Raw genomic sequence first — 66,233 nt, 5'->3', positions numbered from 1 at the left:
TTCTTTCTTTCTTTCTTTCTTTCTTTCTTTCTTTCTTTCTTTCTTCCCCTTTGTCCTTATACCAGCTCTGCTAGAGCTCCATGTAACTATGCCATTTACTGAAACCATTCTGCATATCCCCCAAATCCTTGGCTGCTTTGGCCTTTTGTCACCCACTACACACATTTCTCTGTAGATCTGAGGTAAAGAGAGCACCCACTGACACCTGCTATGGAGACACTAGCCTCTTTGACACATGCTTTGCAGATCTCCAGCTCCAAGGAGTGCTGTGCAAGCTGAAGTTTCTCCTCCTGCTTCAGAAGACCGATATCTACTTGTGCAAGAGTTTTCACACCTCCCAGCTGCCATAGTTAGGGCTGTGGTGAAGTTGTGATAGCCCTTTTTCAAACACACCCAGCAGAGCTCTACCCCAAGCACCTGGAAGAACAATCTGTTTATGAGGATTTGCTAACCAGAGGCATGGGTAGGAGCTGGAGATGTATATCCACAAGCCTTGCTATCAGGTGTTGGGGAAAGATGCTTCCAAACCTACCTTGATTATTGGCAACTGGTCACCAAAAGGGAGAACATGACACAGTAAATGCACAAGGCTGGAGGTATCTGTGGCTATATTTATTATATTATATTAACACAGTTGAAATGAAAGAGGTTGTGTCTACTTTGGGCACTAAACACACACACAGAAAGCTGAAGTCTAACTCAGGCATGACAGTTAAGCTTGTATTAAGCTTGTATTATCAGCCTGAAAATAGCCTTTATTAAATCTCAGAGGATCCATCTGAACGTTCAATACCCAAGCAACTGATTTAGGGAGGCAGTGCTCTCAAAAGTGCGAAGTTACAGCAACTCAATATTATTCATTTGGATTATTTTGTTTAAAGGGTCGTTTTTCACAGAGGAAAATTCCCATTTACAGGAATGGAGGGATGGTAACAATGCTATTATTGCAGAATTAGAGAAAAGAAAGGGCAGTAAGAGGCCATCCAGTCCTCCCCTTGCCCAAAGGCATGATCAGCTGGATCTAAACTACTCCCAAATGATGTTTATCTAACCTCTTTTCAGAAACATCCATAGCTCCTGACAACCTAGCTCAGCGCTCATTCTCCACCACTTTCTCCAGAGCTTATTTCTACTTTGCCCATGAGCTGAAGTCCTCCTTCACAGAATCACAGAATCACAGAATTTCTAGGTTGGAAGAGACCTCAAGATCATCGAGTCCAATCTCTAACCTAACACTAACAGTCCCCACTAAACCATATCCCTAAGCTCTACATCTAAACATCTTTTGAAGACTTCCAGGGATGGTGACTCCACCACCTCCCTGGGCAGCCTGTTCCAATGCCTCACAACCCTTTCAGTAAAGAAGCTCTTCCTAACATCTAACCTAAAACTCCCCTGGCGCAACTTTAGCCCATTCCCCCTCGTCCTGTCACCAGGCACGTGGGAGAACAGGCCAACCCCCACCTCGCTACAGCCTCCTTTAAGGTATCTGTAGAGAGCGATAAGGTCGCCCCTGAGCCTCCTCTTCTCCAGGCTGAATAAGCCCAGCTCCCTCAGCCGCTCCTCGTAGGACTTGTTCTCCAGGCCCCTCACCAGCTTCGTCGCCCTTCTTTGGACCCTCTCAAGCACCTCGATGTCCTTCTTGTCCTTGAGGAAGCTGAAGTGGGTGACTTGTTCTCTTGACAGCACGCACAAAGGATGGGCAATTCCCTATGTCCTAGCAGCTGCCTCTCGCCTGCAAGTTGCATCATGCTTCCCACTTCTCCCTCACAACTGAATAAGCTCTACTCTTTCTGCTTTTCTCCATCCACACCTCTCATGGTTTCTATCGCTCAGCTCTAAACTAATGGCTTGTACCTCTTAAGCACATTGTCCAAAAACTGAACACAAAAACTACATCCTTGGGGCTTGTTAAGACTTCTGGTGAAGGATTTGCTACAAGCATTTTTCAGATATTTCTCTTTTTTTTTCAGTTCCTTCATGATGTTGCCCTTTTCCACAGCAGATCCCAGCCCAGCCCTGCCTTCTCCCAACCCACCCTCCTCTTCAAGGTAGTGAAAGACTCAATGAAATCCCAGTTTGTCCTCCTTTTCCCAGGCTGATGAAACACAGTTCTCTACGCCTTTCCTCTTATAGTACATGTTCCAGGTCTGACACCACATCTGTGTTTTTTTCTGGCCTTTCTGTCTACTCTTGTGCTGGTGGGATCCCATGCAGTACACTGTGTTGCGAATGTGGTCCCACTGGAGACAAATGAAGGGTAATAGTCATTTCTCCCAACCTACTTTCGATGCTCTCGAGCTGAGGAGTTCAGAAGTGCATGCCACCACCGCGGGCTCCAGCTTCAGCTTCCACCCTGGGGAGAAACCTGCTGCTCAGGTCCCAGCCCGGGGCTTGCCCTGATCCTAATCTGCAGCCAGCAGCTCCCTCTCACCCCAAGGGGGCTGCAGGGCCGTGGAGCCTTGCTTGCTGCAGGTGGGAGTGCAGAGGGCCTCATTGCCCCCACAGCCCCAAGGCTTGTGACTGCACTGCCACTGCCTCCTTCAACCCTGTCATTACTCTGTTTTATCCTTGTTACCCTAATTCCAGCCCCTTTTGTTTACCCCCCTCCACCTTCCCCAGTTCTCCTTCCCATCCCAGCCCTCTAGGCAAACAACTCGATCCTGCTGCACCAAGTACCTCCAGACTTGCATTAAGGCAACCTGTTTTTAGCAGGGGAGACAATGATCATCCCCCACTGCCCCGCAGTGAGGAGGTGATTACCCCGAGGGAGGTGGAGAAGACAGGGAGGAGATCCTGTGTGGGCAGGCAACATTGTCCCTTGCTCCCAACGAAGTCTCGCCATGAACCTGTGCCTGGCTGGTTGGGTTACTGTTGTACTTTCCAGAAAGTATTTCCACCTGGGTGCTTTCTACAACTTGTTCTCTCAGAGGAAGTATCTGGTAGATATTCACAAGCTCATGCCATTCCTCTCCTTCAAGCATCACTTTAAAACTGACTTTGCCGCGAGGCTCACAAGACACATACCAATATATGCACTGTGGGTGTGTAGAGATGGTTAGGAATCACGTTTTTCTTTGTCCTTCCCTGTCTATACATCTGTTATGTCTGTTTTTGAGGTAAGGTTGCAAGCTTTTCAGGGCCAAGACTATCTCATCTCACTGTTTTAGTGTGACAATAACATAAATGGTAAGAGTAAATACCATATTTCAGTGTTCTTGGAATTCAAATTTGAAGGGTCCAGCTGAAGAAAATGCAGCTTGCCAGAGTCCCAGTTCATCAACCTCTCACTCAAACCTCTCTTTCAGCTCCCAGTTTTTCCAAAATCAGCACAAACCTGCAGTTCAGGTCTTCAGCATTGGGTCAAGCCCTAACCTGGGGCCTGAGCAAGCCCCCAGGGCATCCCTGGCCTGAACTACCCAAAGAGCCTGGCTGCCTGCAGGGCACTGCCCCAACATGGGCCTCTCCCCATGGCAGGAATGTGGCAAGCAATGGAGAAAAGGTAAAGCTGAACTCCAAAACCCTTCCATCTCCCTGTATCACAGATGAGTTATCACCTTGATAGAAAGGTGTTTCCTTGATGGAAAGGTATTTCCAAACAGAAACATCTCCTATAATAGAGGAAGCAAGGAAAACAAAAAAGAAAGGAGCTCAACTGTTGTTTCCCTGAAAAGTGAGCAGAGACCCCAGAAGATCCATAAAAGCTTTCAGTATCGTTACTAATTTATATGGAAAGCAGTCAGACTGCAACCCACACGGATACTAACTTCAACAGGAACTAGAAGTCAGACACCAAATTACCTTTGAGGACACGGGCTTTAATTATGGCTGTTACGGAAAGCAATGTAAAACCTTCTGACGAACAGCTAATGGCTGGTAGGGGTTTTGCAGACACTCAGCAGCGACCGCCTCTGCTTTGAGGAATGCACGACATCAGACTGGAGAACAACACAAGCAAGTAGAAGCTGAACAGTATCAGTCTGCACGGCTGAGTGAGAACAAACGTGCTAAATGGAAACATGTTGAAATAGTCATTCAAATCCCAGACCCACATCAGCTAGCTAGCGATATCCACAAATCCCTGGCATATAGGATCACATGCTTTGGGATCAAGCTTGACATCCAGCTCAGGTCACAGGAGTTTACGTTTACCAGTTTCTCCACCATGTCCTTTTGCTTACTGTGAAACTGTGGCAGAGGGCTAAGATCAATGACACATTACCAGGGATAAGTTAATGTGGAGTTTGCATTGTGTCCTAGAAACAACTGAGTGCTGTTTTGATAATTTAATTTCAGTAAAAACACAGACTGGCAGGAAAAAAAAAGCACACACGCACACACAAATCTGGTAATATTTCATGGTGGCTCGTTTACTGTTAGTACTTTACAAGGATGCACACCTTATGGGAGCCTAAGAAATTCAGAATGGAGGCAAAGAATAATTTCAAGTTGAAAAAACCTGCCGTGCTGCACGTAGTTTGCTATTAGTTTCCTGAAGCAGAAAAGAGCAAAATAAGAGTAGTGAGGTTAGCCTAAAAATGGAATTTGATTATACCACTGTAACCTTATAAAAAAAAAAAAAAAAAAAAAAAAAAAAAAACACTAGCTGCCAGCAAATTTTAGAAAACTCCGAGAAAAATTATAGATAGTAGGTATAATAGATACGTGGCAGAAAATATGATGCCACCATGTCTTTGCATTACCCTCACAGTCCTGCCAAAGCCTAGAGCCTCTTCTTGCTGGTTGTTTAAAACTTCTTTGTAGCTAAGCATTAAAACCCTGGAACTGCCACGTTGGAGCGTCGGGACTGCTTTCATGCTATCAACATGCCCCAGACCAGCTTCTCAAGGGAGAAAGCCCCAAACAGCTAGCAGGTCATCTGCTTGCAGGGGAAATTCTCTCCCTGACTCCTAACCAGTGAAGGTCCCCAAAACATGAGAGTTTCCATCCAATTTACAATTGTTTTTAATGAATCCTTGCTATTATAGCTCTGAACACTCTGATTAGCTCCATGTACGCGATCAGTTTTCAATCCTACTGCTCTGGTCAATCAGACAATCTGCATTTGTTATTTTATTCCAGTATACGTGCCTCCCCAGTCTCAAAGCTGTGTCTTACCTAACAAAACCAAAATCCGTGTTCTATATAATTCAGTAGAAAAAAAAAAACACTCAGGTTTTGTCATGTGAAGCTTACACATTTCAGTATTATGACTGCAGCCTGTAAATCCAAATTGTGCACTGTAAGCAATCTGAAAAATGCCCAAGCTGTGTTTTCAGCAGCAGCTGTTGAAAAGAGGGAAACAGAACAATTGCTTTAAAGAGGCGTTGCTTCCTTTAATAATTTGTGCCACATAAAGAATACTTTTCACACCAGGTCATTCAAGAGAGATTTTGGTGGAATGTGATCATTCAGTTTATGCAGCAAAACCAAGCTACCACGATTTAATTCTGCTGCGTGCTCAATTTTTATATTGTATCCCCATTCGTTGTTAAAGCACAGCTCCTGCTAAGCCGAAAGCATGAAAGGGTCTCGGATTGCTTCTGAAAAGCTTGAAAATGTTTTATTCATGTATTTATAGCACATACATTGGAGGGAGTATTGCTGGATTCAAAAGAGCTTTGAATGGCCCTTCCTAGACAAGATTTTGTTAGATCAGGGTTGTTGTTGGGCTGGATTAAATTAACTATGTTTTTCTTCAGCTCCAGGTCATTCATTACAGACATTTTGATGAAGACTAAACCGGAGCAATTATGCATTCATGAGCAGGAAGCTAAGGGCTTCACTTGGAAAACCGAAGGCTGATAACCAACGCAAGGATCAAGTATCTTTCCCAAGGCTACCGCATAATGGTGGAAACAGCACGTCTTAGAGCACATCTCGCAGACAGCCTTGTGCTCTTAGGGTTGCTGCAGATAACACGATGGGTTTAAAGTACCCAGCCTCTCCATCCATCGGGGCACGATAGACCTAGACCCGTACGGCGCGCAGAATGCAGCGCGTGCTATATAATGAAGGGCTTTGTGCTGCTGCGAGGCAGAGCCCACAGATCCCATTTCAAAGTTATCTGTAATGCAAAAACAAGAAATGTTTCCAATTGTATCTGGTACAATACGGTCGCTGAATGACAATGCCTGCCACCTAAGTCATTTTAGGCATGTAGGGCAAATCACATCCCTGTGGAGCCTGAATGCACACCAAATGCAAATCGCTCTGCAATACCTCTGATACATGGGTGTTTGGATACGTCCTCGCCTGCAGATAGGAGGTGTCACTGAGAGCCTGATGTAACCTGAGTGCAGGGAAACGCTGACTTGTGCAGATGCATGACAAGGGCCAGGCCCTGCAAGTGTTGGCTCCCAGGAGCCCTCCCACAGCCGAAGAGGCTGCCTCAGAGCTGCTCTCCAGAGAAACCACTCCATGCTAATGAAATTACAGCGTGCTCCTACCTCGAGCTGGCTTGAGAGCATTTGCATCGCATGAGCAAATCCTAAGCATCCGAGGGCTTGGGCTAAAAGCTGGGGATAGCTTGGCAAAATAGCACTGCGCTCATTCAAAAAGTCTTTTACTGAGACATTAATAACATCGTGTCTCCACACGGACAGAGGGGGGCTATCCTTAGCACACCACCACAGCCCCAGGCACCCTCCCTTTGCACACGTGGAGAAAGGCTCAGGCCACACCATTTCACCTTGCTGAAAACGAGGAGGCCACTAGTAGAAGCTTACGGGTTGAACAGTGCTTGGGATGGTTCACCACCTGGAGATTTTCACTGCATGAAAGACGCTCAAAGCCCCTGCGTTTTTTCTGAAACAGATGAAAACTGATTTGGAAGAAAAAAAAATAAGGAATATGATTTTTTGGAGGAAGGAACAGTAGGCTGCAGACAAATTTTAAGTGCTCTTTGTGGGTTATTTCGTTCAAACAATAATGCCATACTTTATTCAGGACATATGTGGCTAGCACATGTACAACGAAAGCAGTGCCATACATCAAACAGAGGAATTGTTTCGGTCATTGCGATATACATCACCCAGACACGTTCCAGCTGGGCAGATTTGTGAAAGTCAGAGGCATAGGTAAGAGCTGGTTCCACTTATTAGAGGTGTCATTTTAAAAAAATGGGATAGTCATGAAGTAGGGAGGCTATATTCTCCTCCCTTGCCTCCCGCCTTCCCCTTCCGTTAAACAAATCCATCAAGTTCTCTTTCTCCATGTGGATTTCTTCATCAGTGAGCCCATTGTTCTGCGATGGAACAGAACAAAGGTAACCCAATCATTTTCCTAAATCAGTCATCTGGTCTGGTGAAAACTCAAGAGAGTTTAGTTTTTAATAGCATTTAGGCATATTTAATCTGTCCCTATTTCTTCTTTTTTTTTTTTAAAAAAAAAAAAAGCCACCAATTAAACCAAGTTCATTTAAATATTTAGCAAACGCTGAACTCCAGGCATATTCCTCTGTTTCATTAATTTTACTGATACTTCATAGAACGAGGGCCTATCACTGCAGCCTTTGTTCTCAGTCTTTGAATATTTGTGTTTTCAAATTTGTTTTACCAAAAAGATACAGAGCCAGGTAGCAGTTCATATAACATTTTAATCTTCACGCTTCCTCCTAGAAGCATTGAGAGGGAAGCTAAATAAGGGAACAATGCACTCCGATAGTCCCCACAGATTCCAAGATATGCTCAAACGGCGAGCTTTGATAAACCCCTTCTGCTTCTTGGGTTTGTTCAGCCTACTGGAAAAGTAAAGGAACACAATCAAAGGGCTGCCGCTCTGCCTCCCCTCCTGAGCCTCGGGAGGCCTCTCTGGGGGCCTCTCTCCCACTGAAAAAATGCAGATTGCCGTGCAGCTTGCCTAAGTAGCTAGGCATTTTTAAGTGCATTGCTCCATATCTAGGGAGTAAAGATGATCATGCAGAACAGAGGGTTATTAGAAAGGAGCATAACTGAAAAAGAAAAAAAAAAAAGCAACTCTGGAACATCATGAACCGTAAATACCTGTTTTTTGAGTTCTGATCCGGTTTATTTTTCACTCTTCAGTGAAATATTGCACATATTACTGCTTCTTCTAGCCTCTGTCCTCCATCAAGCATGGTGAAACTTGTATTATTAGAATATTCCTATTATATTAATGTAGCATGTGGGAGTCAGAAACCTCGAGCAGTTAATTCACAGGCTCGATAACCACAAGCTGAAAAACAGCTTTAGCTGTTACAAGGGAAGTAACTCACTGCCACAAGAAACAAAGGAAAACTGTTTAAGCACTGTTTGCCTAAAATGAAAGCACGCTACTTTGAAAGGGAAGAGGCTGTAATAAATACAGAAAAGCTACTCGTTATTAGAAATATTAACAAAACCTCACTCACTGATTTCAGAGTAGAATCCAGGCTTATAATACCACTAAACCTTAGGGAGAGAAATAAAACTAATACACAATGTTTCTAGACCTTGAGGTTTTTAATCACATACACTGTCTTGCTTAACAGCTCATTCACTTAACGCAGGCAAGTTACAAGTTCTTGTAGGAGTGTCTGGAAGTCCACCTAGAATGCATTGCCTGTCCACTGTTTTATTTACAGGTTTTTTTCCCCCCCAATGAAAATCAGTAGCTAATAAATCAAAGCATAATTACACAAACACAAAAATACAATCATTAACATTTTACTCAATACAAATGATAAGCATAAGGAAATGCCATGTATACTCACTGACAGGAATTTGTGTTAGTTTGCTATTAATATCTGATAACCTGGACTGGTGGTAACGTAACTGGAAGATGTGGATTTAAAAAAAACTGGGAGCCACTTTTGTTTGACATGATCTTATACTGAGATATATATCTATATACAGAGTGATATGATCATATATGCTCCTGTTATATCAGCTTTTTTCCTTATCAGGTGTTATTAAGGTAGTTGAACTTCCTTAACAGAGCTTGTTTTGATCAACTACCAGATGCTATTATCTAGAGGGTTGAATGATACAGAAACAATCTGTGCAAGTATAGCAATTTTGATTCAGAAAGTTTTAAAAAAGTATTTACAAAGGTCATTTTCAAATTGATTAAATTAAGACTCCAGTCTTCAGATTCCAAATACCTAATCATTTAATGTCTTGCTTTTTGGCGTTTTTCTCTCCTCTCCCTGTTCCTTCTCCCCACCACAAATATTAGCCCATGTTTAAAGTCAACCATCACAATGAAAACTCTTCAAAACAAACAGTAAGTTATTTACTTTGTGCCAAAAAAAAAAAAAAAGCAGCACTAAAACATTACTCAAGAGGTTCTATAAATCCTTCATAATTAAGGAAAGTTCCAGGAGCAAAAAGGACTTGTACAACTTGTAGAACTGGGAGGAGAAATAGGGGAAAGAGGAGATTGTTATCCCTTGACTTTTTTTTTTTGTCTGAACTTCATTTACAAAAAAACTCCTGGTACTTTTCCCAACGTTTCCACACCTCATTACTCTGGCACATAGGGTTTAATATACGAACAATTTAAATAAAATGTCAAAACCCAATCCCCATGGTAAATAATTCAACTCTTAGGAAAACTGTTGATTTTCAACATTTCAAAAACTAGTCCTGCCTGACTAGCTGTTTGGTTAGAACTCAGAAATTAAATAAAAACAAGAATTCTTACAAAATTTGATGTTCTATTTTAGCCTCATAGCAATTTCATACAAATTAAATCTAGAGGAAACCCTTCTCACTGTTACTTTGTGTCTTTTGCATACATTCCTACTACCCATTGATTTTAACCATAGAGGCTGTGAAAGGAACAGAACCATTTGAGCTTTTCTGTGTTTTCTAGCATTTCTATGAGCTACTGACTTTAATGAACTTAAAAGGAAGATAAAATCTCTTCAAGTTGTCATTCTAAGTGGTAGATAAAGTCTCTAGCCTTCTGCCTTGGTGAAGTGTTATCATCCAACACTATTACAAGGACACTGCATTTCTTCTCAGCTTTAAATTGGGAGTTGTCAATACTGTCTTTTTGCTTCCATCTTGTACTTCAAATTCAGACTCATCTGGTGAGAGAGCTCGTTTTACCTCCGTGCTGAAGCTGGTCACATCCTTTTCATATTGGGTCAGCTCTGGAAAGTGAGAACAGCGGGTGATTCTCTAGGTCAGACTGGTACTAATTACAGTATGGAGTGGAACCAAGCCGGTTTGATGCAGAGCTTGGACTGATTCATTTTCATGCTGGGTCGAAGATCTAGCCATCTCAGATGGTTCAGGAAACTGGGTGGGGAGTGGTAGCCATTTCCCTGCCAGAGTCTCTTAACAGCAAAAATACAGAAGAGAAACTGAGAGGATGAAAAGAAGACTTGTGGCAGAGTGAAGGCAATTTCCATGTCCGTGAGGGGTGGTACTGTTCAGTGAATTTACGACAGCTGACAAAGTGGAAGCTGCTGAAGAATTGTTTGAAGGTGTTGGACTTGTTCCATTGGGATTGCAGTAGATCTAGAATGTGGGTAGAAAAAGTTAAATAGAAGTGTTTTGTTTTTTTAAAAATCAGAAGACAAATTAGTGGTAATTCACAACACAACACCAGTCACAGTACTCATAATACACACAGTTGCTCATGCCTCCTACTGTACAGAGAAGGATAAAGTTGTATAATAAGTCCTGTTTCTGGAATAGGAAAGAAATCTAACATTTTTCTAAATGTTTTCTGTTTATTGAAGCTAGTTTTACCAAAACCCTGCAACAAAACAGAACAGAAGAGTAGGTTTCTAAAAACCTCACCTCCCAAAATAAAAAAAAGAAGTGTACAGCAATTCTTTTGATAAAAAAGACTTCCAGATAACTGCATGAATCCATTGTCTTAGCAGATTGAGCCACAAACAGAAATATGAGCAAACAGTGTAGGATCTATTGATTTGAGATCTGTAACTGCTTTGGGTATGCCTTTCAAGCAACAGTGGGGCTTGTGTAAATGGACTTCTCTTTCCAGCCTCACATCTCTTATCTTGCTATGGTAGCACTGAACTGCAGAACTGAGAACAATGGAATTATACTGATTAAGTCACAACCTATTGGCATGCTAGAGCAGACATAAGAAATGCAGCGGAAAGCCCATATAACACTAATAAATGAAGATTCTGACAGAAAGCAAAGTAGAGAAGTCTCCTTCCGCTCCCCTTCCTCTCCCCCAAATTATAGGCATAGAACAAAAATTTTGCACTTTTTTAACTTCAGCATCAAGCTATGTCCTACCCAGGAAACTTTTCCAGGCTAAATTAATGTGTTCTTCTAGTGAAGAATGTGTGATACACAAAGATGAAAAGCAATGGCAAGAATAATGTATCTGCTCCTAAAAAAAGAATAGTTCGGCAAACTTGGCTTCAGCTCTGTGGCAGGAAACTTGCATTATACCAGAGCTTTCTGGTACACAATGGTACAGTTAGGTAAAGTAAAAACACTTTCTTTAAAAAAAAGAGCAACTACTTTAATAAATACTCTCCATAGAGGGTCTTTATTGTTGTATTTCCAGTGCTACTGAAAAGGTTAGCTACCCTTAACAGAAATATACATATATAATAACTCGGCACTGAAGCCATTAGATCAATGCTAAATTTATTTGAAAATTGTATGGCCATATCCTTTGAGCATTTTCTACTGAACAAAAGAACATCACAGAAAAATATCATGACGGTATACAGCTTCTGGTAGTTAGGATTTTGGGCAACCAGGAACATGCTGGAAGCAATTCAGGACTGTAGGATTTAAAAATAAATAAAAAAGAAAAATCATTGTGTGGAAGTTTCTGTTGAAAGCAAAGTGATAAATACTGAATTGCAGAGAAACCTCCTGATCAGTTTGCAGGATATAAGCCCCAACCTACTCTGTTTTTTGTTTTTTTTTTCCAGTCTTCACACAACATCCAGCACACTTGAGTTACAGTATTTTTAAGTTATCTTTGTTTTGAAGACAAAGCCTAGATTCGCGGTGGGCGCATGCATGCCTACAAAGGAGAGGGCTTAGAGACGAGTTCCACAATATTGTGATATAAGGGACCTCCGACAAACGCCCTCACAGTGCCCATTACAGATATCAGCACCCATATGGTACGATCCCGCTCTACAGAGGACAATGGAAAAGGGAAGTTCCTCCTTACAAAGAAAGGTGTTAAAAATATTTAAAACCGCCTCCAGAAAGCTCTTTGTTGCTGGTTTTCCTAACGCCGCCTTACCGACCCTTCCCCAAAGGAGGTCTATGGAGCTCACCGCTTCAGCGTCTGGGAGCAGCTTGGCTGAATGCTCGCAGCCAGGCACAACAACGCTGCGTTATCTGTGCACCGAGGCACAGACCTGGCCAGCGGGGCAGCCGCAGCAGGAGGCTGATGCCTCGCCCCTTCAGCAAGCCCCCACTCCTGCCATGCCCTGAGCACCAGGACCTCACCCAAACCCCAGATGTGACTCGGAGCAGGGTCTCGCTGCCCCCCAGCTCATTCCTTCTCGAAATTACCTCAGACTTGGAGGCACCTCACGGCCCCACCGCCGCCCCCCGAGCTCTCTCTCCCACCCAGGACAGCGAGATGGCGGCGGCCGCTCCCTGAGGAGCCCCCCGACCCTGAGTGGACACAGCGGCTGCAGGGCACCGGGGGGGCTAAGAAGGGCTCGGGAGGGCTGAGGAGGGCTCGCTCGCCCCCGTCCCACCGCCGGGGCTCACCTGCGTGGGAAGGAGGAGCGCCAGGAGCAGGAGCCCCAAGCCGAGCCGCGCCGCCAGCGCCGTCCCCATGCCCGTCACTGCTGTCCCGCTGCTGCCGCCCCAACACCGCTTCTCCCGCCGCTGTGGCTGCGAGCGACACGGCTGCGCCGCTCAGCCGCGCCCGGCCTTTTTATGGCCGCCGTGACGCCCCGCCACCGCCTTCCCCCTCCTCCACACACCTCTGCCCCCGCCCTCAGCGCCTCCCGGCCCGGCGTGGCTCGGCTCGGCCCGGCTCGGCACGGCCTGCCCGCGCCCCCCGCCGACCGCCGCTGCCTCCCCCCGGGCTCCTGAGGGCCCCGCCGGGGGGCCCCCGGCCGGGGGGGGGGGGGGGGGGGGGTGAGGCACGGCGTGGCAGTGCGAATACTCCGAGATCAATTCTTAGGTTTGTGAAAACATCAAGCTTTTTATTAAAAGAATCATTAAATGATGGGAGAGGAAAGGACAGGTAACGAAAGCTGTGCTGCCAGATGGTTGAGGAGGCACCGTCCTGCCTTTCGTCTGCGTCTTGCTCAGAGCGCCTTACCGCAGGCACGGTGCTTCGGCTTCAGACCACAGGTTGCAATTTCAGGCGCTCTCTGGATCTAAATATTTTATTGTTACCATTATTTCTTAAAGAGCAGAAAACCCGTGTAACAAGTGGAACAGAAGGTTCTCCAGTTGTAGCCAGTGCGACAGGTTGGAGCTTCTGGCACAGTCGGTGTCGTGGCTGTGTTGGTTGTATATCCTCCCTCAGCTCATCAAAGACTGCTTCAACAAATAATTAGTCAGGTGTCTTGGTGTACAGGCAAATCAGCAAAATGGTCTGTGTCCACTTTATAAGCTACAAAAGGGACGCTGGCATGACGGTTTCATTGTGGAAGTGGTTACTTCCATTTAAAAGAAGATGCCCAGTTGTCTTTAGTTCAAACTAATCAATAGGTTTTAAAATGTGTTCTTGTTTATCCCAGAACTGTGAAGAGATACTTATGTTAAGCAAAGTTGCACAAAAGTTGCACAAAGCCCGAAGTACCCCTAAAGTAATGTTTCCATGGTTCCGGTGCTTGTTTGTGTTTTAAATACCTGAACACAAAGTCAAGTTCCTAACTGTTAGAGGCATAGTCTATACGTAGGGTAACTCCGAGGAGAGGCATCAAACTGAGGATTTTCTGTTTCTGAATATTTGCTGGTTGTCTGCTTCAAGCTGGTTATCGGGGAAGTTGGGTTTTCGTGACTGTAGAGAGATAATAGAAGAAAAAAGGGAACTGCGATCAACTTAAAATAAAGGAGGGATGACAGGGCTAAGAACATTCTTGTTACCACTTTTCCTTGCAAACAGTTTGCTTTAGTTGTCACAGTTAAAATGAAACCACAAACGGGAGAGAAGGTCACCTATTTACCCTGCGGACATGGATACCACCACAAAAGGTGAAATTCCCTGTGGGAGAAGTCCCGTGAATCACAGCAGTAAGTGAGGGCTCAGACTATTCTATCACCAGATCCCTGTTCTGCCACTGCAGGAGCTGCCAGAGGAATGCACCCCTGCCAGGGCTCTCCGATATTTTTCTCCACAATTAAGAATATTCTTGTGTAAAGTGGACAGAGCCAGTTTCCATTATAACCTCTCCCACCTTGTATGGGATGAAAGGCAGTGTTGCATGATCCCTTTGGGACCATAGCTGGCTGTTCAGGTTACAGCAGCAGCTGAGACACTAAAATCAAAGCTGGGACGCATGGGAATGATGGAATAATGCCCAGACAGCCTTTCCCATTCTCTCTCCCCGGTGCACCTTACCTGAGGTCTGGAACTATGTCTGTAAAATGTGAGGCTGGTGCAAGGTTCTTGTAAGGTAACTGCTAATTATTATTATATAGTATATCACACTTCTGCCATTTTAACAAATTACGCTAAAAATGGGGGTATCTTCTTGCTAAAAATATTATAAAGTCTGTTCCTTTAAGAGTCTTCTAAATAAAGAAAAATGCAGATGCTTTAAAATATGTAGAAGAAGTGACAAGTTACTAAAATAATGTAAATATGTAAAGGTTATGTTCTGAGGCCAAAACCCACACCTTTCTGAATTATTCCCGAAATACTAATGCAAATAAGGAAATACATTAGCAGCAAGGAAGAAGCACTAAAATACTTAAGTGCAAGATTTTCATTTAAACTTTTGTCATTGGGAATACATTACATTATATCTCTACAACCAACTCCCCCCATTCAGTAAAGCTACAATATCCATGATTTCTCCTGAACGCATAAATCCTAAAATGATCTAGGATTCACCTAATCGTCACACCTACTTCCAAAATATTTTTTTTTTTTTTTTTTTTTTTTATCTGAAGTCTCTAATGTGTTAGAGATATCTGTTAGAGATATAGCTGAGCAAGACACTAGGACCCAACATATAAATATTTCTACAGAGGTAAGAAATACTGTAATTGAGTTTAGAACTGCAAAAAGTGAAGCACTGCTATCTGGTGGCCAATAGGCACTTCTGATTTTTATTTTTCCCCACAGGAAAGAAAATATACTGTCTCAGAACAATCACACGCCCTTTGATAGCTGTGTGTTTTCATTATGCTGGCATATGTTGTTAAATACCATTGTTAAATCTCTCTTTGTTCTGCTTCCTTTGTTTTTCTAGGTTGGAACAACACTCAGCATCTCTACCAGTTAAACACATAATATATGATGAGAAAGCTTAACAAAGAGAAGGGCTAAAGCTACTTCAATCTTTCGGGTTAAATGTAAGTTAATTTGTATATTCTGATGGAGAGTTTTAAGTAGACTTTGCAAAAGACATCACAATCTAGTGAACAGAATCAAAACTTGTGCTGCTTTGTATAATACATTAGCAAACCGGATTGGCTGAAGTGACTGGCAGAAAACAATAGTCATCAATAAAAGGAAGCACAGAAGTAGTCTCTGAGGCTAGTCATGTAAAAGTACTAAAAAAGCAATGTAAAAGTGCTGGAAAGCAAAGTAGTTAAATTTGGACAAGCTTTAGTTAAATAGGTGTAGTGAGAGCACTGAGTGGAGTTCATGAGAACTAATTTTGACTTAACCGTTAATTTACTCTTGCCTTTATCTGCCAGTTTCAATTCATTTAAGCTTACATATTTTAGGAGCATCAATTGCCAATGAGAATCACTGGATCTTGTGCTCCCAACCAGCTCTTCACTTTCCTTGGCTGTGTATAGACTGAAACTTTCTACGTGCTGTGGCACATCCCAGGGTCTTCAACCATTTTAAGCTCATTCCAGAGTTAATCCCCAACTGTGAGCATGTTATGCATTTATGTGTTAGGTTCTGATCTTTTTACAAAGGAGATCTTTGAAGAGGGAAATTCAGCTTTCCAGTGCGCACTGTCTAGCCTACATATGCTGATCTATGCTGACATCCTCTGGCGATAAGTTTCTTTGATGTCCGTTTTTGCCATAAGGATTTTGCTTTGAGAACCTCACAGGTCCATATCTATAGGAACACTGTCTTTTCATAAGCTAGGCTGGTTCTTCTTTTGCTACTTGACAGTGGGAAGAACTCACCTTGAGGGGGCATCAAGGCTCCAGACACATAATTAAAACTTCCCAGCTTTTTTGAAGCATCCTTCATTACAGTTGCACCTTTCTTACAATTGTACCTTCACTGGCATTGCAGAACAAGACTGAAATACCAACGGGAGGTGGCTGGCTGAAACTCATTGTAGACATCTGGACAATGCAGTTTGGCACACATCTTGGTTAAGCACTAGGAACATATTTTGAGGATTACACTCTTCCAGTGGGGATTTCAGTCCATCAGGTGCAGAGAAAGTTTCAGAATGCACACACACAAACATGATTCAAAGATGCATAAATGAACAAGATCTAGAACTACTCCTCCCGTTCCATCTTAGAAATAGGGACCAGTTGGGGATTTGAAATGATGGACTGCTGAATCTTGAATCATTGTTAAGAATTCAGGTATGCCCCTTTTAGATGAAGAACTTCTCACCACACGTTATCACTCGGCAAGGTGCTGAGAAGGATCAGTCGCTTATCAGTGAGAACATCCAGAGTTTATACAACAAGCATTGCAAGGACACACATTTATGGAAGACAGATCATCCCAGATTTTCCTACTATGTGATTCACACAATCTTTTATACCTCTGGACCTGGACACTGTGAAAGGACAACAAGATGGCCTTGACTCCAAATGATATTATTCTGACATTCCATCCATCCCTATTGCACCTTTATTTATTTGCTTTTTTGTATATCAAGAATGTATTGCAGCCTACAGATACATTTCTATTTCCTGATGCAATAATGTTAACAAATGCTAATCAAAATAATGTGGTCCCTGAGTCATGATGGAAGCTGAAGTACTTTGAACATCCTTTTTTCTGCTTTTAAAAGCAAGCCCAACACAAAACATAGAAAGAGAGAAAGAGAAGAAGAAAGAAAGAGAGAAAGAGAGAGAGAGAGAGATGGAGAGAGAGAGAGAGAGAGAGAAAGAAAGAAAAAGAAAGAAAGAAAGAAAGAAAGAAAGAAAGAAAGAAATAAAGAAAGAAAGAAAGAAAGAAAGAAAGAAAGAAAGAAAGAAAGAAAGAAAGAAAGAAAGAAAAAGAAAGAAAGAAAGAAAGGGAAAGAAAGGAGAATAATAAATCTTCAATTGTACACAGATGGAGGAACAATCTAAAATCCCTCATTGGAAATTAATTATGTTAGACTCGTACATGCATATATCTCAAATTAGTTGCTATTAATTAGAGAAGAGAACATTATATTCTAACTAGTAAAGCCATTATTTTGAGGAGAATGCAGAGGAAACAGAAGTAAACAAATAATTCAAACTAATTAACATTTGCTCATGGAATATGTAGTTGTTAAGGCTAATAAGTAAGTTTCAAATAACAAATGCTTAATTGATTACTTTTTCTTTTTATTACATCTGCCACCCGCTGTCAGTGGGAGCTCGGCAAATCCTAGAGCAGCAACAAAAGCCAGCAGGACCTGAACATGTTCAGAATGAATGCAAGTCTGAAAGCTGGTGTTAAAAAATAGTGCATTAACTTATACTTCAAAACCAAAGACATTTTATTTTATATAATTAGCAAACAAGGAAGTGAGAGGAAAGAAAAAAAAAAAAAAAAGGAAAAAAAAAAAAAAAAGATTTTATTGCAATACTCTCACCAAACTGGGGAGATTTAATTAGCAGTGGAACTATGGAGTCTTTAACCTCTGGGTAGCTGGATTGAATACCAGACTGACTGATGGAAGTTACTATTTTCCTCTCATATACTTAACCACTGGTGTAACACTGATTTTCACTGTCAAGGAGACTAATAATTTCTGGTTTAGGTGGGTCACTATGGTCAGATTTATTAGGATGGCCTCTATCAGCTTCTTTAGCAATGGTCAGAGCCATCTGCACTGCCTACCTGTTTTATTTCTGATTATAGCTCACTGTGGTGTTGTAACAGAGACAATTGTCTGGCTGACAAAAGCCAAATTAGTCAGGTAGTGAAAAGGATGAATAATAATAATAAAAAAGAACGCTACTTTAGCAAAATGGCTGTATCTCCACCACTTAAAGAAATGTAAAATCCATCTATGATGTCCAAGTTGAGTTTTCAGTGAATAGGTAGGCTGCAAGGAAAGAGGGCCTGGGAGCCCTCGTTCAGAAAGGGATTCTGTGTGCAGGATGCCAAAGTGGCTGCGGGAAAAAGTGACAAATTGTAACACCGTTGTTATCGGAGGAGATGAAGCGGTAACACAAAGGGTCAGGAACAGGGCCATGGTCCAGTGTACAAGGGAGCTGAAGACATTAAAGGAATTCTAAAGAGAAGAAAAACAAAACAAAACAAAACAAAGAATACCGATGTTTTATAGTAAAAATGGCACAGTTGATAATATGGGTAAGTGTGTGAGAAAGGAGAAACAGTTTAGAGCAGTGTACCGACTGGAAAGGCAGCAGTGGAAGGACCAGAAGAAGAACTTCCGCTGCATGCCAGATTAGTTTTCAGAGATGTGCTTTAGAGAAAGAGACGGTAAGATTATTTGGACAAGGATTGGATGCAAGCAACAAGCTAGAGGAATTGTCTTCAGACTATGGACTAAGAAAAGAGAGCATCTAAGCAGTTACAGAAGGTGTGTAGCACTGGAAGAGGTGAATTAGCAGTCAGGGAGATTTAGCTCATTATTCAAATCAATATGGGCAAAGTTAAACGTGGTGCTCACACAGGGACACTCTGTTTTCCAGGCCATATGCATGCACAGAACTGTCCAGTTACCTCTTCCCTGCACCTTGAAATAAGCAGTGTCCTTTAGAGGGTGTGTGGTTCCACCAAGGTATTGCTGAAGATAAATCCACAGTGACAAGTACTCTGGTGAGACGGGCATTGTATGGAGAGTTACAGCATCATAGATAACGGTGGAGTTAATAGCTACTAACAGGGCCAGAACAGCTATATGGTGGTCTTGATGTTATTTCGAGATGCAATGAGTATCAGCAGATCTACTGCTGTCACTTGACTGACCTTACAGAAAAATAAAGGTAACCAAAATCCCTAGGCTGTGCAGAAGGATTTCTCGACTACAGATTCCAATACACAGGTCAAACGTTATTAAGCATTTTCTCTCTGAGCTATCAAAACAAGATGACCAATCTCCTTATGACTGAATGTCGTAAAGTGTATATTGCAGTGTACAAAACGAAATTGATAAAGAAGAGAGGAGCTCCACTGAAAAAAAATGAAACAATTGTATGAGAAAACCATGGAAAGGTTAATACATCTTGGTCTGGCTAATTTCTCACATGATCTTCAAAAGGTTACATTAATCTGCCTGAGCTGAACAACCAGTTTCTTACCAAAGCTGAAAATTTTAATTGTATGTTGCTGAGGTGATATTATATATATACATATATCTGTGGTATATATAATGTATATATATATCATATATTTACTATTATATTTACTATTATATTTACTATATATTTATATATTTACTATCATGTAATATTAAATATATATATATTAAAATCACTTGAAGGCACTTTAAATAACATATTTGTCTGATTTGTGTGTCACTAGCATGTTCCTGAGAGAAACTTTTGAGCTTGTGAGCCTTTTACAGGGAGCTGTTCACTGCCACCTAATGGTAAACTGGAAAATGAGGTAAATAACACTACGGGCTTTACCCAGCCTGAACATTTTGGTTACAATTACGGTTTGATATAACGAACATAGGAGTAATGAATATTACCTTCATTTTTGTCTTTTTTGGTCATTAAAAAATGCACTTACTGACCCAGGCTGGGTGTTGCCAAGATGCCACGTGGCTGGAGTACAAATCTTAAATGAGGGCTTTCATGTCTCCTTGTACTCTGTGGCATGGAGAGAACCAGATGGCAAGGAGACCCGTGTGACACCTTCCTCTACGACCCAGGGCTGAATGAAACCTGACAAACCCTCTGGTAAGGCCAGAGACAAAATATTAACATGATGTACCTTCTAACTAGAACAGCTAGAGCTGGACCATGTAGCTGGACTGGGAAATGAAGCAAGTGTGACAGAGGTGATGTCTGTGTTTGGAGTTGTGCAATGAGGAGATAAATCAGAGGCATGATGCCTGTTCATGACAGCCAAGTTACATTTTCTCTCTGACTGCAGAGGGACCTGTTTGAGGGCAATGCAATTAACCTTCTGCAAACTCTAAGGCCTGCAGGAAAGGCTACTGAACAGTGAAGTGATTGCTTTCTGTTTTTTAAAGGGACTGTTATATCATGCTATTTGAAAAACACAAAAGACAGAAACACTTTAAGCAAGTTCTTTACATTGCCTTACAGTATGGGGGTGCAATAAAAATGTGTAATGCCAGATTAGCCTAGAAAGGTTACTTTTAGTAAACAAAGATATCTTCACTTAGCAAAGTTAGAGCATGACTTTAATCCTGTGTGAGGTAAATCACCTTCTAAGAGCTCTGAAAAGAGTGGGTTGTATAGAAAAGTAGGGTTTTTTGTTTTGTTCTGTTTTTGTTTGTTAGCTTGTTTTGTTTTGTTTTCCACAGGGGAGCTAGCATTTTTGCTCAGGGACTCCCCACTGTTCAGAGATTCATTTTCTATTCTGACTCATGTATCACTGTGAATGCAGGAGAGTGACTTTTATTACTTTTTTTTTTTTTTCTTGATAAGGATGTATATATATTTTAAGGCATGCATTTAAGAAAATATGGAAAAGCTAGCAGCTATATTCCCAGCTGAGATTGGTCAGAATCCCACAGAACTGGGCACTGGGATATTCAGAATACAAAAGGACATAAAGATGTTTGCAGCTTCCTTTCCAGTGAGGTTTTCAAGGAGGGGAAACAGCTTTGCAAAGGGATTGCTCCATTACAAAATATGCCTGACATAAAAACCTCTCATTGAAATGTTTTATGACAAAACTTATGCAGGTGTAAAATCAAGCAATCAATTATAATGCCCATGTTAATTGCACAGCCTCTGTGCAGCCGCAATAAAAACTATTCCACAGCCATATCACTTGCCGTATTTGCTGGTAATTTGCCAAGAGAGGACTGCTCTGACAGGTGAGGTGAAGGGCATTTTAAAGTAGAAATTCAAAGCTGAGGAGTTCTTCTATGTACCAAAATTACCCCAAACCTTGCACAGCACTTTACATCAGGGCAAGACGCTGCCAATTTGATGTGGTTGCACTACTCTGGCGGTAGCGAAGCGCAGCGCGGGGAGGGACAGCCGGGGGAGCGAGCCCAGCATCTTGGGTTTGTCACCGAGCAGCTCCGGGCAGGAGGAGTCTCGGACCCGGACCATTTCCTTCTCCTCCTCCCTCCGCAGCCGGGCCCGGCAGGGGGCGCCGGGCGGGGGCTGAGGCTGGGCCTGCGGCCTGCCAGCGGCGGCGCGGGGACGGCGGCGGCGGGCCCGGGCCTGAGGCGCCGCGGGGAGCCAGGTAACGGCGGCCGGTGCGCCCCGGCCTGCCCGGGGAGGGCTCCGGGAGGGAGTGGGGCGGCAGCGCCGGGGCCGGGGCCGGGAGCCGCGGGCTGGAAGGAGCCCGGCAGCGGGGCCGCGGCCCTTCACGCCCGCGGGGGCCCCGCGGAGCCGCCCCGCTGCTGCCCGGGGTGCCGGGGGGAGCCGGCAGCCGTGTTCCGGGGCGCTTCGGCAGCCCGTCGCAGCCGCTGGCCGGCAGGGGAGAGGTTCAGATCTAAAAATAAACAATAATAAGTGTGCGTGGTCACACGGCCCCGCCGGGAATTTGGCCCCGCGCTGAGGAGAGGTGTGGGTCTTCAGCAAGGGTTGCGCCGGCCTAAATTATCAGCTGTACCTCATCCAGTTTATATTAATATATAAAAAGAAGAGAAAAGCCATGGGGTCGTGGTTATGTGTATCAAGGCCTTTTCCCTCCCATAGCTGAAGGCACACAACAACAAACTCCTTCGGGTTTTGGCAGCATTCACTTGGGCAGAGGGCAGACAAACTCTGGTCTCGTGAAGCAAACAGGTGTCTGCACGCACACAAAGCCGTAATAAAAACTATTCCACAGCCGGCCAGAAAGGACCGCAGACCAATTGCTAAGGACCGGGGGGGTTGTGGGCGTTTCTGCCTGCTTACACCCCTTAGAGATGGTCCCAAAAAAGGAGCAGCTGCCGATGAGCGTGTTGTTTCTGGCCGCAGTCCCGCTGCAGTTTATAGAGCAGCGTTGTTTCTCCTAGCTCCACAGCCATGCTGGTTCCCCCTGAGGGGAATATGACGAGCCCTTTGCAGCGCCCTGCCACCCAGGAGTGCTCTGCTCTGAGCAGAGGCTGAAGTTCAGAACCTTTCGACTCCTGTGGCTTTATCTGCAGCATTGAGCGAGCCGCTTGTATCGAGAATGAGTCATTCATGAAATAGCTAACTCTGTTTCTTTTACAAATTGCACGTCAGATGGAGGAAGGAAAACGCCACGAGTAAGTTTGGGCAGTTAATATTAAACTACAGAAAAGAGCTAAGAACAGAGTATTCCATTGGGGGTTTTAGTGTTGTGTTTCCATCTGCTGCTTTGGGTGTTTGTAACGGTGGGCTGGCAGTGTGTGAGAAAGGCCTCTACGGTGTCGTGGTGCCTCTGTAGCCACATGCTTTTCGGTGATGCATTGCTCAATAGGAAACCTGATAACCATCATTTTGCAGTAACTGTTATGCTGTGCCATGAGAAACCCTTCCAGTAGTCAAAGCATTGCTTGTTTTTACAGAAGAGTGTTTATTTTATTTTAGGGTATGCTATGACTGGCTTCAGACTCCCCGTCACTGCTTTTAGAAAACTGAATGTCTGGTTTGGACTGTGGGAGAAATTCCCCTCTAATAAACTGTTTCCCTCTTGGAGAAAAAACATATCCTGCAGCTGTCAAGCAAGCACAGTAGACTACAGAAGGTATTTCAGCTTTTCCCCAGTAAAACGATGTGCATTAAGACTTTCTCCAGAGTATATCTCAGTACTGTCTCTGCGTAACAAAAGTAGCAAAAGTTCTAAAAGGAACAGACAAACTGTACAAGAAGAGGAGGAAGAGGAGGAAGATGAAGAAGAGAGTGACTTGGAGGATACATTTGAAAATGACCCCAGTGTAGTAAAAGATTACAAAGATCTTGAAAAAGTAGTGCAGTCTCTTCGATATGATGTGATCATGAAAGCTGGCCTAGACGTTGCAAGAAAGTAAGTATGGAAGAAAACCTGCTGATGAGACGGATGTCGTGTACCTAAAAGCTGAGTTTTGATACTCCTTTTTGTGCTGGGATAGCTCAGTATTTTTTCAGTACAGCTGTTCTGACTACCTAAAAACAGCTTTTGGATGTATGAGGTGTTCTTGTTTGCTTCAGGCATTTTCTATCACTTCCTATTTACTTAATATGAAGAAGACACAAAATGGTGTGCTAAGTAATACAAAAAGATCCAATTTGAGAGCGAGGGAATAAAGTAATATGCTTTTTAATGGGTGCCAAAATAGATGAGGGTAAGTATAAACCTAATGTACCAAGTCAACCAGGTATATGTACACTATAAATAGTATCACCAAGTATGATCTGATGCAACCTACAGAAGCCTTATATTGCAATGCTGTTAGTAACTGAGTATTATCATAATTTGATCACTTAAAATGATTACACTGGCTGGTGTAGGACAGGGGACGTTATTTGTTGGATACTCAGGAGACAGGTCTTTGTAAGCAGCTTTTGATTGCTGGCACCTGTGGCACAGAGCACCTATAGTCTACTATTTCATTTAATATCTGTGAAAGACTTCTTTACTTCCAGCTGAAGTCTGTCCTGGCCTAAAATAAATGTATCCTGTACGTGCAAATTAGAGCTGTGGAAATAAGCCTTGCATGTGAATGGTTTTCTTGTGTATCTGCAAAGAAACGATTGCATTTGTTCTGCTGCCTTACTGTAAATGCAATAAAACCTTGTTTCTCTTCAGTAAAGTAGAAGATGCTTTCTACAATAATGAACTCAGGCTGAACGGAGAAAAACTGTGGAAGAAAAGTAGAACTGTAAGACTTTTTCAAATTTAAATATTTTAATACCGTACAAGAGAATAACTAAGGCATGACCTCTTCTTCTCCCTCCTTTTACTTGGGTCAGAAGAGGTAACCACTAAATTACTCTGCAAACGTGAATGGCATTGCTAACACCACTTCCAGCTTCGTGTGTGTGTGTGTCACTGTGATTCCTGGGGTGAAACACTGTTCCCTGAGGCAGACAGGAGAGTCGTGGTATTAAAAAGTAAAAATAAGGGCTGAAAGTAAGGAGAAAGCCGGTGGCAGCAGTGACAGAACTTTGCAAGCTGCTGAAGGAAGTGATGATACTTATGAGGTTGATGGAGTAGGAATTATTAACGTGAGGTATTGGAGTAGGCATATGATTAAAGAAAAAGAGGTTTGATGATAGAAAGGAACTGAAAGTGGGGTAACGGAGGAGAGGTTATTTTACCAGTAACAGAGCACACAAGAACACATATAGGAGAGGTGAAAGGGTTGCAGGCCCAGCTGATCATGTTCTTTCACACCAGAGCTCACTCAAACGGTGACAGATACCTCTATACACCTTTTACGTGAGGGTGATCCTAGGTGGCAGTTACTGTGGTCGAAAGGCGATCAGAACATAAGTTTTTAATTCCTGATCCCCTAAAGTTAGGGCTAGTTTTCGAGAGGCATGCTGCTTTGGTGGAATTTGAAAAGGCCACACTAGGCCAGCACTCTGTTCTTTACAATACTTTAAGGTGTTTAAAGGAAGGAGGGAGAATTTTGCATTTTGCTGTTCTGAGTCCATGTTGATAGATAAAGATTGGTAGGAAACACCACTCAGTAAAAATTAATTTAAAAAAATGCTACATTACACCTTTTCCACTGTTAGGTGTCAGCAGCAAAACAGGAAAAGCAAAGCTTTTGGCAGAGAACATCATGAGCACACACTTAATTGCTTAGTGCTAGGGCTTTCCCAGAAGGATCTACGGTGGGTCTAGTATAGCCTGTCTTCCTCCTCACCTATAAGAATAAGACTTACGTGGAAAGAAAGGACCAAAATTAAAATTGCACGCAAAGAGAAAGTTTGTGATCACTCATGTTCTCTTTCTGTTCCCAGGTGAAAATTGGTGACACGCTGGATCTCTTAGTAGGTGAAGATAAGCAAACAGGAACCGCTGTAGTTATGCGAGTAGTCTTAAAAAAAGTATCTGACAAGACTGAAAGCGAAAAATACAAAGTAATTTTGAGGCGTTGGAAGAACTTAAAGGTGCCCAAACAGGATGTACTGAAGTAACAGGGAGTTGCATGTGGCAGCATGGGCTTTTCTGCAGAAAACCGTATCATTTGTTGTTTAAATACAAATTTTGGTTAAACAAAATGATAGTGCCCTTTTTTAAGGGCTTGCCTTAGAATGTTAGCTCCTTATGCTGTGTGCATCAGTATTGCTGCAATAAAAACCTGACACTTTTTGCTGTTAGTCTTGTTTCATTATATGGGGGAATAAAACACCCAGCCCTTTTATTTCCAGGCAGCTTCTTTACAGATGTTATAAATAATGAATCAATAAAGACTAATTTGATCACTGCTTAATTGCTGTCTAGTTTTGTTAATCAGTTTATATTAAAGCTGATACCACAACAAGCAGAACCGCTTTTTTAGCTGTCTCTAGGGTCATTAAATATTTTGGATTAAAAAAAAAATATGTAAAATTACTTCCTTTTCTAATTATTGGTTTGATCCTGGTGAACAATATCAACTCCCCTTGCTTCTGTACCCCGCTGCAATACCAAGAATACAAAAATTATTGCAGCTGCGTGTTTTTAAGCAGTGACAGAGAATTAATCAAGGCAGAGATGCACTCTTGTGGAGAAGGCAGCTCAGTGAGGAGACACACGGAGTGCTCATTGTCACCATTCAAGTAACCATGCAGAGGAAAACTAAATCTGTTTCTGCCACATACTTACTTCAGCGTGGACTTTAAGAAGTATTTATTATTTAGGTGGCTGCAGAGATCCGAGCAAAGATAGATAATACTGAGATTAAAAGCTTATGTCTGTATTACTACAGGAAAATACTGCCTCTTACGGCAGGCATCTCGAGTGATCACCCACAGCTGTGCGGCTGAACACATGCTTCTTCCAACAGAAACGACTTACTTGAGTGGTGGTGCAGAATTTTTATTCTGTTTATATGTGCTTCACAGCCACACGCAGGCGTGTGTGTACAGGAGGCTGGCCTGTGTGCGCAGGCAGCCACTTCTGCAGTCCACAGTCTGCTCCCGACGTAACCTGAAGAACCCAGAGGGAAGGAGGTAGCCTGGAACGGGCAGCAGCAGCCTACGCCGGGGCACTTTTTCTTGGATGTTCCTGAAATTTAAGTGTGCAGGCAAAAAAAAATCAAACAGAATGCATTGGAATATCAGGTACACCTGGTACACAGCAGTAAACAACTGGATTGTTGCTGCACAAAACGTCTGTGACGCGACAGGAAGCAACGGTGCTCACCTTGCAGGGAGCACATGGGAAATGGTAGGTGCAACCACCAGCAGCAGGGCTGGGACCGGGCGTGAGCAGGTTGTGCCTGCCCATAGCCTCAGATGTGGTGGCTGCGGATTGCATTATTTAAAATCATTTCTAGTTTCCTTCAGACAGAACTACAAATCTGTGCTGTTGTGGTGAGCTTTTTTATGAGTGTGTAGGTGTTTAAAGAGGCAGGCAGATGCCTGGTTAATGCTTCAAAGCCACAGTGACCTTTTAAAAGTTTGGTTCTTAGGAGGACGTGATCCTGGAAAGCTTTCCTTGAGGGTTTTGGTGATCCTCAAGCTGCAGAAGTGAAAGGAAGCAGTCATATTCAGCATTACAAGCATCCAGAGGTGAACATGGGAGGCTCTATATTCCCTGGGGGCATTTCTGTCTCTGCTGTATTTATTTGCTGCAACTTGCACCTAGCACTATGGAGATACACGAGGTGCATCCTCTGTTCCCCAGCTCCACTTGCCATTGCTATTCGAAGTGGTTCCCATCATCTCCAGGGATGCTGAGGGGAGTGAGTAGAGAGACTTGTTACGAGTAACATGTCAGGGAGCTCCAGCTGATGGAAGACATATTTTTACAGTGAGAACAATCAATCACTGGACCAACCTCCCCAGGGATGTTCTGGAGTCCCCATCACTGAAGGTTTTCATGACACAACCAGACAGGGTGCTGGACAATCTCATCTAGGCTCCCTTTTCCACAGAAGTTCAGACCCGATCTTTCAAGGTCCTGTGCAACCCGGGCTGTTCTGTGGATAACAAGGAGCCTACGCCTGCTCGGCATCCAAGATGGGCAGGGAAGCTGCAGCACCAAAAGTGGCTGACATAAGAGAGAACAGGCAGGGCCATTTCTTGAGTTGGACAGAATATGAAAACATTAGGGAAAAACCTTAGATCTGAACTTTTGGCAAAGCCTAGTAGGAAATAAAGATGTGTCCTAGTGATGACTGCCACCGAAACCAGGTCTTCAGTGACAAAGGTAGAAACAGGCTTCCATCATTTAAAATGCTGATCCACTTGTAGCATCAGCAAGGGGGAAAGGAAGGAAGACTTCCTAACGAGTCTTACGATGGGTAAGAGTGCCCCCTTTGGCTTCAGGACTGAGATAGCTGAAGGGAGAACCGTACCAGTTTGCTTCAGGAAAGCAAGCTTCACTCACAGGCAGGGTGATCTCAGAACAGAACTATGACAGCAGGAAGGTGAGTAGTTGTTCTGCTTGGCTACACTGATCTGTCCTGGATAAGGTTGATGAGAGATTGCTGCTGGGGCCTGGTACTGTTGAGCAGGTTGCTCTAGTTCCTACAACCTTCAGACATTTAGACTGTGAGCTGAAGAAAGGCAACGCTTGGTTAATGACTGACCTGAGCGCCAGGTGGGCAGATCCAGCGTGAGTTCTGGGAGGTGAAGGAAGAGGCACACCACAGCCACAGTGCTGGACCTTTGGGGTGTTTTTAGACAAGGTAGGCTCACAGGTAAATCATACATTCAGCTCCTATGAAATAATTCATGTTCAACGTGATGGTCAGTCTACAATGGCACAGATGGGGAAAGGAGAGAAAAAGGTGTGGGTGGCAGGGGGAGCAACGCAAGTCTGAGCACTAATGGACAAGTAATACAAGGAGACCTCGGGTTTTTTAAATTCCCAGAACAAGGAGGAAGCAGGAAAAACAAGGAGAAGCATTGCATGACACCAAACAGACTCCTAGATTTTATATAAGGGATCAAACCTCAAAGGTAGGATGTGATCACATTGAGTGTCCCAGTCCTGCTGCTGACATGTCTTGGGATCTACATCCCACAGGAAACATCTGTAGACCTTACCAACACACTTCCTTCCATCGTACCCTTTTGGGGATGTATCACTTCAGTTAACTCATAAGGTAGAGTTTGCCTTCCAGGGAAGTGAGCTTCGTCTCCAAAGCACTAACACATGATGCTACAAAATGCCTCTGGAAACAAAGACAAACCGTTGTTTCACCATAATGAAATTTGGGAAGGAAATTGGGAATGATTATTTGACATTTGTGTGGGGGGGAGGAATATTAATTAGCTGATCTTCCTCCAGTCTTTGGCAATCACCATTTGTTTTGCTTATGGCTATTAACACAAATTTTAGTGTGACTGGACACATGATGAGTTTGCCCATTTCTTAACTGAGGGGTTATGCTAGTTTGTTTGTTTGTTTTCAAGGAAAACCTGGTTAAAAAAAAAAAAAAAAAAAGGCAGACAAAATCAACCACCACAACCCCACATTTGGTCTATTTGTGTTTATCTTTCTGGGTGAGGGGTTGGGGGGCTGACAGAGCATATCATTCTCCAGAACAGCTTTATCTCGCTCCTATTGCAGCTCTTCCCGTCCCATAACAATTAAAGTCCTTTCAGATTGCTGTTAATGAAAGCAAAGTGCTCACTGGGGACCACGGCCACATCATGAAACAGATCAGGAAATGGAGTAAGCGGTGGCCTGTCCACGTCACAGGTTTTTGCTTATATGCCCACTAATAGCAGGGACACCACCTGCCAAAAAAATAAGAAGGGATACGCTGGATAAAAATAATACAACACAGGGGCTAATCTGCCAGTTGGATGAGGTACAAGGCAAATGTTCCAAATACGATGGGATGTTGATTTTGGTAGGAGGGGTTTGCTTCCAGCCTTCTGCTGAAGGAGACCCCCCCTCACAGCAGCCCCTAGGGGAGCTGCGACAAAGATAACCATGAGAATTGCAAATCCTGTAAGAAACTTCTGTAAGAAATTAAGACCGGCACTACCACTGGGAAGTTTATGTGAATGAATTCGGTAACAGAGAGGGTAAAGATGAGGGTTGTAAAAGTACTGTAAATATTAAGAGCGTATCTTGACATTTACTAGGATAAGCAATTAGGTAAGACATACAGATGCGGGGTTCTTTTTCTCAGCCCTTCTTGCCAAAGACAATCCTAAAACAGAATTAAGAGAGGGCACTAAAGCTATTCATTTAAACAACTTCAAGCACATTTAAAGTTTTTTTTTTTTTTTTTTTTTTTCAGAAAGGTAATGAGGTAGAAAACACACCTGCATTCCTGCGTTAGTGCCAACAGAACAGCAGTAACAATGGTTAAAAACAAACCCCACCACCACCAGCCCAAAACAAACAAGCAAAACAAAGTCAAACAGAAGAAATAAAGAAATTCTGTCAGTGACAGTGATCAAGTTTTTACTCAGGAAAGTCATAGGCTTGAACCTGCCACCACACTTGCTCTACCATAGATTTTAAATGCAACCAGCTGAAATGTGCATGGTAAGTAAGAACACCTGTCAATTTATGCCACATCCTCAGTACTGGCAAGCTTAAGATATATTGATTTTTTTTGGCTGTTTCACATCCCTTTTATCAGTGAAATAAAAGCTAAATAAAATAAATTATCAACAAAACCTGCATTCTTTTCTGTGCTTCTTGGGGCTGTAGAATTAATGTTAGCCCCTTCCAGCATGAAGTTAGACCTGGTGTGCCTTTGTAGTGTTGAGGACACAATTCTGCTTCTCACTCTTATAACACACGTATCAAACACTAACTGAAAAAAAAATGAATAAATAATAATCTAGAAAGATATTATATACATTCATTTCCTGGGACACAAAACACGGGTGGCTATGATGCATTAAGCATAACAAAGTGGCTGACTTCGAGTAGAGCTCTTCCTCATTTGAAAGCTTGCTAACAGCTGAACCCAGTTAATGGGCAATAAATTAACGTGTACCCGATCTCCCTTTCGACGTTTTGTTTTACATCTTTTACAGAGCTTCTAAACAAGGTTTAAATTTGTGTGGGATGGGGAAGACACAAAAACACACAGCAAGGAGGCATTACACATTTTCTTTCAGAAAGCTGTTAGAGGCGAGCTGTTTGATGCTTATCCAAAGGTGATATATTTAAACTACAGGTAGACAGAGACACAATATTCACCTTGGCAGGATCTTCTGACCCAAGAGGCAGAAAGTAACATCCATCTACGGGGAGTTAGTGCGTGTCTGTTCCAGACATTTAAATATCTAACAACATTCCTACCATTTCCAAATGGCAGGTTTGCTCTTTTAAACAAAAGAACTCTGAAAGACAGAAGGAAACGGCTGCAGCAGAGCAGGGTATTTTCAAGTATGTAGTCAATCTGACTAGCTAAGTTTATCTCAGATCTTAATAACAGACTTTAGAGGGGGAAAATCCTGCTCGTGTAACTGTAGTCAGGCAATCACCAGACAACATTCCTCTTGTATGAAAATAATATAACTTTAATTTATTTACAGGACAGACCAACTGGACAAAGTGGCTGAACTTCAGATGCACTGCAAGGGTGAGCTTTAGTGAGCTACGTCACTACCCATATGTCTGTGTTTTCTCGGTATCAGTCATAAAGCATACAATCAAACATGAAAGGTTGTGAACAGTGAGATGAAAGGAATGTACACAGCAATTAGACAGAAGTTAAGAGAAAAAACAGTGAGGATCTTTCCATACCCACTTTTGAAAATGCCATTTCAAAAGGTGAAAATCTCTTTTTTGCTAATTAGTCTATAAGATAAATGGACTGATTGTGCCTTATGAGGAGAGGGCGATTCAAAATATTCTAAAATATCCACACCTACAGTAAAAGCCAGTATGTCTCAGATTTGCATGCTAGCTAGTAACATCTGTCAATTGTATGAAAGATTAACATCTATCGACTTCTTTTGGGAGCTTCAGCATCACTTAGTGGTAAAACATGCATGACATTAAGATAAGAAAATTACAAAGAAAACCTGCACTTCATATTTCTTACCTTCTGGTCAGGCATTAACAACACAAAGTTAAGAGGCTGTTGATTATTTTCTCTCATTTTATGTCTCCCATGAAAGTGCATGTAAAAAAATTCACAGAGGTGCTAGGTAGCATACAATTACAAGAGAGAGTCTTGGGTTCTGATACATTCAATTTGCTAGATTTATGCACTAAAATGAAGGATGCAGACATTGTGGTATCAGTTCTTTATCTTTGGTAAAATGTTTTCATTTTATTATAGCCGTATTTGCTCTGATATCCATTTTGTGCATGGTCTGCTATTATTTAAACCATCAGGAAACATTTAAATGGATATAAACAGTATCGGTGTATTATTTAGTACATTCATGACTTTCTTCATACATTCTTTGAGAATGTTGCTAGCACATGGGGAAAACGAGCAAATGCTACCGTCTATTATGATTTATTCCCGGTTTAACATGATATACTTTTGCTAATACTTGCCATTAGGAAAAAATGTTTTGTTTTGCTTTTTAAAGGGAGGGATCGATATGACTCTAAGAACAATAAATTCTAAAAATCTGAAGTAAAAATATCAATTATTTTGTACTTTCTTAGAAATGCTAAAATAGAAAATTAAACTGGAACAGACTTAAAATTTGATACTATGACCCACCTAAGTAAACAACAAAAAAAGGACCACAGAGAACGTCAACAATTGCTCCAATGTGTTCCAGTGATGGTCAGTAAGCAATCACTGTCCCTACTGACTTAAAAATGCACGTCTGACTATTTCATTTATTTCATTTTTTAGGAAAAAAAAAAAAAAAAAAGAGAGGAAAACTAGTTTTAAAGCAGTGCTCTCCAGTGACAAATCATACAGCAGTCACACTGGGTTCTGGGTGGTCTCTGTTACACTTGAACATATTAATGATGCAAACTTGACTGTAGGAACCTAAGTTATACATACACAATTATGTCTCCAAATAGCTACTAATTACACTAAATCAATTTGGCGAAGTGAGGGAGCGCAATATCCCCACGCCTGAAAAATCCCGATGGTGCTGCACTGACGCAAACAATGAGTTACGTTACCACAGCTCGTACGTGGGGACCCCGTAGCACTCGATTCCATCACAGAACCAATCTTTACATGTCACCTTTGCAATTTTTATATATTCAATTCATTAACAACACTGGAAACCTTTGGAATCATGATTTTGACAGAGAGTAAGGTCTAAATTTTCTAAGTTCTTGTTTGTTATTATGTTGTTGTTGTTGGCATTGGCATTTTGCAGACAGAGTGGCAAGCAGGCAATGGCAATACATTCCATGGGTACAGGCTTGGGTCTGTGCTGCTGGCTTTACTCACACAAGCCATCCTTAGTCACGCCAGCAGTGACACTGAGCAAAATAATAAAAGTCACAGGGGCAGGATCAAGCTTGTGGTGTCAACAGGAAGAAAACATAAAGAAACATTCACATTGTGTCCATGCTCACATCTTAATTCTTCAACAGTTCAATTCTCAGAATGTTTAGAAACAAAACATGGGTAACAGTCAAAAATGGAAATGGCATCAATGGAAATGATCCGTTCTTTGACACAGTGTTACTACTTTCAGTATCTCAGTATCCTCAAGAACAAAACAAATGTAAAGCTGCACTTACTGCAGAAGCCAAGTCAGACATTCCAATGTTTTTCAATGAATATGGCACTTTCAAAAACGATTAGACTTGTAAATTTAAATTTAATTTAAATTTCAAACTCCAAAAGAACTAACGTGACTGTTTGTAAGGGTAAAATGAAAAACTGCCCCTGAAGAGCACAATGATTTTTTTAAAAAAAATCTTTATTATTGGAAAGTGATAAAAAAGGAAGGTGCAGAAATGGGGAGTGGAATAATACAGTTTCAGTACATGTATTTGCACCAGTGGAAGTCATGCTCTTAATGAGTCATTACGAGCTCTGTTACCGATGACTTGTGATCTTTACCCATGTACAAACGTAGTAAGCCACTTCCCACTGCTGCAGTGCCCACATAGATGCAACACACGTTAAAATGCAACAAACTTAGTGCCTAACTGTCCTAGATGCTGAGCAACCCCAGCCCCCGACAGGCCCCTCAGGCTAAAACAAAGCATCATCCTGACAATAATTTAGTGGTCAAAGTCTTGGGAATTTCAAGAGCCTGTCACTTCTTTGCTTTCTTTGCTTTTTTCAGTATATCACACTTTTTTCTGTTAGGACGCCGGCATCTTTCATCAATGCTCGGTATACATTCATAATGCCATACTTCTTCCATTTTCTCCACGGGGTAAACCGCTTCCACGTAATGGCGGATCAGTCTCAGTCTGATAGGATCAAGCTGTTTTTTGTTACAAGCACCTGAATGGTTGTATTGCAGTCTGAGATTCTCGGGAGTGAAGAGTTCTGGAAAGAGTCTTACGAGAAGCCTGGCAGCGAAGTTTCCAACTGAAAGGCTCTGCTGTACTATCTCTCTCACCTCTTTATCAGACAGCAAATACAGAGAAGGCACAGGGAAGTCTGGGTTAGGAATAACAAGTTCATCGAGTGGTATCTTGCAAAAATCCTTGCTGCTTCTTTCGGGTGGCAGCGGTGGCCCTTCGAACTCTTCTCGAAACCTTTCGGGGTTTATTGCATAGCTGAGAAATTCCCTCCTCTCGGGCCCTGGCACGTGGACCTTCCGCTGCTGCTGGTACGAGCGTCTTTGCTCCGTGTCTCTTCGCCGACACCTCTCGTCAAGCTTCCCAACAAATTCCAACGTCCACACTCTGTCGTTCTTTGCCCTAGGGTACAGTATCTGCACATAATGTCGAATTAATTTAATTCTAGTGGGATCGAGCTGTTTCTTGCCTAAAGACCCACTACAGTTGTATTGCTTCCGTAAGTTTTCATGTGTAAACAGTTCGGGAAATAAGAGAACAAGCAATCGAGAGGCAAAATTGCCTATGGAAAGACTACTTTCATATATGTTTTTAATCTGTTCTTTGTTCAACAGATAATCTGGGACAGGGACATCAAAATCAGGAGGGGGAAAGTCAAGTTTCTCAAAGTCAATGGGCACAAGCCAGATTTTTTTTGAGCGTCTACCAGGCTTTTCATATTCAAAACTATCTTCCACTTTTATGATTGATACATCATCTGGTAAACTAGAAGAATCGTAACAGTCATCTCTCAACTGATCGCATTCACTTCCATCCATATACGTATTTTCAAGCTCCTCATTTATTCGCTGAACACACTGCTGCAACCAGGCTTCTTCTTCTTGCACATCTGGAAAGTAAATTTCAGTGTACCTACGGATTATTTGAAGCCGATGAGGATCCAGCAGTTGCTTCCCAGAGTCCCCATAGCAGCTGTACCTTTCAGCTAATTTTCTGTGGTCAAAGAGTTCTGGAAACAACCTATGTAACAAAAAAACAGAAAATTCCCCTGGAGAAGAAGCTTCATCTAAAAATTCATTGAGATCCTGAGCATCCAGAATGTAATCTGAGGCAATGATGCTACTCCTGTCCAAGGACAAAGCTTCTTCCTGCTCTTTATCGTCAATAAAATGAGAGGATTCTACCTGCTCAGTATCATAAAAACTAGACGATTGCACACTCTGCTGACTATTTTCCATCTCCCTTTGAGCCCAAAATCTATTGAAAAAATCATTGACTTGAGGCAAACACTCCACCTGCCAGACAGCTGTATTCTTCACAGAAGGATAACAAACTTCCACATAGTTACGGATAAGCTGCAGATGAAGAGATTCAAGTTTCCTTTTGTTAAGAAAGCCACACGCGCTGCAGTTTCTGTTGAACTCGTCGTCGCTGAAGAGCTCTGGGAAGAGCTGCACTAGTAACCGGCAAGCCAGGTCTCCCCCTGACGTGCTTTGATCCATGATTTGTTTGAGCTCTGCAGAAGTCAGCGTGTACTCGGGGGGAGGCTTGAAATCTGCAACGGACTCCACCGGACTGACTTGCTTTTTAATTCTGCTCACCTCCAGAGACAGCAGGTCAACTTTACTGTGCAGTTGAGTCATGTTGGAATTGAGGGTGTTCAGTGTGTAGAACATTTTCTGTATCAAAGAATATATATTTGGGTCAGACTCTACAGCGGCAGCTGCTGCGGCGATGGCTGCAGCAGAGTCCCTCTTGCGTTGGTCATTCAGAGTCCGAAGATGCGAGGGACTGCTGGGATTGATTTTTTCATACAGGTCGTAAGAGGCAAACTGCTCCGCTCCTGCTGGGTTCTTCTTCTCTGTGATTTTGTGTGAGATGCCATAGAGAGGTTTTTTGTAAGACGAAGTGGTTATGTCACTGAAGGGTTCTTCTTCACAGAGCCACGTTATATTAGGATTCTTGTTCTTGCTTGGCTGCTCTGTATTTACCTGAGTGGGCGAGCCAGTGTCTCTGTTCTTCATGTTTGAATTGCAGCCCTTTGAATGAATAAATACTGTATTAGTAAGACTGCCTTAAAAATATTACCTATAGATATGTGCTCCTTAAGCAAGCATTGTTACATAAAAATGCTATGTCAAATTTTCTCCAGAGGACTCAGTTGTGTTACACACATCAAATTAATAAACTCACTAGAAAAATACCTCAACAAAAATAAGGTAAAGTCTTATGTGTTTGTCTTTTTCATTTTCCCTTGTCTCATGGTTTTCTCCATAAGATATAAATTCAATTATAATCCTTAGCACACTTCACCCACAGAGCTCTAAATACTCTCCCAAATTAAGTATCATTATGCTCCACCTTGTGCATGAGAATCTTGAGCTGTAGAGGACTTGGGTGGCAACAAGTCAGCAGGAGAGCCAAGAATAGAATCTAGATTTTCTGACTCCTCGTCCTGTGACCTTGCCGCTGCCTCCACCACCTGCATTTAATGTTTCTAGCAATCTCTCTAGGTTAGCTTTTGAAAATAACATAGAGGCTACACCACAAAGACACCAAAATTACTACTATCCTCTTCTTTCTGATGTGAAAAGTTATCCTGTTGGTATTTTTCTTGTCTCATCTTTACAATGGTGTACTTAAAAAGTTCTAAGAATGAGTGTAACTTTAAAAATTATTTTATCTAAATAATACAAACTTTTTATAAAAGTTAGCATTATCTTGGTATTGGCTTTTTAAAAAGGGAAGCTTCTTTATTTCTGAAAGGCAAAGAAGTTTAGATTCATGGCTTTCCAATTTTCCAAATAGTTTATATGAAAAACAGGAGTCAGCTCTCAAGAAATTCATGTTCTCGATCATTTCTAACTCTACCTCATTGTTTGAAATCTGAAGCAAGCATTTTCATCAACTCGCAGTAAAAATGCAGGGCTTGGGGATTTTTTTTCTTCAAATACATGGATATTGCAAATAATTCTTATGAAGTTAAGTAGATACAACATAATCCAAATTCACCATACAGAATGCAAACATGAGAAAACATTCACAGATTTTAGAAATGACTGTACTAAAACATTTTGGCTTGGCTTGTTCCACAGAACATTAATTAGATTTTAAAAAATACAGGATTTGCATTCAAGTATTAAAACAAATGGAACACAGACTTGAGGTCTGAGCTGAGAGCCATGAACAATTTGAAATGCTAGCAAGGACCCCACTACATCCTACAATGAGGAACTCAAATTAATGTTCCCTTCTGAAAAACAGAACCGTGACACCCACAAAATTAGCCCGGTCCCTATGTGTCCTCATACTTGGCATCTGCTTACTCCAGCGACAAACTGAATCTAATTACTTCTCAATTTCTAAAGCAGTGCATGCTCAAATAGAGCAAGCTGTTTCTCACTCCAAGATTAGGAACCAGCAAACCCAATGAAATTGGAGTTGTGGTTCCAAATTCTGCTCTCGTTCACATCATACAGCCCTGCACATGAAAATTCGTGTGTGCACTCAAAGCTGTGTGGATGGACAGATGGCAAATGAAAGCATAACATAAAGGCAATGTATTTCTTGGTGCATACAATCCTTAGCAGCAGTGGTGCTTAGGACACCTGACTTTCAGGTCCCATTTACAAGACTGTAGATCACATTTGTTATAGGGACAGCAAGAAGCCAGAATTGGGGTACACCATGACCAGCACCTGAAATGTGGCTTTTACCCCAGCAAGAGGTATGATATACCCCACTGAAATCAGCTTGCTGTGACATACCAAAACACAAGAGGCTGACTGTGATCCAAATTGCTCCTAGCTAATTGTAGGCTCCTACTCTGGTCCTGCAGTCAGCACAGATGCCCCGTGCTTGTCAGTGGAGAAACAGAGGCCTTTCCAGATGGTAGGTTAGCTCTCCCAAGTGGACATCACCTGAAAGCAGGTCATGACAATCTCCTCGGACAATAGGGACCCGTGGGCTGTTCTGCTGCCTAGTCAGACACCCGGGCTGAGCTACAAACGTCTATAACCATTTTGGATCAAAAGAACAAAACAGAATTCTAGTTCTGGAGAATATACTTCTTTGATACCAAGTGAAATCTGTTACCTAAGCAGCTAGCTTTTTCTGCTAGCATTCCTGTTTACAGAGAATATTCCAAATATTCACTCACAGACAGAGCATGATTCATTCAGATCCTTCTTTACTAAATAGCTCGCCAAGGTCACCAACGGTCTGTTAGCTCTCTTCAGAACTCCTGCTGCCTTTTTTTTTCTTATTTAATTATACAATAAATCTAGGCAATGTGAGGGTACCTTCTATTACTGCACGCCCCATACACAGAGCCAGGATAAAGTGGTATCAGAATGTGTATTAAACAGCACACATTCGTTGACTGCAGTATCTTATGGCACTTTGACAGTGAACATTTTGAAAGGTTGCACTCTTAGATCTGGATGCGGTGCTCTGGAGCAAAAGCAGCATTCATGCCAAGAACCACGGCCGACCCCTGCTGTGACGGCTGCAGAACTCCTGCCCTTTCACTAAGGCAGCTCACAACGTTTGGATCTGGCTGCAGGAGGGATTTGGGTATCTGCATTTCAGAAGCACACAGTCAACGTTCAGCTAACAGATGACAACACATTTGGGCCTACGTGTAAGCATTTTCTATTTCAGAAGCAGTCTCATCGTCTTTCCCTTTTGCTTTCAATTATTGTATCTTTATACTGTTTCCATCTGGGAACAGCACTATACACAGCATAAATATGGGGCTTTTCTTCAACTCTCCAAGTACCCTAGTATTTAATATTTTAAATTAACTGTCTGTCATTTTTAAAGACACTGATCTTTAGTGCCTTCAGTGTTGTTACTGCATTTCAGATACCACTTCCATTTAAGACAAACAGTTTCAATGTACTTTCAAAAAACAACCAAAGAGATTGTTATATAAGATTCAATATAGGTAACAGAGTGTTGTTTTATATCACATTTGCATAGCAAATTTTTGTTTTATATACTTTCTTTGAAAATGTCCAAAATGCAGCATTTTGGTAAACGCTGACCAGTATAACTCATTATGAAATAATCTCTCACATTATCTCTTGGAGTCCTAAGCCAAGTTTTAAAAGTTGTTTAGCTATTGCTTTCCTCACTGCTAAAGTCCAGGTAATTTATGAGCTTTATCACACTTTATACACTTTTATGAGCTATATCACACTTTTATGAGCTAAGTCCCAGTATCTGTAAAAACAGAGAACATAATAGTCTCGCATAAAAATAAAGAAGAATAAATATATTTGAGCAAGAAAAATATTTTTAAAATCTATCAAATACATAAGAACTTGGAAATGTCTTGTGCATTTTTTTTAAATATATTCTCCTACATGGGATTTTTAAAAATTATTTTTAAGGAATATAGGGAAAAATATTTTCTGATTTTGAAATCACAATCAGATTAACTTAAAAAAAAAAAAAAGTTTAATGTCTTCTCATAGGAAGTCATTTGGTAATATAATCACCAACCCAATAGAATAATTATGTAATATGAAAAGTACAGCTCTAATGATATCCTACACAGATGCCTATGCGATGTGTAGTAAAAATACACTACAGGCACAATATTCTCCAAAACATCTTGTTATCTGTTTAAACAGAAATAGTTAATGAAGTCATCAACTGAAACAAAATATTGGTACTAGAGAAGCAGTGCACTTTAAAAACATTGTTAGGATTGAGGACTATTTCTGGTTGGTAATTTAACTAAACATGCTGATTCACTGAGGTCAGTCAAGAATGATTTTTCATCATTGCTACTGGGTCACTTTCTGATATAATAAATCCACGGTTATAATTCATTTCAAACAAATTTTTAAAATGTATTAAAGGCAAACAGTGAAATACAAAGAAAGCAGAGTTCAGAGACCATTATGCAGCTCTTTAAAGATTTCTACTGTAAGTAAAATAATTGCAAAAAGTAAAAGAGAAAGGAAAAAAGAAAGAAACAGTGTTATAAGATTAAAACCTACCTACCACAGGCACTCAGGAATAAAAACAGAGCCCCAAGAAGTTACAGAGATGACAGTCAAGAAAAACAAGTATGAAGAGCTATGGCTAGAAAGGAGAAATGAAATGCACAAACACAACACAGAGTAACTGGCTAAGTAGCAGAACAGCAGAAAAGGATATGTGCATTAGAGTAGGTCATAAACTAAATATAACCCGGGGCTTGAAGTTATTCAAAAGAGGATGAATTAGAATCTAGGTTATTTTAATAAAGTGCTGAGTGTGAAAAACAGGAGGTCATTATACAGTTCCAGAGGGTGTCAGGAGAGATTTGACTATCCAACACTGACCACTACCCTTCTGGGAATCTCAAAGAGAACAACAAAAATATAAGGTGACTCCTGAAGAAGAGCTGAAGAGACAGAATTTTAGTCTAGAAAAGGAAGGGCCAAGGGTGGACGGCATCACACCAGTTTTCCCACGTGCAGAAGACTTTTTTTTAGGAACAGATGGTCACTGCTCTCCCTACTGGAAAGAACAAGGGCAAAGAGAAACCTGCTCAGTTTCAACAAAGCTTAATGAAAACGTCTCCAATCACTAGGGAGGTGAAACACTAGAAGGGGATAATTGAAGAGATTTGGAATCTCCTTCACCGGCTGGACAAACGTCTGGATTGTCACAACTGGGACGCTGAAGAAGTTGTAATACATTCAGTTCTTGGTGTGCTGAGGTCTTCTGCATCCCTGCACTTTATTGTTCAAGTAATACGTAAATTTATGCTTGTCTCACTGACATCTGTGTCACGGAAGGAAGAGAGAGTTACAGCCCTGATGCTACCACTGAGGATCCAGCTGAAGGACTGTGTGACATGAGAGGGACTGTACTCAAGAGTCATACTCAGTTAATCCAAATCCCTAGCTGCTCCTACGTTCTCTGAAAAACAACAAAAATATACTTCAAACGAATTAATTAACCTGTAAATATATTCCATAGATACGATTGCTCCCACGTTAAAGAAATGCCCAGACAAGTATTGTTTGTGAACTGGGTCAAGATCAGCCATATTCGACTCAAACTCATTATTAATGCAAATCTAGTTAAATGACTTGCATTTTGCTTGTAACAGCAATGAATTTAGCCTACAAAATATGAACAGAAAAATCACACAGTCATGTATAGAGAAGTCACCTCTTGTGTAAAGCGTCTTTTCTTCACACTGGGTAAGACATCTTGCTGGCTCCCTGAACCATCACAACCAAGTGAGGTCTGTTTCCGTTTGTTGGAATCCTGTAGGCAAGTAACTGCGCCATCCAGTGAGTGTTTCTCAGAAGATCTGGATGTTACCGAGCAGTCTAGAGCTTCATCTTCATTTTCTGTTTCTACTTTCACAATATTTTTTTTAGGAATTTTTACTGGAAAAAGAGAAGGTTTAGAAAGATAAAGCACTCTCTCCAGAAAACCATGACAGCCTTAATACAATCTTTTGTGTTTTGTTTCTTTTTATGAAAATGTGCTTTGAAGAACATTTTTTTTTTTTTTTTATGGCTTGCACAATAAGTGTATGCTGAGGCCACCCCAAAGTCAAGCTTTTATTATGCTAGGAACCAAACAGTCATCCAGTAAATGACAGTTTCTTCCCCGAAGAAGAGTCTAAAGTATAAACAAATAAAGTTACAGTAGGAAGATATTTTGGAGGGGGAGGAAGGATGTAGAGCAGAAAATATAATGAGTAAAAAAGATAATGGTGTATTTTAGATAGCTTTTCAAAAACCATTAAATTAATTTGTCCTGATCCAAGTGCATTCGTTATCAGGTTACAAGGTTTCCATTCAACAACTATTTTTGCCTGATCGCAAGTTACACAGTAGTACAATATTTTACCTTCGTCATCATCAGTGATTTCAGCTGAATTCATCTTCTATCTCACTAAAACAAAACAAAAATACAAAAACAGATATCAGCATCTTTGGAAACGGGACACACCTACAACTATTTTGGTAATCACTTTTATTCCACAGCCACTGGGTGTTAACAGCCCATGGATATGGACTTTTGCAGTCACTAGTGATGTTCAGTAAATTTCATGGCCAGCCATAGACCTGTCAACATGTGAACTCTGGTGCAGACAACCTATGATGGCTAGGAAGTTATTGAAAACAACGTGTGATTTTCTGGTATTGAGAAAGTTGATTTAACCATCTTTATAAAGTATCTTGGCAGTACAGAAATGGAAGTTATCTGTATTGAATTCTCCATCCTGTACTAAGTTATCACTTCTTATTACAGTCACATGTTTTTATACAGTCATTGTAGGTGACCCAAAGTCATCACAAAAGTAAAACACGTCATAAAGTGGAATATACATATGCTGGAATAAGTTTTCACTTTAAAAACTTTGATCTTTTGATATAGATTGCATTAATTAGAACTGAGCAATCCGTAGATCTGCAGTAACTACTTTTTTTCTTACTGTAAGCCAACAGCCTCTAAATAATGTAAGAATGTGGTTTGTTTTTTTTTGTAAGAAAAAGCAAATCATCTGTATTTTCAGAGCATGATTTTAGCATTACTTCTCATACGCAAGACTCAGTTGTATTTCTGTTTCCTTGAAAACTAATTTGGATAATTACTTGGGATAAACATCAGTCCGTGGACATGTTCCCAAAAGATATTCTAAGTCTTCTGGAGATCTACAAAGCAAACAACCTAATGAGAGCTCCCTGGCCCTTAGGAGGTACACACACAGCTGCAACCTGACACTCAACTGGTACACTGGTGACTGGAAAACTGTCACACACCACTCACGCTCATCTACGCCCAGCCTTATGTTTACTTGGCCAGATTATTATTACTTTACAATTTCCACAGTTAGATTCCTTCTTCGTACAGTTTTATTTCAACTGTTTGTGTCTATTCTTTAACCAAGGCCTGAAATTTGTCAATATTACTAGGAAGAGAGGCTTATTTCTAGCTGGAGCAGGTGAATAAAAGCAAACAATCCATCAAAAGTGTACACACAGCCTATGAGTGGGAATTACAATGAAATCTGAAAGAGAGATGGAATGAGGAGGGGGAAGCAAGTATGTTTTAAGAAAAAAAAATACCTTATTGTCAAATAGTGTCTAATACTTTTTTAAAAAAATAATCTCACAATATTGTTAAAAATGCAAACATTTGAATACTGAGTAGCTGTGAATTTATTTTTTCTTTATCACCCATTGATAGTTTTTAATAGTAAGCATGAGATCACATTCAGGGTAAGGTTTTGTATGACTGCACCACAAGGGGTAGCACACATCCAAACAAAAGATGCATGCAGCTACAATCTGTTCATCCTGGGTCACTCTAGAAGCCCAAATATCCTCTGACATACTCATCTTCAACATGGCCCTTACATACAGCCTTGTAAAGGGCATCCTTAAGAGGATAACGTGAGATTGTCTTCATCTCATCACCAGAAAAAGTATTCCTCAGCTGTACGTGGAGCTACTATAAACCCCTCAGATACCTCCTCCTACCCACCATAATCCCCTCTTTGGGGACTTGCATTCATGAATTGACCCACACATAAATTATGCCGGCTTACCAGTACTAAAATCACTTTGCTTAAATTTCTACAAATTCTGTAGAGCCCACACCAAGTGCTAAACCACCTGGTAAGAACGGGTGAGGACTAATACCCAGTCTTACTAGCTCGACAGTATTTATGAATTTAGACACTGCCACTACAGTCCTATACAAAAAAATCCTACGAAGACATTGTATTTTGTACAGCACCATCAAAACGCTTTGTTGGACTTTCAGAAAAGCACATTACACTAACAGTACTACTATTTTGCCCCGATAACCGAGATACACTGACATTCAATTTCCAGACCTTCCTTCCACTGCACCAGGCTTAGCTCCAAGGGACATGGTACAAAACCAAAACGTGGAAGTGCTCAAGAACTGTGACAATCTTTTATATGAGGGCCTAAGGTGAAAGCAAGCAAACCAGCTGCTGCTACTGCCGAGTGCTCTACAACAGAAATCAAAATGCTCAGGTCTTCCAGCCAAATCCTGGACAGCTCTATCAGAGCAAATCACTACTAGCTGGTGTACTGGTAAACACAGAGCCAGAAGAACAGAACGTAAAAGTGGGGGTGGGGGAACAACACAAAATATTTAGGAGAGGATATATGCAATTACCTTTTTTCTTGTAACTATTACTACTGCTGCTATCCAAAAAGGAAGAATACTTTAGAAGAATGCTTCTAAGAAAACAGAAGCAAATTGGAACAAGAAGATAAATGAGGATCTGAACAATCTGAACAATCACTGTTTAAAACTGCAAAAAAGTGAAAACTGAAGCAAAGCGCATACCCTGGTTAACTGTTAACTTTCTAAAGGACACAACATCGGGCAGGCCAAGCTATCCCCAAATCAGGTCAAATAATATTAAGTCAGAATGTTTTGTCCCATGTATTTGAAACATGGTGCTATTAGCTGAAGCTTTTTTTATTATTATTATTTGAAAACTGCCAGAATGAAATTAAAAGCAGATAGTAAAAAAAGGTCACATTGGACGAATCCAGGAAATACTGGACTTCATATTTCAGCTCTTGGGTGTCAAACAAAGCATGAGCTCCAACCTCTTCCTTTTTGGGATCCCTAGTAAACTCTCTCCTATCTGTTTTCCTATCTTCTGTGGTATTTGTAAGAACTTGAGTGTTGTGAGAAAATTAAGCACACGCAGCAACTTCTGCTGAGAGACAGGAGTCAGCTGCCCCTGTAGTTTCCTGCCACGCGGTCCCATCTGCTCCCCCTGCCAGGCATGGCTGCTCACCCCACCTCCACCGAGCTCTTTCAGCTCAATAAACTGACAGAAAATAATTCACTTCTTTTTCTGCCGGGTCACTTGTCTCCTAATTCAGAGAAGAAACGGGGTAGGCAAGCAGTCAGGCCTGGCTCCGAGCAGCACGGTCATGCTGGGACACCGCTGGCGCAGCAGCACAGGCTCACATCTTGTGAAATGGGGGCCTGGAGGCAGGGTCCAAATCATGCCAACACCTGCAGGAGTGGGCATCTTAACAGCCAGGTCTTGATGCTAATGAAGTCAACTGGAGCTGGCTGTGCACCTGTCTGTGTAAATTTTAGCTGAAACTTCTTGTATTTCCACCTAAACCAACCAAAAAGATCACATTTTACAAATTATGAACATAAACCCAAAAGTTCAAGTTTTAGAGTTTTGCCTGTAAATACTGAAATTAGTGAATTATTTTAGAATCCTTTCCTGTAGGTTCCCTGGTGTCTATCTTGTATAAAGAGTTCATTTCTAAAGAATGTGCGAACCTTTTAGAAACACCTAATGCAACAAGCTCAGAATAGGTAAGACGACACATTCTTTTTTATGCTTACGGTAAAACACTCTGAAAGAATAACTCTTATAACCCCGATGACGGATCGTGCACCTCCGAACGCTAAAGATGAAGCGAGCAGCCAGTACTCTCACTTTCTCTTCCAAAGAGACTGCTATTGATTAGAGGCAGTCTGTTTCTAGTACAGTCATTAGCTACACCGACTTCACGTAGGATGGACAGGGAGATGTGTAGCACTCGGACAAATACAACACTCAGGGAAGAAGAGGTAAATGGACCCTATCCCCAGAACATGAACAACAGATCATTAGATTTTACTGCGTATGTTTTATCTATCTGAAAACTCTCAATGACAATACGCAGTTTGTAACTTCTATGTAATCAGAGACCACAAAATGAAAACACCTTCCTGACTTATCAGCAGGTACTCACCTTCCCATCTAAACTGATAGCTACCAGTGCTGGTACTGCAGTTACGTGTACCTCTGGGTGACAGCGACGAGGCGTGAAGCGCAGGCTGTGTGGTGCCAGCCCTCACCTGGGAAGAAGACACAGGCGTTCCTTTCCCCTCTGTCCTCTAGACTCGCCCTTAGAATTTTGAAACTGTTAAAAAAGATGAACCAGAAAGGAGTCTTCTTAAGGTGATTTAAGCCTTGTTTTTCTAACAGAAGTGAACAGGTTTGAAATTGGATGTAAACAATGCTTTTCTTTTTAACCTAATGTATGATGAGCTTATTTGCAGGGAACTGATCTGATAGATAGCATTGTGCCCTCGTTCCGTGTTCAAGCTACTTCAAATAAATTAAACACGCATTAGTCTAACTCTAGACACCAGTCTAAGCATTTGATTTGTGATGTTGAGACTTGCAGCAAGATCCAGAAATCCCTCTCAGCTACCAGCTAAAGCTGAAGGTGTTTACAGCTTCTAGATACCAAGTTTCTGCCGCGATTGCTACACGAGGAGCTACTCTGCATCTGGCCTACTGCCTGAGACACAACAGCCATTTTCAGAATGCGCTTGGTACTTCAGGACTCTCACAGAGGACAGTCATAAATAAGCACAGGGTATTTACGGTTAAAGAGCTATTTGGGAGCTAGAAAACCTGTGGGGCTGCTTGTTTGTTTACTTTCCTGCTCTTCATTTGTGGTGGAGATAAGATTGTGGGTCCCCAAATCCTAGAAGAGTGGTCTCACCACGGGGTGACAGGCACACTGGAGGGCAGGTGGGATGGGGAGCAGCGGGCTGGGGTGCAAGGGGGCTGGGAATGAAGAGGGTCCCAGCACACCTCGTCTGTCACTATCACCCAAATCCCCCTCCCACAGATCCTGCCCTCCCTTCTCACCAGATTAGACGTGGGAAAGGGAGAGTTCAATGAAGGGAAGGCACAATCCCTGCTTCCACTCACATCACTCAGGCACATGCCTCTATTTCAAGGACTTACCAGGTTATGACACTTACTTGTGTTGCACCACTTTGGTAACAACATTAAACATTCAGATGAAAATACCCATTGCTAATGGAAAAGCTCAACACATAGCTCCATGCTGCAGGTTCCAGAGCTTGGAATAATGCCTTATAAAAAAGAGGTTTGGGAATGTTTATGCTCCCCCGTGCATTTAGTGCTAACTACTACCTTGTTGCTGCTGTTGCAAGTAGAGCAAAAAAATGTGATCTGTATGTCAAAAACGTGCCTCCTGAAATATGCATAGAAGCCTTAAGGATTTAAAACACTTAGGTACAAAAGATTTATGAATAAGGGAGCAAACTGCAAATCATCCTCCAAATGTATTTCAGAGTCCTGTCATCTGGTATGCTACAATGCACAATGTAGCATAAAAGCTTACTTAGTTACCGATAATAACCTAGTTTACGCAGATACTGATAACTGATACAAAAACAAATTGAATCATAAAGCCTAGCTTAAATCATCCCATGATGGACATTCTCCTCCTCCTATTTATACTTAACAATTACTAATTAGTTGGCTGTGGAATGTTTTTCCTACCTGTCTCGTGAACAAAATGCAAAGGGAAAAGATCTCGCTGATAATACAAGATCAAGGCAGCTCTCTGAGATCTTGCTGATAATACAAGATCAAGGCAGTTCTCTGAGATCTTGCTGATAATACAAGATCAAGGCAGTTCTCTGCCCTTGCAATCATTCTTGAAGAAAGCCTGATTGATGACTTGCAAGCTCTGACTAAAAAAACAAAAGCAGAACAAAACAAGAACAGGAAAAATATCATTCCTCTACTGTTGGTAACTAAAAGATAACTCTTTACTTTACAAACACCCACATCTAATGTAGTAATTTCTGACAACTGGGAAAAAATGTAGCATAAAAAACACATAGGAAAGGATAAAAGTGCACAGATGCGGTATGCAATTTTGATTTCATAACACAAAATTAAAATTAATCTTAATTATCTGAAGTAATATACTCTAATATAATAAGAATTTCTGTTATCAGTTTTATAGAAGTTTTCTATTTCTAATTTTAAATGCTTGCAAAACATTGTACTGTTCGATTCATTAATGCATGGTAAATGTGTAGATGCTGCTTCTTGAATGCACATGATCCTACTAACTATTTTAGTATCCCATGTGGGTTGGAAGGAATGTCTCTATTTCTTCATTATATGTTATATTTAACAACAATTAATAACATAACATTGATTTTTTTAGACGTGTATTGTGAGACGTTTATTCCTTTTATTGCCTCATGGTGGTACATTGCTTCACACAAAAACTCACGGGCTTCAGTGAAAAGTATTCTACTTGAGTTTTGTTTGCATCTGAAGATGCGAATTGTTGTTTACACTTTGGTCAAAAGATCTGACACAGTGTTTGCTAGTAACATTGAGAATGTGTTTAAAGCCCATGTGGAATAAACTGTTCAATTTCTTTCCTTCCAGCATGCAGTGAAAGGTAGAACACTCCTCTTAGCAGGCCTCCTTCTCGTACACATGCCTCCCTGTAACACAACTTTATCACAAGATAACAATGCTCCATAATTGCATTGTGGTTTACCTAAAGCCAACCAAATCTGCGGTGTGTATACTCATCTTTTGCAAGGGACAGCGATTACTCATGAGACAGTAAAGAGCCTGAGGTCCTGCTCCCTGTCTCTGGGTTTCTGCCTGCACTTCACATGAAGCACATGTTGGGGAAAACAGTTCAAAACCTCACAACCCAAAAACAAAGACGCAGACAGACTGGAGAGCAGCCAAAGGCAGGCCACAGAGATGAACAAAGGGCTTAAGACCCTGCCCACTGAGGAAAGGGAGATGGAGTTTTAGTTTTATCCACCCTGGAGAAGACTCAAGGGGGACTCATCACAGCTTACTAGTCAAGGGCGGCTACAAAGAGGCCGGAGGCACTTTCTGCCCAAGGAGCCACATGAAGAAGACGAGGGGCAATGGGTACAAGCTGCACCAGGAGAGATTTTGTCTTGATGTAAGAAATTTTCTACAGAGGAACAAATTTCCCAGGGATATGGTGGAGCCCTCTTAGCTGAAGGTTTTCATGACACAACTGGACAAGGTGCTGGATTTCACCTAGGATCTCTTTTCCACTGAAGGTTGTACCTGATGAACTTTCAGGGTCCCTTCCAACCCGGGCTGTCCTGTGGCTCCAAACTACAGAAAGCAGCTGATTCTTCCACAGGGAAGCCCATGATCTTGGAAGAAGGGGTGGACAGGTGTGCATAGAGAGTGCTCTGACAGCCTGGTGACAGCAGATGTACTGTCCATCGTGATGTCTCAGAACAACCCCAGCCAACCTTTCTAAAATAACAAGAGCAAGCACCTCCAGCCCTTCCAGTCCCAGGAAAGACTGTCCAAACTGCCTTTCTCCCTTCTGCTGTGTTGTGGGACTAAACCTGAGCAACCAAAAATTCTGGGTCCGGCCTGGGAGCCCACTCAGTCAGAGCTCCTGCTTCCTACCAGCAGCACTCACTTTGATAATTTCACTATTACTATTATTCTTTGGGTACATTTGATTCCTTCAATTTCTAAAAAAACAATGCCACCCAAATTCAATTTAACAGAATCACACATGAATACCACTCCAAAAATTGAGCCCTCAAATGCACTTAGTAGAGGCATTGTCTGCTTCCAGCTCAGAGGGTCAGTGACTTGACTGGAAATCTTGCAGAATATTGACAAGGCCTTCTCAAACATAACAAAACATTTTTTTCTGGGCTTTCTGGAATTTTCATTAATGTTTTTATTTCCTTTCTGAATATCCTCCTGCTGTTGAAAACCTCACCAGCATCCTCATGTGTCTGAAGTTCAGAATGAGTAACTAGAGAAGGTCACTGTCAGCACACTACTTACTACCTGAAACACCTTCACTTAATGATGCCAAGTTACACCTAAAGCTACTGCAACAAACAGATCAGAAAAAAAGAAAGAAATCTGTATTGTTTGCTCTGAACGTCTGACTGTGCTTTGTATGCATTCAGTCAGGTCTCCTTATAAATTTTGACTTTTTTTCTGAAAAAGAAATTTGAAAAGACATGGGAAGTCGCTTGAACAGGTAGCAGGTTGAAGATGCAAGTCTGACACCCGAAACTGAGTGAATTAGAAAATACATACCACCTGAGTTCAAATAGTCCACTCATCTTGAAGAAACCATGAAATAAGAACGTTGCTTCAGTTACCCGAACAAAGGGCAACATGCACACAGAAAATATAAAGAATACTTAGAGCAGATGGTTTCTGTTCTGTCAATTTTGTGACAGCAAGGGGTGCTGCTAGTGACCCCAAAATGAAGGTTTTCAATAAAATTTATTCTTGATATCCTACAGCTACAGGAGAAACACTAAGTGCCTTAGAAAACAATATTCCAGCATTATAATCATGTTCCAACTAAAAATGCACCCACCACAGGTTTTAAAACCATGAAAAACACATCTGTAAAAGAACTGGCAGCTGCTGCTGGAAGCTTTACCCTTACGGACAACAAAATCCCTCTACTTAACACAGCTTGAAAACCTCCTTTGCTGCCCAGTAGAGGAGGACGGGAAGCCTCGGGTCTCCACTGAAGCCAATCTGCAGCGACGGCATTTTGCCAACAGGGCAACGTTGTGCTGTTAAAGGGCATGCTCTCAAGTTGGGGCTTTTTTGTGTTTCATTTTAGACTGCATGCACAGATGCAGCTTAAAAAATGATAACAACAAAAGCAGTGCAGTTTTCCTACGTGGTGCCTGAAGATGGTGTTTTCTCCACGCCTCCCCGATACTTTCTGTAACGCCAACCTCAGTGGTCAGCGCAGTGCTAACCCAGGTTATTTCCAGCATTAACACGCTGGTGTGGTTTCTCCTCCTTTAGACCTGCACGAAGCAGCCCGTTTTCCTCAGCATTTCGCCCCCCTCCCCTTATCCTCATGTTTTACTTCAGAATACCGCTCTATCCGACCTCCAAAGACCTCAGACCCCCTCTTAAGATTATAATAAAGTTAATAAATAATTGTTATGCAGTAGCTTGACCCAAGCCACGAAAGCCCCTGGTAAAAATAAATAAAAATAAAATAACCACGCGGTGTGGCTGCCTGATGACGGGTGGGGTGTTTAAAGGTGGGGGGGGGGGGTTAATGAGGGGATGTTTAATGAGGGGGTGCTTAACGGGGGGCGTTGTTTTGTGAGGGGGTGTTTTATGAGGGGGTGTTTTATGAGGGAGTGCTTAATGACGGGGTATTTGGGGCGGGGGGCGTTTAATGAGGGGATATGTAATGAGGGGGTGCTTAGCGGAGGAGTGTCGTTTTGTGAGGGAGCGTTTAGCGCGGGGCCGCTTGACGGGGTCCGTTTAACGGCGGGCCGAGGCTGCCACGTGGTCGCGCGTGAGGCGCCGTGAGGCGCGGCCCCGCCCCGAGGCGGGCGCTGCGGCTGGGGCCGCCCCGCACGCGGCGGCCGGGGCCGCTTCCGCGGTGGGAGCCGCGCTCCCCGGGCGGGCAGGCGGGCGGGCGGCGGCGCTTCCGGTCCGAGCGCCCCGCGCGGGCGGGTCCATGCGGCCGGTGGGGTGGGGGGGTGCGGGGGGCAGCGAGGTGAGGCGGAGGTGCCGCCGCGGCCGCCCCGCGCTGTCTCTTTCTCTCTCCCCCCTCCTTCCCCGCTTCACGCACGCAGATGGAGGCGCCCCGCGGCCTCGCGGCGCTATGGCAACGGTGCGGGCGGCGAACAAAGGGCCCGCGCCCGCCGCACCGACACCCACTTGGGGGGGGGGGGGGTGAAGGAGGAGAGAGGGGGGGTGCGCGCGGCCGTGAGGAGGGGGGGGCGCGTTCCCGCAGCCTCCCGCTCCCCGCTCGTTCCCCCCGGGGCCGTGCGGGACTTACCTCAGCGCGGCGTGGCGTGTCGCGGCGTGGGGGCGGGCGGGCGGCTGGAGAAGGTCCCGCCGCTTGAGCGCCCGCCTTTCTCCCCGACCCACCCCCCCCCCCCCCCCCCCCCCCCCGGGCGCACACACACCACACCACGCCACACACACACGCGCACGCCCCCGCGGGCCCCCAGCCCCCCGCCCGGCTCCCTTTGTGTGCGAGGGTCCGCGCGCTGCGCTCTCGCGTGACGTGACGGGACCGTGTGTCATTTCCGCACAAGGACACCGGGCCCCGAGCCGCCGCGGCCAGCGCCACCCGCCGCCCCGGGGCAGGGGCAGAGGGGGAGGGGCGCGGCGCTATCGCCCCCCCCCTTACACACCTTCCCCCCCTCGCCCCCCCACTCCGCCCACAGACGGGGACGCGCAGGAAGACCCCGCGTGCGCGCCCCCGCGCCGCGCGCCCCCGCCGCCGTGGTGGAGGGGGGGGGGCTCGCCCACGCGCGAGCACGTGGCCCCCGCGCGGCCGTTGGGCGGCCGTTAGCCCGCGCTGCCTCCCCCTCACGGCGTGACGGGACCGGGCTCGGCTCCCCCCCTCCCCACCCGTGAGTGTGTGTTCCACGCGCCCACGGCACGCCGGCTAAAAAAGAAAAAAAATCCACGGTAGTAAATAAATAAATAAATAAACAAAATCCACGTATTTCTATCAAGTCCAGCCGCGCACTTGGCGTGTGGGGACGCGGGGTCGGCGGCGTGCCGGCGCTGACAGCTCCTCGTGGCGGGGCTCCCCGCACAACGGAGCAGCAACAGCACACGGAACAGCTCCGGTTTGGGTCTTTTTGTGTGTGTGTGTGTGTGTAAAATCGCACAGCTCGCCTCGGACTCGCCTCAGCTTCCCCAGAGCCCGGGGTAAAGGTGGTACTTTGTTAAAAGCAGGTCTCCGGGGACGGGTCCTGCCCTGAAGGGCGATGGACTCCCGCGTACAGAGCCACTGAGGCAAGCGAACGTGTGGGCACAACGCCTTTGCTGTAGGCTTTGCAGATAAAGCTGTTGTTATCTGTGGCACCGCATTTCACTCCAACAAACCAACTTTTTTTTTTTTTTCTTCTAGTAAGAGCACATATAAAAACACGCCAGTCACGCAACTGAGAAATCACTTTCCAGGAAAAAAAAAATAAATCTCAGCTAAATCTGCTGCCCCCGTTCAGCGCTAGATATTTCCTTCAGACTGAGCAATACAGTGAGTGGATCTTTAAAAAAACGTTTCAGGTTTTAGGTGTTTCCGTTAGAGACGGTTCTCTAAAATTTCCTTCTCCCATTTATGTGGTTATTCTTCTCAATTTGGAACTTCGGGCTCTTGGCGTATTCGCAGTGTCGCAGTCCCTGAATAATCCTACCAGACAATAGTCTGTTGATTTTAACTTTGGCTGCACTTTTTATTATTGTTATTAATAGACAACTGTTTTGAAGGAGCCCTTAAAAGCAGGAACTACCGACTTTAAAACTACCCTGATGGATCGCTTGAATGAAGGATGCATTTTGTTACCAAGACAAGCGCTCCACCGCTAGCGCTTCTTTCACTCCTTAGAGATAAAGAGCACTTCCCAGGAACTTTTCGGAGTCTGTTAGCACCATGAAGTTTACGGGATGACTTGCCCTCTGCCTTTATCGTAAAGCTAACTGAAGGTTTACTTAAAGGGTATAATGTTTTAACACCTGGCCCAGCTGCTAAGTAGCGCTGCATCCCAGTTGGATTTTACTCAAATCCTTTACTTAGTGGGATTAAGCAAAGGCAACCATAAGGCCAGAGCATGCCAACCAAATCCCAAACTCAATTTCAGAGCCCTTGAGAAAATACATGCCAGTTTGAACTCCACCTCATTTCTGCTCTATAGTGCTGGCCCCAGGCATTGTAGCTACTAGGGACCCAAGCCCAGGAGGAGACCTGAAGGGCCTCAGCTAAGCATAAAGAAACACGAGCATATTGTTGAGATAACAGCATTCACTGAAAAGGGAGCAAGCCAAGTTGTCTCCAGGCAATGCAGGTAGCAAGCTTAGATTGTCTTCCCAGCCAGACAACTCCCAGTTTCTTCACGAATTGAACTTGTGCTGCACAACTCATTCACTCAAATGCTCATTTTTCTCCCTTCATGCCTTTGGCTCAAAAGCCACTCCGTGACACTGCGGCAATCTCTGGAAAATTCCAGGTCACCGAGGCGAGAAGCTCTGGTGCTCCAACAGGAGAACTCGTCTGGAGAAAATCACCATTGCCCTCGCGTGCAAACAAAGGGCCATTTCTCACCCGACCAAACTGCAACGAGACTTCAGCCATCAACACCACCAAAAACATGAAAGCTGAAATCGCTGTTTGCAGTTGTGCAGAGTTTCACAAGGGTGACTGTGAAGGGAACTTGGCAGTTTACCCTTAGAAGCTGTCGGGTTCCAGGCCCTCCCCCTGGGGAGCCTCGGGGCTCGGGGGATCTACCTGTCTTGAGATCCCCCGACAGCAGTGAAGCTGGCAGCACTCATCCCTGCGGCAAGGGCCCAGCATGCTGAAGGCAACATGGAATGAGTGATCCCAAACTCAGAGGCCTCTGCTTCCTCTGCCACATACATTCAGGATAAGCAAGGACCCAAGCCGAAGCCTTCGGCAGGGCTCCCTTCTTGTAGATTCTCGCAATAGCCTGCAGCACCGAGTAGGCAGGGATGCGGAATGCGATGTCGAAAGCACTTTCAACACCAGCTTTGGCAGTTTGGTTCTGTAAAATGTACCACGACGGTACCAGTATACCATCTATCACTTTTCTCTGCCACGCACCTTGAAACTAAGCCAACCTGCAGCCAGACCCCAGAGTCGTGGAGTCAGCGAGGAGAGCAGAAGAGAAACAGCCCTCCTGTGTGCAGAGCCAGCACTCCGCAATCCATCATGCGCATTTCACACCAAGCCCCTCATGGGAAAAGCCCCCTCCCGCAGGGCCTGCAATTCAAAGTTATAAAAACCTGAAATACTTAATGGCAAATAAGACAACAGTGTGTATCACTGGATCCACTTCACATACCTCAGTACTTTTCACTACCCGTCAGGCTGAAAGGACGTGTCTGGGCGCATTGCGCAGTCATTCGCTGCCCCACGGGCAACAACACCGAACAAGTAACGTGCTGCGGGCAGTACCCACACGCCGCGGGAACCCAGGCAGAGGAGAGCAGCACCGGGCACCTCAACCTCGTCTGTGTTTACAAACTTCTTGTGGCTGCAGGCAGCGTTGGAGGGCCGTGCCAGCAACATGCTGCACTGGTTCGGGGTGCCAGTTAATAAAATTGCAGGGGTTTTCTTCTCAGAAACAAAATTGTTACCTGAGATTTTTGTTTATTTATTTATTTAATAACAACACTGCACCTTGTTCTTAGGCACAGTGATAACTGCTGTTGGAAACCTTTCAAAACTGCTATTTAGCTAGACTTTACAAAGGCAGGCAAGGAATGTCATAATTGTATTGCTCGCTGAACCAAGGATGTCAAAATAGAGGATCCACATGGCATCTGTGGATTTGAAAAATAAGCCAGTTCATTTCAAACACATGTGGGCTGGAAATCTTACGCTTGGAGATTAGCTGACAGAAAAGTTTTGATGAAATGAACATTCATTATAGGAAAAAAAGAAGACTTTCTAGCCTGAAGTACCACCAGAGCATACTGGCAAGATGGCAAATATATAACAGTTGAGCACCAGAGGAAGGAGAATTTGAGTTAAAATTTAAAATAAAAATCATATCAAAGCTGCAATGGAATATGGAGTAGGACAGAAATGTAACGGAGCTTCAAGAATAGAGTAGCTGACCCAGTGAGCAATCTAAAATCTCCTTCTGTGCTGCAGCAGTTTACTTATACATTGGTTGCATCCATAGCTGTTAAAAAACTGACAAGTCTGAGCAATTTCACTTTTGGAAACATAAGCCTCTTAATCTCTTGGCAATGAAATCGGAGTTCTCTTTACGTTAGTTCAGCCAAGAGCTGTATGCCATTGCATGCTATCTCACAGCTTTGCGTTTAAAAAGAAGCAATGCTCACTTAACGCACAGTCATTGTATTATCTACACCACGACCAACCAAAATGATCAAACGTATCCCACGAAGGTCTGCTCTTCAAAACTCTGCGTTATTTACAAAATAGGTAAGTGCAGCCTGAGAAATCCTTTCTCTCAGAGATGTTCACATCAAATAATTTCTCTCAAAGATGTCCACATCTCCCAAGCAGGTGTGAACCATACATTCTTGTGAACTTAACCCTCAGATCCACATCCTGCCCATTATGTAGAGAAATGTGTTAGTCCTGTAGCATAGTCCCATGCTTCACTGAGATACCTAAATTCAAATATTTGTGACAATATTAAAAAAAAAAAACAACAAACAATTATAACTTGGTAAGCAGTGTAGAAAACTGGGCTTCTTTAGCAATCAGCTGGGTGATTTGCTATTTTTTTTTTCCCTTAGTAAAGACTTCTCTTTTTAAATGGAAGTAGCAGTGTTCAGGTTGTAGAAATCCCTGTGGAAGGAATCTTCTTTGTCTCAGAACCTGAAGCTGAAACAGCCTTTCCAGGTGTTTTGGGTCCCAGCTGCTTCTATCACGGGCATCACATTGTTCAGTCCCGTTCACAAACAAGGCACTGCCTTAGGAGCAGCTCGTGATTTTCCTTTTTCCTTCTTTACCCTCACTACTGCTGAACCTTGCTCTTCAGGTGGACAGGAACTTTTCCTTCTGAACCTGCATTAATGTGCATTTCTGGTTCACGGCTACTAGATGCCTTCACCCAAATTACCGTACTGCCTTGGAGAACAGTCATGTATTTAAGAAGTGAACGCATTTTATACAACAGTAAAGAAACTTGCCTTTTAAATTGGAAAATTTAATCTCTTTTTTGTTTATTTCCTAAAAAGTGTAGGTGTGGGGACCTGCATTTACAAGAACTGAAAAACATGCCACGTGCTTAATGGCTATTACTACAATAAAAGGTGATCAAAAGCAATTGCTTTTCATTAAAAAATTATGTAAGAAACATTTCCAGTCATGGCTAACGTGACTTTTAGCAGCACCAGCCTTTAAGAAGCACTAGACATTTAAACCTCATTTATTTTCCTGCAAAGATATCTTATCTTAGCGTAAGTACATCTAAAAGCCATTTACAGCACCTGAGCAGAGATAGGGATATTCATAGTTATTGCAAATTGATATAAAATTTTAACAAATTAACTTCCATGGGCTGACAAAAGCAAGGAAATTGTTTTATTAAGAAAAAGTGTTACTAATGCAGACGTTTTTCCTTTAGTGTTCTCCTGCTAAACCCGTGGGTTTTTTATTTTTCTTATTCTTATTTTTTATTATTATTATGTTGGTGCTGAAAATAATGATGCAAGCAACTCAGTGTAATTGTACAAAATTATTGCCAGTGATTTGCATATGAAACACACACCTTTTACTGCCGCATTGTTCAACTAGGTTATAAATAGTACAGCTCAAATGCTGCAAACAGAAAACAGTTTTCAGCGGGCACATGCTATGAATGAAGAAGTGTTCAGACACAATGTGCAAGTTGGAGAGCTTTCATCAAAACTAGCCAAGAGGGAAAAATGCTTTATTTCCTGATCATGCTCTGTTTCGGAGAAGCCGGTCACATAGAGAGAGCATCGCACTCATCTGCAGAGAGTAGAGCTTTTTAAAATGAGGGTTTACGTTCTTGGGGAGGGGAAAAAAATAATCTGTTGGTAGTTGCTTCAGATTTTAGTAGTTGCTTCCAGATAACACTTCCTTCTTGTAACTTGACCTTTAATAACTGCTAAAATATGACCACTGCAGTTGATGGGAGTCATTGGGTGTAAAGGTCAAAAGCATTAAAAAAATACTGGTTTTGGTGCAAGTAAAATACTCACTTTTGCGTACAATTTTAAAACTAAACAATTTGACCGATGTTTTAATAAAAGCAGAGTATTTTCAGCCCTCGATATTTGGGGGAAGGGTGAAAGGAGGAAGACAAAGTGACACAGGGTAAAGGAGAACGTTTCTAAGCAAGACTTTTTTTTTTTTTTTTTTCCCTGCAGAATTGCGATTGCCCTGTATAATCACATATAGGACAATATAGCTCTCGATTGGGTTTTATATCCAGTCCTTAGGAACCAGATAAACCCGTGGAATACTGCTTGAGTTACTGCCACGAGCAGCGTTCCCATACAACGTGTGCTCCCTCTTTCCCACCGCAGAGAGACCAGCAGCACCCAGCCGGGTGTCCCTGCAGCATAACACCGCCTTCCCAGCCAGGTGTCACGTCGCCGGTCCTATTTCGGAGAAAGTTTTCCCTTTTTTTTTTTTTTTTTTTTTCCTCAAGAGAACTACCCTGCGAAAAAGCATTCTGCAGCCGGGGAGGAGCGAGGGCCGGCTCCAGGCGCTGCAGAGGAGCGGGCTCCTACACACGGGGGAGCCAGAGCACGGCTCTGCCCGGCGCTGGGAGCCCGGCGGGGGCCGTGCGCGGGAGAAAGCGCCCGGAGGGGTGGGCGGGGGGGGCGGAACTGTGTGGAAAAGCGGTTTACCCTAAAAGAGAAGCATGCGAATGCTAATTACGTAAATAATTAATGCATTTTTAGAGATTGGTTTTAATGCAACGACCACCAACATGCCTGACTTTGGGAACTGGAAATGTTCTTTCCTTTGAATTGCTTTGAGACTGAAAAGCTTTAGTACCGTATTATTATTATTAAGACAACACACAGGTAAGTATGTTGAAGGCTACGAAGAATAAAAGAAGCTTGATGCCTCACTTTTCTGTGAGACCGAAGTAGCTGATGACAGCTAGTGGCCTGACACTGAAGCCCCTGCCTCAGTAAATTTGCTGCATGACACAGTTGCTGAGTTGGGCTGCTGCAGCTGTGGAAATCCAAACACCGCTCAGAAGTGGCAGCAACGGAGAGGTTCCACCAAGAGGTTAAACCTGGTCAGTCCGGACCGGAGCAGTCCGGTCCATCACCTTCAACACCTCTTGGGGCAAGAACCACTCCCCAGCCACTCCAGAGAGTATTTTCTTAATGTTTCCATTAAACTAAAAAAATGTTCACCACCCCACTTCCTCGCACCCTCCCCCTGGTCACGCAGGTGCAGCCGCGGCGCCCTTCCCCTGAGGTGCGGAAGGCTGACTTGACAGCTGAGCTGCTGGCCGGTATGGGTGAGGAGGAAGACACTGAGCTGCTGGAGCTGTTGGGACAACCTCTCCACAGCTGAGACATGGGGTTGGGGAACAAGGGAGGTTCTCCGAGTTGCTGGAGAAGTCTATTCACGTCCGGGGCTTTAGTGTCTACCCAACTCATTATAGCCAGGGTGATGATGTACAATGTGTCTGCTCTGTACAAACTCCTGCCCCGTGGTCAGCGTGTGTTGGACTTCATCGGGATCTTTGGATGCCTGGCTGTTGTCCAGGTTGCTGTGGACCACCTCCACCACGGCTAATTCCCTCTGGTACTGCATACCTCCCTCAGGGGTGGTCCACTTGCCTCGGTATCTTACAAGATCTTCCCTGAGGGGATCTTTCACACTTGGCAGGAGCTGCCTCCAGAGGCTACAGTTTGTTTTCCAATCCCTTTGTCACTGCCCCCGTCCCTAGTGAGGGATCCCAGCTGCTGGGCTTCCGTGCCCTCTGATTCCTCACACTAGCGCAGTGAGGAGCTGTGTCCCTCTGGCATAGCCAGGACATCCCTGTTCCAAGCGTTCTGTCACTTCATCAGGCTCCCGCGCTTGCTGGGGGTGAACTCCCACACCACCAGAGGTGAAAACAGCTCTAGGTGCCTGCCCGTGTTCACCCACACACCTCACCACCCATGACCACGCTGCCTCAAGGCACGTCCTTGTGATATTCCTAAACTGTTGGTGAACCCTAGGAAAGCCAGAAATGCATTTCTGAGACGCACTGGTACGAGCACTCTGACCACCCCAGGGTGCTCAAGGTGCCAAAGAGCCCTTTAACGAGGCGGGAAGCATCTACCCTACAGGAGAATGGGAAGGTGCTGGTCTTTGTTTCCTTCACAAGTTTGTTCTCTGAGAGGAGGGAAAAGGTGCAATTGTTAATTGTCTCCACGAGATGGTTCCCAAAGTACTGGGATGGCAGCAACGCGGGGCCCAAATACCAGATTAGGCTCAAGGCCAGTGTTTTTATCATAGTTCTCTCAGGCAAAACACAATCGAGTGCTGCAGAGCACAGCAAACCGCAAAAGGCAAGAACAGCCTTTAACAGGCTCTCAGATTTGATGTACAGCAAGAAGGGGAGCGTGGCATGAGGTAAGGAGACAAATAAACCAGTGCCAGGGACAAGTAAATAAACGCTGTGACCAGCAACAGCCTAAACAGAAACTCCCCCTAGCATGCTCCAGTTAGATCTGATACTATCTTGAACCCCTCATGCTCCACGTGGGGCACCAGAAAGGACTGTGGTGGGCTCACCCTGGATGGCAGCAAAGCACACCCCGCAGCCGCTCACACACACACGGCCCCACATTCCCCAAGCAGGATGGGGCAATCAGAAGGGCAAGAGGAAGGAAACTTGTGGGTTGAGATAAAGACAATTTAATAGGGGGAAAAACAGAAACAAAACAAAACAAACAAACAAACAAAACCCAGAAGTGATGCAAAAGCAATGCCCACCAGCTGACTGATGCCCAGCCTACCTCCTGCCCACCCCATCCTACTTGCTGTGGGGGCAGAGTGAGAAGCAGAGAAAGCCTGGGTGCTGTGCAAGCTCTGTTCAGCAGCAGCTAAAACAACGGTGTGTTATCAACACTGCTTTGGTCACAAATCCAAAACAGCACCATATAGTGCTACAGTGAAGAAAATTAGCTCCATCCCAGCTAGACCCAGCACCTCGCGGTAGACTTTTATTCTCCTCTATGCCGTATCCAGCAGGGGTGCTCCTGCAGCAGCCTATTTTGGGCTTGCAGCCCAACAGGCACCATGTGAAATGGCACAGGCCACTGGGTGGTGACCCCGTTGGCCAGGAGCTAGCACACACAACCACCTGGAGAGGCTGATGGAGCTGGGGCAGCTCGGGCCAGTAGGAGCAGGCTGAGGGGCACCTGACCAGCACCATACACGTACAGGGTCGGGAATTAAAGACAAGGGAACCAAACTCCTCTTGGCAGCAGCAGATGTATGAAATGGGCCATCACCACCAGTTGTGGTGAGGGAGGTTCATGCTGGACATGAGGAAAACTTTACAAGGAAGGTGGAGCAGCACTAGGACAGGCTGCGTGGGGGACCTGTGGGCGCAAAATCCATGAAAGTTTCCAAGGCTGGACTTGGAGTTGGCAGCCATCTTGCTCTGAATAGATTTGACTAGATGACCTTTAGCAGCCCCTTCCAGCCAAAATTTCTATGCTCCCGTGGAGCTGGAAAAACTAGGCTGGCAGTCGAACAGCTTTCCATTAGCCACCTATGAGCCAGCCTTTCTAGCCACTGCAGCTGTGCTCTTTGCAGATGAATTCAGTTTGGTTTAATGGCTTGGGACCTCGCATGCACGCGGAACGGTCCAGCAATACAATACCTCGGATGAAGTTCAGAGGAGCAGCTGATGGGTACTTCTGGTTGAGTTGCTTGTGTTTTGGCTTGGCGTACTGGTGGCAATAAGGAAAAGCAGGCATAAAAATTAGGTGCAATTTCCCATGCCAAAGACCTTCTGAAACGCAGGGCCATGGAAAAGAAATGGCTTATGTCCATAACTCTGCTAAAAAACAACCACCCCACTCCCCAAAGCCTCTAATCAACGTACATTCTGACAGCTCTTGGTCATTAGAGAACAAAAATGCATAAGACATTCAAATAGGTTATTAGTTGTTGGTTTTTTGGCAATCCAAGCATGTGGATGATAATTTTATCATATATTACACAGTGTCTGTATTAAAATGGGTATGATTCAGAGGAGATGCTCTGGCACGACAGCATTTGGAACAGAAAAGTCCTTAAACAAGGAGCCTGGATTTCCTAAGAAAGGGCACCTCCATCTGTGCTGGTGCAGAGCACCTGAGGCATACTCCCGCTCTCCATCCTCTTCTACTTTACCAAGGCAGATGAAGAGAACACAGCTTCTGCCACTGAGATGACTGAAACAAGTGAATTCTTTCTTCAGCCAGACCCCAGGCCTCCCCCTCCCCAACCTCCCTGCAGAGGTGAGTGGGGGCAAGAAATTCAGGGGAAAAAAACAAAAACAAAAACAAAAAGCCTAGGTTCCTCCATGGCTCAGAAATTACCTATGGTGCGGGGCATGTATTAATGCTCAGCAGTGATAATTCACCCAAAGGCTGACAATACCGTGCTTGTATTTTACCTGGAGATAACAACGCGACAAAAATTTCTCATTGATTACAGGCAAATATCTTGAATATAGAATCACTTGATAATATTGGTATGGTACAACTCATTTTGATTTCTCTTTAAATTAATGTTATGGAATGGTTTAAATGCAATCAGAACTTTCTGATGATATAAATACAAAAAGGTTGTCATTTTTGCTGATTTGTCTTTATTAGTAAAAAGGACAAGTAAAAAAGTGTACTTTCATGAAAAAATAAACCAGGTGTACAGAGTTTTTTTGCAAATGTTTAGTATTTCTTTCACATAACTGAGGAGAGATGGCTCAGAATATCTCCAGCCAGACCCACGCCCCTTGCAGCCGTAAATCATTATGAAGCATTTAGTGATAAAGATAACGTATGGCTCCTTCTATCCTTAAAGAGTAGAAATCAGGTCCAAAAAAGCTGCCTGAAATATGACTGGGATTGAATTTAAAACTGTACTTGAAAGCCCGCTGACGATGTAAGCCACTTACATTTTCACCTGTCAAGTTCCCCCACGTTCTGCTCAGGCAGATGCCCGTGACTACCATCACCTGGGTGCTTCTCTGCTGCCTCCAGCCTTCCTGCTGTGGCACCAGCACTAACCCAGGCAGAGGTGAGAAGAGAGAAAACGGCAGGCAAGAAAAGGAAAATGCAAGCAAGAAGGGGTCTGGTGCTGAAGACATTCTCCAAAATAAAGCAAGTCCTGAGTTTTGGACACTGCTGCCATACAATGACTGTCTCGAGTGTCCTTATTATGCATGTCCTATTACAGTATAATATAGACGTAATTTACACAGAATATTATGTACACCATGCAGGATAGATTTTCAGTACATTTCTAGAGGCTACAGTTTGTATTTATATTTTGCATTCGGTGGAGTGCAACACGCTGGTCTATGATAAATAAGCTGTGCGACAGAGGGGGGAGGAGTGCAGGGGGAGAGGGAGGGAGGGGAGAATTTAACAGAAATAACTCCACTTAGTGTTTGAGTGAACGATGTAATGAAATCTGTTTGCTGTGCTAGCTGTCTCCAGATTGGGCTGTAATTACACCACAGAAGGAAGAAAGGTAGCTGAGTCTCAATCTAGATCATTTATGTAAACTCAGCCTTCTTGTCAACGACGTTCTCGGATTGCATGCATGCAAACCACAAAAATCATCTCCTATGAACAAAATAGAGACAGTCTCGCATTGCAGGCTCCTGATACACCTTACAAGCTTTCTGCAGTTGGACTTGAGAATCCAACACGCTGAGGTTCAAAACTTCTCCAGTGTTTTCTCCGTTTTATTCAGAGTGGTGAAAGACCGAACATTCCTCATCCCTTTCTGCCAAAAGCTGACATTTAGCCCTAGAAATTAGCATTTATTTGGCTTAAATTAACAGAAGTGTGGCAAATCTAGGAAACTGCTTTGTGTAAGATTGTGCTGAAACAAACTTCTTCATCGCAGGGAAGGATATTCCTTCCCCTGGACGAGTGGAAAGACCTCAGTTCTTTGACCCAGAGCAGCGCGTTTTGTATGCACAGTATAAAAACCAGGCAGTCACTTCCCTTAACAGAGCCAAATTAATATTTGATTAAATATTTTAAAGCTCCTACTTACCATGCTTGACACATTTTCTCAGCGAGTTTCGCAAACAGGGAAAGCATTAGGCACGGGCTAATTTTACATACGAATACATAAAAACAGTGTGGGGAGACACGACCGGCCGCATGCAGGCAGATACAGGATTCTCTCCCCACTGATTCTCCTTCGTGGTGATAAACGGGGGCACGCCGATTCCCGGCTCCGGCGGCAGCTCGGGTTGGGGAGCGCGGCACCTGCCTCTGCGCGCCCTCCGGCCTCCCTCCCCGCCTCCACCCCGGCCTCCCCGGGCAGGAAAACCACCGGCCTCCGCCCTGGCGCCGTCCCCGCCGGTGCCCAATCAATACGCACTTATTTCCTGTCCATTTGCCGAGGTCACGGAAACGGGCCTCATTAATTATTTCTACCGGCGCAGCCTCAAGTGCGCTTCTGGCACAACGAGCGAAAAAAACAGGTTGACCTTTTTTTTTCTTTAATTTCCATCCCCCCCCTTTTTTTTTCTTCCTCTCCCCTCCCACCCCCCAGATGTTGCTCGGCGTGGAGGCCGGGGCTGGGTGTGCGGCACGGGGAGCGTGTCCCCAGTGCCGCGGGGGGGCTGGCTCCGGCGACGGCGTCAGGAGAACCTGGTGACGGCGTAGACGATGTTGGCCAAGGCTGCCCTGGCCTCCGAGGGAGGGAAGCTCTCGAGGGCCGCCAGCGCTCGGTTTCCGTGGCAACGGCACAGGTCGATGGCAGAAGTCACACCTTTGCCAGCCTTGATCGCTTCTTGCAGCTGTTGGAAGACACAGGCAGGGCGAGATGGGCTTTGGCAGGGCCGGCGCGCGATCGTTTCCCACACCGCGCTGCCCCCGCCGCCCTTTCCAGGGGTACGGGCAACCGTCGGGGCTGTTAGGAAGGGCTCTCAAACCCGTCTCAGGTGTGCAGCTGCTGTGTTGGCTCCCAGCTACGGCAGCCGCAGGTGATTTAAAACACATCACGCCTGCAAGGCGCTAGCTCTCCAACAGGCACAGCACAGAACAAAGCAAAAAAAATAAAAATAAATCTGTTATCTGGGCATTTCGTAGCCGAGCTGTTGTCTGAGAGCTCCTGAGCCACTCATTCTCACATTTTCTGCAGTCAAAAGCTGGATTTTTTTTACCGACACTCGCTACATTCCCTGCTTTGGGAGACGGGCAGGGGATGGCGTGCACTGAACTCCCGCCTTTTGTGCTCCAGATTTCTATTTATACACCATGCGATTACATCGGTTACAGTGGACAAAAGCGAATTCTGTCGGTAAAATGGGGTCTGTTAAAGTTTATTGTACCCGGCTACAGCCATGCAAACCCAATCTTCCCACTGCGGACAGGGAACTGGAGAATGGTTCAGTGACACACCAGCTGAGAAAGTAAACGTTTTCGTGGAGTAACACATTCACGGCAAGCTGCTGGAAAGATTTGGCACCTAAAAAGCTTGGGTAAATGACAGGTTAAATTTCCTACAAAATACTAGGAATGCTCATCCCTAAAGCACGAGACCATTTCACAAGCTGCGTCCCAGGTGGCTTTTGTAGTTCAGTTTCATCATGGCATCGGCCTTTTTTATATAAAAAATAAATAAAAAGGTTTTTCTGGAACACAGGTATCTACAGTAACTAATTATACGGGGTTTTATGAATTATGTTTTCCACCAGTGTACAGCACAATGCCCCAATTCACTTGCAAATACATCAGGACAACCTTAAGAACCTAGTTTAAATCATGTCAAAAATATCTAAGACTTAACCAAACTGTGAAAGCAATTCATTGAATAGACACTTGCTCTTCACTGACATTTCCCATCAGTACAAACTGGGGCGGACTCATTACCTGTATATAAAGACAAAATTAGTCAGAAGCATATTACAGCACTGGAGCGTTCAGGGCCCAGACCATCACATTTTTATTCTCCCTTTCAGTCAGGATCTTCCCGTGCTGTGCTTCAGAGAACGAGCCCAGAGGCACGACCGCGTTGCACCGTTAATTCAACACGTTCCCAGCGAACGGGAATCTGCCGTACACCACGGCTCTGCTGCAGCGGGAGGTGGGGAAGAGGAGGTCTGTGAAGGGCAAGAAAAGGTGTTTCTCCCCCCTTTCTTGAATCACAATTTTTTGAGATGGTAGAAGCCACACATCGTGACGCAAACTCTGCTGATTCTCCAACGCTCATTAAAAATGTTTGGTGTGGCTGCTAGTACTCATATAAAGACGTACTGCTAGTGACGTAAGATCATCTTCCCTTCTTTGGAAGCTGATTTCTTTCCTGTTTACCTCATAGTCCCTAAAAACTTCCCGTTTCACGCTCCGCTTGCAGAATCAGCTGGTCAACTCAAGGAAGCATACACTGAGGCAGACCCGTCTGGATCAACCTGACTGCACGTTACCTCTATCTCAGCCCGGGTTGTAAAAAGGAAGAAAAAAAATACACAAATACAAGCTCGGCTTCTTGTAGCGAGGCGGTCATTAAAGAAATTCAGGATGTAACGCCACGGGAAGCCAGGTTTCAGTAGCCCTTCTGTATGCAAACAACCAATTTAAGCCTTCAGCTGCACTGCTAGTGGTACTGCAGCTATGCTTCCACACTCTCTCTGGTTTTGGGCTTCAATGATTTCCTGTAATGAACTTCACACATTAAGCATTTCCAAAAAAATCCACGTACCCAGTTTAGATGTGTTATTTCTTAATTTCATTTAGATAGAAGCAGCTGATTTTGAGGCAAACAAATAGA

General features: G+C 43.5%; 4 protein-coding genes and 1 long non-coding RNA gene across 10 annotated transcripts in view; 1 reads left to right on the top strand and 4 right to left on the bottom strand.

The window, feature by feature from the left end:
* Positions 1–6,914: 6,914 nt before the first annotated feature.
* CD24 (CD24 molecule) lies at positions 6,915–16,260 on the bottom strand. The gene is made up of 3 exons (XM_035320851.1): positions 16,248–16,260; positions 12,681–12,829; positions 6,915–10,469 (listed from the first exon to the last, which is right to left on the bottom strand). The coding sequence occupies exons 1-3, from the start codon at positions 16,258–16,260 to the stop codon at positions 10,287–10,289; spliced, it is 345 nt and encodes a 114-aa protein (XP_035176742.1). The 3' UTR covers positions 6,915–10,286.
* Positions 16,261–21,552: 5,292 nt separating this feature from the next.
* Positions 21,553–25,783, top strand: MTRES1 (mitochondrial transcription rescue factor 1). 2 transcript variants are annotated; one of them, XM_035320120.1, is made up of 4 exons: positions 21,553–21,651; positions 22,950–23,385; positions 24,148–24,220; positions 25,311–25,783. In XM_035320120.1, exons 2-4 carry the CDS (start codon positions 22,958–22,960, stop codon positions 25,485–25,487), a joined length of 678 nt encoding a protein of 225 aa, XP_035176011.1. In that variant the 5' UTR covers positions 21,553–21,651; positions 22,950–22,957; the 3' UTR covers positions 25,488–25,783. The 2 variants fall into 2 exon arrangements, with proteins under 2 accessions (XP_035176011.1, XP_035176012.1); XM_035320121.1 differs by lacking the exon at positions 21,553–21,651 and adding an exon at positions 22,104–22,199.
* A 1,107-nt stretch (positions 25,784–26,890) lies between these two features.
* LOC118163489 lies at positions 26,891–29,899 on the bottom strand. Its single transcript, XR_004749076.1, has 3 exons — positions 29,781–29,899; positions 28,088–28,218; positions 26,891–27,015 (listed from the first exon to the last, which is right to left on the bottom strand). It is a non-coding gene; the product is annotated as an uncharacterized LOC118163489 (long non-coding RNA).
* Positions 29,900–30,972: 1,073 nt separating this feature from the next.
* On the bottom strand, positions 30,973–51,928 carry BEND3 (BEN domain containing 3). 5 transcript variants are annotated; one of them, XM_035320115.1, is made up of 4 exons: positions 51,564–51,607; positions 41,758–41,802; positions 41,065–41,288; positions 30,973–35,927 (listed from the first exon to the last, which is right to left on the bottom strand). In XM_035320115.1, exons 2-4 carry the CDS (start codon positions 41,789–41,791, stop codon positions 33,675–33,677), a joined length of 2,511 nt encoding a protein of 836 aa, XP_035176006.1. In that variant the 5' UTR covers positions 41,792–41,802; positions 51,564–51,607; the 3' UTR covers positions 30,973–33,674. The 5 variants fall into 5 exon arrangements, with proteins under 5 accessions (XP_035176006.1, XP_035176008.1, XP_035176007.1 ...); XM_035320117.1 differs by lacking the exons at positions 41,065–41,288; positions 51,564–51,607 and adding an exon at positions 51,725–51,928; XM_035320116.1 differs by lacking the exon at positions 41,065–41,288 and having other exon boundaries at positions 51,564–51,640.
* A 12,054-nt stretch (positions 51,929–63,982) lies between these two features.
* PDSS2 (decaprenyl diphosphate synthase subunit 2) overlaps positions 63,983–66,233 on the bottom strand; it is a 121,396-nt gene continuing 119,145 nt past the window's right edge. The window contains exon 9 of the mRNA XM_035321590.1: positions 63,983–64,260. Within this exon, the coding sequence (XP_035177481.1) occupies positions 64,102–64,260 (159 nt within the window). The 3' untranslated portion in view covers positions 63,983–64,101. The remainder of the gene's footprint in view (positions 64,261–66,233) is intronic.

The sequence above is a fragment of the Oxyura jamaicensis genome, chromosome 3 (genome assembly GCF_011077185.1).
Source record: "Oxyura jamaicensis isolate SHBP4307 breed ruddy duck chromosome 3, BPBGC_Ojam_1.0, whole genome shotgun sequence".
Taxonomy (NCBI): Eukaryota; Metazoa; Chordata; class Aves; order Anseriformes; family Anatidae; genus Oxyura; species Oxyura jamaicensis.
The sequence above is the reverse complement of the archived record's forward strand: the minus strand, read 5'-3'. Positions and strand labels throughout refer to the sequence as shown.

Coding starts and splice junctions, on each gene's coding strand:
- CD24 (XM_035320851.1), bottom strand. Junction 10,470..12,680: donor CGCTCCTCCTTCCCACGCAG/GTGAGCCCCGGC, acceptor CCCACATTCTAG/ATCTACTGCAATCCCAATGG.
- MTRES1 (XM_035320120.1), top strand. CDS start 22,958: ATGACTGGCTTCAGACTCCCCGTCACTGCTTTTAGAAAACTGAATGTC. Junction 23,386..24,147: donor GGCCTAGACGTTGCAAGAAA/GTAAGTATGGAA, acceptor GTTTCTCTTCAG/TAAAGTAGAAGATGCTTTCT. Junction 24,221..25,310: donor TGTGGAAGAAAAGTAGAACT/GTAAGACTTTTT, acceptor TTCTGTTCCCAG/GTGAAAATTGGTGACACGCT.
- BEND3 (XM_035320115.1), bottom strand. CDS start 41,791: ATGAATTCAGCTGAAATCACTGATGATGACGAAG. Junction 41,289..41,757: donor AATCACTGATGATGACGAAG/GTAAAATATTGT, acceptor CTCTTTTTCCAG/TAAAAATTCCTAAAAAAAAT. Junction 35,928..41,064: donor AAAGACGCTTTACACAAGAG/GTGACTTCTCTA, acceptor ATTCATTCAAAG/GGCTGCAATTCAAACATGAA.